Source organism: Callorhinus ursinus, unplaced genomic scaffold (assembly GCF_003265705.2).
Source record: "Callorhinus ursinus isolate GAN/ISIS: 27379988/994484 unplaced genomic scaffold, GSC_fseal_2.0 scaffold3, whole genome shotgun sequence".
In the NCBI taxonomy this organism is placed as follows: Eukaryota; Metazoa; Chordata; class Mammalia; order Carnivora; family Otariidae; genus Callorhinus; species Callorhinus ursinus.
This window is the reverse complement of record NW_027397065.1, coordinates 9,793,787-9,865,875: the sequence shown is the minus strand read 5'-3', so window position 1 is coordinate 9,865,875 and position 72,089 is coordinate 9,793,787. Positions and strand designations below refer to the sequence as shown.

The 72,089-nt window shown below is 35.8% G+C and overlaps 1 long non-coding RNA gene across 1 annotated transcript; it reads left to right on the top strand.

Annotated features, from left to right (window-relative positions):
• Positions 1-39,293: 39,293 nt before the first annotated feature.
• Positions 39,294-68,533, top strand: LOC141371354 (uncharacterized). Its single transcript, XR_012376253.1, has 3 exons — positions 39,294-39,606; positions 46,717-46,792; positions 66,839-68,533. It is a non-coding gene; the product is annotated as an uncharacterized lncRNA (long non-coding RNA).
• Positions 68,534-72,089: the final 3,556 nt, after the last annotated feature.

Below are 72,089 nucleotides of genomic sequence, written 5' to 3'. Positions count from 1 at the left end.
CAACAGAAAAATTACACCTATTTCCCCATGGAGTAATGTGCAAAGGGCTTTTTTTTGTAGTTTGGTGTTTATGATGAAGTATTTTCTATGATTTTATGTTTTTAATATGTCACATTAAATCTTGGGAAAGTGATGGATAAAAAGAGAACAAATATATTTGTAAGTGGACTAAATCTAATCACCTTCTCTCTAGATTATGCACATGGCAAAAAAGAAAATGGTAATGATTGATAGAAGTCATGAGGATCCAAGACTTTGAAGCACCTGAATGATTCATGTTAATGATTAGATTATTATAACTTTTAAGACAAAACAAATTTACAACAGCTTGGAAAAAAAGAGACTTGTAAATAATGTTCAAAATTCCAGTCCTATAACAATATTTTTTTACAATATTTACAACATTTAAGCAACATCTTACTTTTAAGATCATTTTTAAAATTTAGGAGAAATATTAGAACATCATCAGTGTCATCATTTTATTTGGTTTAAATGCCTTTACTGGCTGTTTAATATTTTCTCACTCTACCTGAAATTTTCTAAGAAAGAAAGGACAATGTGGAGGTAGATAGATACACAGGGACTGCATTTGGTTTTCATTATTCCAAATAATGATTGATATTTTCAAGTAGGGCAGAGAGTTTTCCATATCTATCTATCTATCTATGTATATAACTTGCATATATATATACATATATATATATATACCTAACTTGTGTATATGTATATATCTAAATATATATCTATACCTATATATAACTTGTGTATATATATCTCTAAATATATATCTATATGTAGATATCTGTATATATGACTTGTGTATATATATATATCTATATGTAGATATCTGTATATATGACTTGTGTATATATATATATCTAAATACATATCTATATGTAGATATCTGTATATATGACTTATGTATCCATATATCTAAATATATCTCTATATGTAGATATCTCTCTCTATATATATATTGTGTATATATATATCTAAATATATATTTATATGTAGATATCTATATATATAAGTTGTGTGTATATATATATCTAAATACATATCTGTATCTAGATATCTATATATGACTTGTGCACTGAAGAGCTGTAACTCATAGAATGCAAACAGAAGATCAACTATTCTCCATTTCTGGCCACTTATCCCTACTCTGTGAAAGCATTTTATCTGCTTAGACTCAAGTAAGTCTTCTAATGACTTTTAGTAACAAAGAAGAAAAAAAAATTCTCAATCAAGTAATTAATACTAGTAATTAGTGCTAATGGAAATGCTCTGTATCTGCATGTCTAATAAAGGAGTCATGTGTAGTTACTGAGCACTTGAAATATGGCTAGTATGAGTGATGAACTGACTGTTCAATCTTGTTTAATTTTAATTATTTTAAATTTAAATATTTCAGCATGGCTAGTGGCAACTGTATTGGGTAGTGCAGAGTTAGACCAGGGTTATTTTTAAAACCTCCAAACTTTATATCCAAAAGCCTGTCTCTCTCTTTTCCAGTCCAGGACCCTTCAGCTTTCTAGCCTGTGGCAAAGTGGAAAGTTTGGTCAGCTTATTCCCTTATCTTCTCATTTGGCCAGATTCTACCCCCTGACTCACCTCCCAAGAGTCTGATCTGCTGTGGAGGGTGAGGTGGCATGCAGGTCTGTGGTGGGGAAGCAGTACGTGAGCAAGTACAAGCACCCATGAAGCTTTGTTTCCTCTGGTCTGACCAGTGTTGACAGCTTCTTTCTGAGCTAAGTGATGCATGTTGCTTCCTTTTCTTGGAGTGCATTTGAGACTCCTGGAAACTTTCTGTAGTGTTCCCCATGACATAAGCAATGTATTTTCCTTTAGTGGGATGTTTAGGTTCCTTCTCTCACTCTTTGGAATCCTGAAGTTTCCCTTTTTCTTTGAAGGGGAACAGATCACCTTGTGTCTCCACACAGTCTTCTTATAGTAGGTTTGAATCTGAGCCTTGTCCCACAGTCTTCGCTGCTGTCTCTGAGGAACAGTCACGATACTCTTCTCTCTGAGGTGAAATATAGCTAGCATCTTATGCTACCCAGTCCACTTTGTTCCATTTATTCACTTCTGGTTCAAAAGAAAAACTTCTGCATCCTTGTGCTTATCTCCAGCGGGAATGTAGAAAGCTTCTGAAGCTACTTGCTTCTCTCTCTCTGTTCTCCCCTTCGGTGAGTAACTACACTTCTCACACATAGTTTTTTTGGTTGTTGCTTTTTGTTTTTTGAAGCATGGGGCCATCTCTAGGCTCTGAGCCCTACAGATTTCAGGGACCACAAATTTAAATCTCCTTGTATGAGGGAGAGGATATTTCTCCTCTATTCTGGAGGGTGAAGCTGGGAGTCATTTAAAACTGACAGCTCCTTGCTGCAACCCTTCCTTTAATATGCAATGACTACTTAGGTACTCCCCACTTGATTGTAGGTGGGAGGTGGCTGGTCAGCTCAGCTAAAAACCTAGGCCCCTGCCTTTGCAAATTCTACTTAAGTGATCCAGATTTTTCACTTTGCAATATTAGAACTGCTGACACTTAATATCTCAAAGGTTTCAGCTGAAACGGGAAGAAAAAAGGTCCCATTTTTAATTGTGTTACTTATATGTGCAATTACATAATGTATTCTTGGTCCTAAGTACTTTCTGTGCATTAATTCATATCAGTTTTATATGGGGTATTGATAAAGTCAATTCACAAAGGAGGAAACTAGATGAGATAAATAACTTGCCAAGGTCACATAGATTAGGAACAAATGGCAGTTCTGGGATTAAATTCTGGTATACAAAGTTTTCTTTGCTTAAATTCACACTGTGTACCACTTTTCCTAGGTTAGTACTTACTTTTGGCTTCAGTTTCTACAACCACAAAAAAATAAGTTGTGTTTAAGTGAGTAAATGAAATGTGTGTGTATGTGTTAATATACAGAAGGAAATATTTTCTATGCAGATATATTAATAAGTATTTGTATATATTTCCTTATTTCTAAGTCACCATTTTTTCCTCCTATGTATTCATATATTATAAATATGAGTGCCAGGGTCAGTGTACACACTTGTTTTACTAAAGTAATGCCTCTATTCTGCAGATGCCATTAATAACATTATATTTAATAACTTGGCGTCTTAGAATCAACTACATATCAGAGTAACTGAGCCATTTAAAGAGAGATTATATCACTACAAGTACACACTGACCCATTCCTAATGCAGAAAAAATAGCAAGGATCAGCAAGAAATAAATAACTTGTACACATACTCTGAGAAGTGCCAATGACATATATCCTTATAGTTTGCTCAGTAAAACAATGAAAACCTTTATAAGTTTCTTTTTAGACCTCATGTCTTTGAAAATGCAGTTTGGGAGAGTTTGAAAGAAAAAGAATAGAAAACTAGCTATTGTTAGGGTAAAAGTAATTTATCTTGCCATTAAGATATTGATAAATTTAATAAACAGTTAAATGCATGGTATTGTGTTAGTCGGGAACTAATGGTTCTAAACAATGTAAAAGGAAAAAATATTCAAGTTTTTTAAAAGGCCTGGCTAAAGATTGATCTGTTCGACCAAGGAAGAGATATGTAAACAACTCCTTACATTTTTCATGTTTATTTTAATTTTACTCTGAATACAGTTACTAGTTCATTAGTTTTATTTAACTTGTTGACTTTAAGTATGTAAGGAATGCAGGAATCTCTTTATTTTAAAGGCATGGGTACTGTACTCTTGTGACAAGAAAAAATAAATCTACATATACGTACTTAAAGGTTGATACTATAAACAAGTCAGAATGTATGAAGCTTATTTCACATCTGTATCATGAACACATCATGTCTTATGAGCGTGATACATTTATTAGGTGTGTGTGCATAGAACTTTCTAAGTGAAATAATGAAGTGCCTCATCTTACATATGGGAGCTAAAAAAAGTTATGTGATTCTCCCAGCTGATAGCACAACCAAAGAGGTGCAGTTGGGATTTGTCTTCCATATACGGAGAAAGAACATTTTGAGATGTCTAGGGAGAGAAATGATTCTTATTTTCCGGATTATTCTCAGTCTATAACATTATATCATTTATGTTATGTTTTCTTGCAGCGGAATATAACTTAAGTAGTTAGCACAGCCAAACACCTACAAAAACAGTTGTGGAGCGAACAAAAAGTTGTACCCCGGGAATAAATATGATTGACAATATTTATAAATAAAGATCTGTGTGCATTAGATACTTTTATATATGCAGGCTAGACGCGCAATAGCACAAAAAATCAAAATTTCCCTTCCACATTCTTCCTCTCTTCCTTCTAGTCCAATTGATATTTGTTTTTTTCCTTATCTCCTAGTCTAACCCAGCCTCACTTGCACCCAGTGGCCTAATCTTTTAGAACAGCCAATTAGTGGGTCATTTAATTTATTCTCCAAAGTGATTCTCTCTCTTTTTTTTTTTTCGTGCACAAAAGTTGCTGTGAATATGTAGAGATGTGAGTCTTCATCCTGTTGATGGATCTCTTTGCTCCCTGAATTTTGCAGCAGAAGGAGGTTTCAACATACTTAATGAATAAGAGTTGAGGGGGGAGGGCAGTTGGGAGTAGTCAGATTTCATTTACCACTTACTGTCTGCTGAATGATCCCATTTCCTTTCTACTCAAAGGCAAGTATAGCATGGGCTGTGCTATACTCAGAAAAACTTATCTTTTGAGATTTGAAGGCTCTCTACAGTCAAAATGGTAAAGAAGTTAATGAGATTTGTATGTGCCCATATCACATGCTTTTAACAAATTATTTAGGAAAAAAATAAAAATAAAAAAGATTATATAGGGGACGCCTAGGTGTCTTAGTCGGTTAAGCATCCAACTCATGATTTGGCTCAGGTCATAATCTCAGGGTCTTGGGATCGAGCCCTGCATACGGCTCTGCACTCAGCACAGAATCTGCTTGGCATTCCTTCTCCCTCTCCTTCTGCCCCTCCCCGCTCTTGCACGTGTGTGCTTGCTCTCTCTCAAATAAATAAATAAAATCTTAATTTTTTAAATAAAAGATGATTTATTACAAATTTGCTTAATTTAGGATATTCCTGTATCTGGTGTTTCACAATGCATTAAAGTTCTCTTAAAAGGAATTTTAATCCTGGGAAATTTAAAATGATAGATTTTTGGAAAATACTATATTTCCTACTTCATATGTTTACTGTTTATTCCTCTGATAAAGACTGGCAATATGGAGATGAATTAAAAAAAGAACACTGATCATAGGGAGCTCACAGTCAAATGTATAAAAGAACCAGTGTAGTAGAAAGCTATGAGGTGTCTTTGCAAATTTATGAGTCTAAAATAGCCATAATCTCTATGATAGCATCAGAGAAGTTTAAAACTGAGTCCTCAAATATGAGCTGTTGCAATAACATTTTATCGTACAGATGAAAAAAAAAATGTGTCACAGAAGTTACAATTTCGATTGAACAATTATTTAAACATATTCATGTGCCAGGCCCAGAGAAAGCAGCAGAAAACAAGGTAAAGTAGGTCCTGCTTCACTACTTTTAGTAAATTCAAAATATATAATGAATGCTATAGGAAGTAAAGAAAATGGAAGGAGTCCAGAGACGGACAGTTTGCCTAGATGGAGAGGCTTTGTGGGTACCTACTGGTGGAGGCTACATTTAAGATGAATCCTGAGAGTTGAATAAGAATTTCTATTAAAGAGAAAGGGTGATGGTGGGATTTCAGGCTGAGAGACTAGCCAATGTAGAGACCTCCAAGGCAAAGAGAACTTGGGATGAAGAAACTGAAAGAAGTTTCTTACTGCTGAATAGTAAAGGGTGTTTCTGAAATGAGGTAGAGAGGTCAGCTCTCAGATCTGGGCTCTGAGAAATTATTCAGGGCAGTGAAGGACTTTGGAAAACAACTTTAAGCAAGAGGGTGACATGTTCACATTTGCTTTTTAAAATGTCTTTTTTTTTTTTCATAAAGTGGATGGGAGAATAGTAACAATAAAGGAAGTTAGACCCACTAACAAGTAATTGCAGTCATTCAAATGGAAGATGATGGGAGCGTGAATTAGATTAGTGAAAGTGATAATGAGGACCAAAAGAATGGGTTTGAAAGCTCTTTGGGAGGTTGAATTGTAAGTATTTGGTAGCTAAATGGAAGTACAGTGTGTGGGAGAAATAATCAAGGAAAACCCCAGTTGTCTAGCTTGTTCTAGACAGTGGCAAGGAGAGACTCAGATTTCAACAAGACAGGAAGTTAGCAGTTCAGCGATAGCACATTAAGTCTGAAGAAATTGTGGAACATCTAAGAAATATGCAGGAGGCAATTAGATAAGTTGCTCTAAGCCTCCGGAGAGATTTGGGCTGGCCTGTCTTCCTAGAAGACTTTTCTTGGGCTTCTTCAAGCAGCTAATGCTTATTTATCATTTAAAATTGAAATAGTGGATTATCTCTTGAATGCCTGAACTGATCCTATCTTATGTACTTCCAGAGCAGAGATGTTTGCCATGCTTTTATTACCTTTTGTAATTGTTTATTTTCTCTTACTACAAAATTGATATTCTCAATGAAATGAGAAAGATCTGTTTCTCCGTATTGCTCAGTTCTTTGAAGACAGTAGCAACACCTCTTTTCTGGGACAATTCTAGACACATAGTAGACAGCTGTAGTAAATGTGCGTTGGATTGAGTCTTAACTAAAGCAGTGTTGCTCTCTATGTAAGCAATACAATTTAGGTTGGATTCAGATCGTCTAAGCTCTCGGATGCTAAGTCAAGAATTTGGATTTATCGTTTTCATTTTGACTACCACTCTAATTGTTAATGTCTAAAAGAGTTATTTTATGATGATTTATGTGCAGTTTAGTGGACATTTATTCCTATTCTCATGAATGTCAGATAAGAATTATGTGTAACCTTGAAAGTTACCATGTTCCTTATTCAAATGGTTAATAAGTCAAGATTCTATTTGCTTTTGCTAAGCTAATCTCACCTTTTCTCAGCTTTTCTGACAAGGGTACAAAAAAGCAAAGAACCTTGCCCTTGCCTTGGTATTCTGGAAAACTGGGGTTTATTTTGGACCTGCCACTTAATTTATGTATATATTTTACAGATGAAGTATATTTAAAATATATTTATAAATTTTAAATATACTTAAAACATATTAAAATATATTTGCATTTTAATCACTTCATCTGTAAAATTTGGTGGTTGCATTAAATCATACCTAAATTCACTAAGGCTAAAATATATAGTAAGATTCTACCTAAGTCCACTAGTGTTAACTGTTTAATATCTCTTTCCCAAATCAAATTTTGTTATCTATTTGGCCCTACATTAGATTTTGTATGCTTAAACTTTGCTTAATATGAACTGTTTATTTATTTTTTAAGATGTTATTTATTTGACAGAGAGAGACACAGTGAGAGAGGGAACATAAGCAGGGGGGGTAGTGGGAGAGGGAGAAGCAGGCCTCCCGCTGAGCAGGGAGCCCAATGCGATGCAGGACTCGATCCCAGGGTGCTAGGATCATGCCCTGAGCTGAAGGCAGACGCCTCACGACTGAGCCACCCAGGCGCCCCAATATGAACCGTTTTGGATAGGCTTTTTAATCAGAAGGAAACTGAACTCCTCTAATAAAATCTTTACCAAAAGCACTAATTATAATGATTACTTATGAAACTTACTACAGAAATGTTTTAAAAGATCCACTTTATACTTTTGTTTCAAAAATTCTGTTAATATGAGTCTGAATAAGGCAAGGGTTTACAGTTGTAATTGAGAAATTCACAATGATTATGAGCTAATTTGATAGATTGCCAAATGAATATTAATTTTTATACTTGTGAAGTGTATTATTTCCATGTTTAATTGAGGGAATGATAACAGAGCATTGTAGCAATCCCATTATTGTAAGTGGTGTGCATTGTGAATTAATCAAATGGATGGCAATAAGTTGTTACTATCTACAGCTCAATTGTCATGTGTGAAACTCCTATCAAAATGGTTTCGTTTCAGCATCTCTTAAATAAAAAGAAATGTGGTAGTCTTTTTTGAAAATTAGTTACCATGTTTTGTACCCTATAAACAATATATATAAATACATATATTTATAAATTTATGTAAATATAAACAATAATATCTTCATTATGTTATTATAATGCCTTAAATTATTTTCAGATTTATTTTAGATATAAAAATTAGTTTTTACTAATGCTACGATGAAGAGCTATCTAAAATTGTAGTATCTGGCTATACTTGAAATGTGGCCAGTGTTCTGGAGAAAAATGAAATTTCTAATTTTATATTACTTTAATTCTTTTAAATATAATTTAAAATAGCCACCTACGGCTAGTGGTGGCTATATTGAGTAGCACAGATCCATAGACTGAGAACCATATTTTTGAACTTTAGCCTTTTCATGGCATTTTTAATATAATTTTTAAAATTCTTATTTTTAATGAAACTTTTTCATATTTTTTCAAGTAATACATATTTTTCAAACCTAAGTAATGGCTACACATTTTATAATTTTTAACTTCATAATAAAGTCTTAAAATACTGTGTTTTATTTGGAGCCAGTATCTAAAAGGTAACAACTTTGATTTGTGCTCTATTTGCATTTATCTCCTTTTAGCAGCATTAAAATGCCAATTTACTCCATGTTTAGCATGTTCATTTCTTGATTTTTAAAGGCAGTCTCAAGCTTGCTAATTGTTAAGACTAAATGTCAGGCTCTAGCTTACACATTATAGTGACCTGGAGCAGGCTGGAACTCCTTCCAAAAAGAAAGCTGGGTAAATTCCTGTAACGCCATGCCTTTAGGGAGCCTTCTCAGGCACAGGAGAACAAGGCCACTCCTCTCCCTCACCAAGATGAAGCACAAGAGATAGTTGGATAGTTTACGGCACGGGCAAATGCCTAATGATACTCTGCAGTTCTCAGGGCCTGAATTCCAGTGCCTGCACAAAGAGAGAAAATGTCTGTACTAATGTATTTTGCACTAATGAAATAATATTCCAAATTTTTCCCTCTTTAAAATGATTTAAAATGTCCACTTTGTATAGAATCATCAGTTTGCAGCCGTGGAAGCAAGAAAGGCTCTAACAATCTGGCTGTGTGAAAAATGCCTTCCAAAGATTGAATCTTTCTATTTTCCTGGGTACTGATACTTGGGACAATTCCATACATACACACTGGAATAGTCTTCATAAATCACTGCCTTGATCCTGTTTCTTCTTTGCGCAAGAAGTTTCTCTGCTCCATTTGCTTAGAATGGCAACCTCTATAATTTTTAATCATGCATTTGTGGGTAGAAAAAATATTTAACATACATCCATATGTATATTTATTTCCAAATTATACACGTGTAGCTGCTAAATGTGTGCACTATACTGTAAGTTTTGTTTATCATATAATTTTTTGTTGGGGAAAATAGACTTTTAAAAAACCTGTTCTTATATTTGCTTCTTCATTGGTTCCTCATTTGCAAATGGGACATACCTCATTTTTTAAAGATCACTGGCTTAGAGAATAAAGTCCAAATTTTCCGTTCTGGTTTTCCAGGACCAGATGATGGCTCATCCCTTTCTTCTAATATTTTACTACTTCCTTCCATGATCCTTCTCTACTATACTTACCATTTTCAAAATCTTCTTCAGTTGGATTTTTTGAGTAGATTTTTTTCAACACTTTATTAAAACAACTTCAATAAAAATCTTTAAGTAGAAAAATTATTGACTATCTTCCAGTTAACTGTGTTGTGAATATAATTCAGAAGTCTAGATAAGGCCTCCTTGGCTACTTTTATGGATACATTTGAAGCTCTTCTAAATACACTCTCGCCTAAGAACTTTGCACTCTGGACTTTTAAACAATTTTGTTGATATTTTACATTATTTTCCAACAAACCCCCCTTTCTATCTTCCTTCTCCTCTCCCTCTGTCTTTCATTCCTTAATTCAGGTGTATGCATATCCACTCCTTTAAAATTTAGAAGTAAATATTCTACTAGTGCACGTATCAACCAACAGCAATTAAATGCCAGTAGATTAACTTGGTATATTCTCACATCATAGAATCACAAAATTTTGTACAATGGCAAGCAAAAAGTGATATGCCATTTTATGAGAGTATTATGATACACATACTGTATTGTAAGTTTTTTTGTAAGCTTTTTTTTAAAGTTTTGTTTGCTTATGTGATTTTTATGTTGAGGAAAAAAAATGTGAGCAGTTGTTAGATATTTTAGTGATCTAACTAAAACAAATGATCTACTAGACTGGAGTGGCTGGAGTGGTGGGGGGTGGGAGGGACGGGGTGGTTGGGTGATAGACACTGGGGAGGGTATGTGCTATGGTGAGCGCTGTGAATTGTGTAAGACTGTTGAATCACAGATCTGTACCTCTGAAACAAATAACGCAATATATGTTAAGAAAAAAAAGAAGAAGATGGCAGGAGGGGAAGAATGAAGGGGAATAAATCAGAGGGGGAGACGAACCATGAGAGACAACGGACTCTGCAAAACAACCTGAGGGTTCTAGAGGGGAGGAGGTGGGAGGATGGGTTAGCCTGGTGATGGGTATTAAAGAGGGCACGTTCTGCATGGAGCACCGGGTGTTATGCACAAACAATGAATCATGGAACACTACATCCAAAACTAATGATGTAATGTATGGTGATTAACATGACAATAAAAAATTTAAAGTAAAAAATGATCCACTAGAAATAATTAAAAAGTTCTTGATCATTTTAACTTAAGAAAACCCTATCATCTTCAGGTGAGTCATTAAAATTATCAGTTTTATAAGTACAGTTCTTTCTGAATATTATTTCCTTTTTAAAAAAAAAAATGCAGAAATAAATCAGGGGTTTCTGCTACCAGGCATGATGGAATAACAGGGATAAGATTTACCCTCTCACCTATAGAATGAGAAATCTGATCAAAATATATGAAATAATGATTTTCAGATCACAGGCGATAGGCAGCTGAGTACAGTTACCTTAGAAAAGGAAAGCAAATGAGGGGAACCCTAGACATAACTCACCTCACTGTCTAGAGAATTTCCAGGTACACTGTGGGACAGGAGAACCTATATAAAGACTGGAGGTCTCCCTCAGTTGAGGAGACAGAGTTTAGCATTCAGAAAGGGTAAGTGGTCTAGAATTTGCAGGACAAAATACTAGAGTGGGGTGGAGGGCACTCTGAAGATCCTTAGAAAGCTCCCTTTGAGTTTTTTGCAAAGTACTGATTGACTTCCCTATGAGGCAAATGCTAAGGACAGGGAAATAACGACCAGAAAATATTTGAAAGATTAAACCCCAGATATGACACGGGGCTAGGAATAGTTTGTACTCCAACCAGCCAGAATGAGCAGAACACATATTACCCAGGACATTAAGTAAAGTCCTCAAAAGAACTGCTTCGGTAATAGGGTCATATTAGCTTAGATTAAAGGGTGTTCTGGACCTGCACTGGTAAAACTTAAAGCCTCAAAATAATGAAACTGACTTCAAGTTCCTTAGCTGCCTACCAGAACAAAGCCAGCTAAAGAATTACAAGCAAATCCAGCAGCCAAAAAGGTAAAAATCACACATCCAGTATTAAATAAAAAATTACTAGTTATGCAAATAACTAGTAATGCAAATAAGCAGAACATATGCCCTATATCTGGAAGAAAAATGAATCAATAAAAATGGACTAAGAGATGACAAAAATGATAGAACCAATAATGCAGACACTAAAACGGCTGTTTTAGCTACTTTGGGCTGCTATAACTGAATGCCACAGACTGGGTGGCATTTCTCAGAGTTCTGGCGGCTGCGAAGTCCAAAATTAAGGCGCTAGCAGACCCAAGTGTCTTGTTAGGGCATCTTCCTTATGTGTAGATGGCTACCTTTTCTTCGTAATCTCACATGGCAGAGAAAAAGAGGAGAGAGAAAGCTTTCCTGTCTCTCTTTACAAGGGCATTCATTTCATACATGAGGTCTCCCCCATGGCCTAATTACCTCTCAAAGACCTCTTAAACTATCATCTTGGAAGTTAGGATTTCAAAGTACAAATCTGGGGGTGGGGTGGCCCAAATATTCAGTCCATAACAACAGCTATTATAAATATACTCATATAGTAGAGAACATAGAAGAAAATACGAGACAATGAAATAAATGAGTGGGAGATAAAAAATAATATCCCAAATATAATATCTAGTGTTAAGTACAATTCCTGAAGGAAAAATTAGGATTTACAGAATGGAATGAAGAACATTATAAATGGTACTTAAGTGGATAAACATAGAAGACCTTTCTTTTCTCACTTTCAAGCTCATTGAAAGTGTATAATTTAGAAGAAATATATTGGCTATTAAGAGTGGTACGTGACAGACATTAAAGAATATATACTGTATGATTCCATTTATCAGATTTCAGATTATTAAGATGGTTAAAATAGATTTCTTGTTATTATTTAATGATGTTTAACAAATTTTAAGAATTTTTGCTTTAAATTAATTTTTCATCAGTATTTTTATTTAATATGTTTTAGATAGTAATAAATTTCTATGCAAGGTATCTTTTGAAATTAGGGTTCTGTTGACCAAAAAGAACATCACCTACCAACCCACGCACATACACACAACCCCCACATACAATATTTAAAATCATTGACTAGGAAAACAGGTCTTTTATTTGTCTCCTGGGTTTGTCTCTCTTTAAACGCCATAATGTTTCTCTGTGTTATTTCCTGTCTCGAACTTGCCCACACCTGCTTTAGTTCCAAATCCATTTCTACATAATGGCCTCTTCCCCATCCTTCAAAGTACAGCTGGTCTCCTCTAGGATGACTTGTCTGATCCTTGCATGTAGGAGGTATGTCACTCTTGTGAGCGAGTTTGACACTTAGTTTGATCCTATGTCTCCAGCACATACTAGGTTATTTGTCAAAGAGCAAATAATTCATATATTTTTGGGGAATACATGAGTGTATACACTAAAACACTGCAGCATGACCATGATACTCATTAGTGTTTGCACTGTGTTTATTTTCTTAAGGTTAGTACTGTCACACGTGGAAATTTTGGCCATTCTTCTGAAATGAAAATATTTGGAGGGTAGGAATCATTACTGTTATACTTTCCACATAGGAAGTATACATAAAACATGTTACAATTGGAAAGTATCTAAGCATCTCACCCTACAGATGAGGTCACTGGGGACCAGAGAATCCAAAGTCACTTAAAGTTGAATTGGAATTTTAACCAAACTTGGTTTCTTCTGTCCGGCCCAGCTCCCATCCACTTATTCAACAAAGGATTATGAACACTTACTTTCTGTCTATGATTTTCAGAGATGAAATCATTGAAGATTCTGGCAACAATAACTGCTAGTCATGGCTTTGTGGTCTGGATTGACCCCCCCCCCAAATTTAAAGCAAACACCGTAAAGAACTACATTCAGTATCATAGTAGCATACTATAATTTTGTTTGGGTTAATTAGGTTTAATGTTTTAGAATAAAAAGAGTTTCTTAACCATACTTACATTAAGTAAACCCAAGAGTCAGGGCAAGTTTTATTAAGGTTAATTATATTAATTATGACTTTTACTGGAATAGCAACTTCTCCTTAATAAAAAAAAAAAGTGTGAAAATAGGCTTAGCAACTTTTTAAGGGAAATCTGTCTCCATTAATGAAGTTTATCCCTCTCTAGATCTTGAGAAAATACATTTCTTGGAATAGAGGTTAGCTTAAGTAGTAACAACTAAATAAGCCAGAGATTTTTTTTTTTTAACATGGTTGCAGAAGACTTAAAGATACAAGGAAAACTGTAGAAAAGCTTATACCCTTCCCCCCACCACCAAAAATAAACAAGAAGCCCTGTTGTCAATGGAGGCAGCAGCTACAAAAAAGATTTAATACTTGGTCTGAATGAGCTAGTACTGGCTTAAGAATCAATGTTTGGGGACTGACGGCTGATCTTTCTACTATGCAGTGAAGTGTTTAGAGTAATATATGGTTTGTAATCTTCTGAGTATTCATAATGTCTGGCTCTAAATTAATAACCAATTTAATTAATAAATAAGAGAATGAATGGACAATAATATAAAAATGCTATGGAATTTTTGTCTCTATAGAATCAATTCACTTTTGAGCTAGTTTCCATTTTGTATATTCTCAACTTGTAGAGGAGTTTTAAATAACATGTTAAAATTAAATGCCAGCGGTGTTTTAAGGAACACACTAAAAGTAAATACAGGTTAAAAGTAAGTGCTAGCTGGGCGCCTGGGTGGCTCAGTCGTTAAGCGTTTGCCTTTGACTCAGGTCATGGTCCCAGGGTCCTGAGATCGAGTCCCACATAGGGCTCCCTGCTCGGCGGGAGGCCTGTTTCTTCCTCTCCCACCCTGCCTCCCCGCTTGTGTCTCCTTTCTCACTGTATCTCTCTCTGTCAAATAAACAAAATCTTAGGGCACCTGGGTGGCTCAGTTGGTTAAGCAACTGCCTTCGGCTCGGGTCATGATCCCGGAGTCCCAGGACTGAGTCCTGCATCAGGCTCCCAGCTCAGCAGGGAGTCTGCTTCTCCCTCTGACCCTCTTCCCTCTCATGCTCTCTCTCACTCTTGCTCTCTCTCAAATAAATATAAAATCTTTGAACAAATAAATAAATAAAATAAAAAAAACCAGTAAGTGCTAGCTGTGATTTGTCTCCACCTCAAATGTAAGCTGTACGTATCACCATTATATTATGTTGACATACATGATGTATTAGACTTTTGACCAAAGAGAAAGTTCCTAAGAGTGTTATGAGTATTCAGTTATGTGTGCAGATTAAAATAAGAAAATAATAGTCTTAGCTGTAATGTTTTAGATTTTTATTAGAAGATACTGCTGTATTCTTAATTAAAATTCATCCAACATAATTTAAAATAAAATCACTAGTAAAAGGAAAAAACACAGAACTAACAAAATTCATAAACTTCTCTTCTGTAGAAGAGAAGAGGGTGGCAGGTTTGAGGTAAATTCCCCCATGTTTTTCCAAAGGCTAGGGAACTTATTTGGTCTAACAACAATAAATCAAGACATAAAAGAATAGGTCCATTTTTAGAACTGCGGTGGGATTGGCAATGTTGCTCTTGGAAGTGGGACTAGAGGTCAGGTAAGAGAGTTTCAATTTCCATGCTCCTGTCCGTCGTAATTTGAACATCTCCTCCTCTCACCACAGGTACGATGTGTATTTTCACCTGTTAAACTATTAATAGTTCTTACATAGTTTTAATGAGATTCATGCCCCTACAGGTAGCCAGAAGGCCTTGAACTGTCGGCTTTAACTAATAAGTGTTCTTCATTCATTGGCAAAATCTTTGAATAACATGTAAAGTAATCCAGGTTTGGACAAACCTTGGAGAGCTGGCATCCAGCTGCTTTCTACTTTTTTACCTATAAACAGAGACAGCATAAGACCTGCAGGAAGCACCACCAGATACCACATTAGCATAACTCTTCATGAAATGCATATTTATTATCAGTGCCTCAAGTCATTGTTAAAACTCTAATTCTTAATATAGAAGGCTATTAAAAACCAGCCAAAATGGAGTAAAACAAATAATTTCACTTATTTCATATCCCTTCCCTAAGTCCACCTGCTATGATCCTTGATCCTAGAGCCACTTTTTATTACCCTGGATGTATTATTTATTCATTAGGAATTTTTTAAGTCAACTATTATATGCAAGTCTAGGCATTCTGGCCGCTTGAGTGGGTATGGACATAGAATTCTAATTATGCAGGCTCGTTAATCTATTTTCTTCACCTGCTAATTAACAATATTATTGCAACTAAGTGTGGATCCAAACAATTCTTTTAAGGAACGAGAACACCAACTTTGAAATCATGCAATAACCCAGGGTTTAGCATCTTAAATGCAAGTCTTTTTACCACCAGTTTGTTGCCCTGCCATAATCACTCTACCACCATCAGCAAGTCTTTTTAAAGGATCAGTGACCCATTGATAGGTGCACTCATGGTGTGTGCGGCACTATTTTTTAACACTGTGAAATTCTGTCTGCCAGACGGTGCCATAGGGAAACACTGTCACTGGCAGGTGGCTGGTTTGCCTTGACGTTCCATACTTATTTATGGCCAGGATGCATTGCCCTCCTTATTTTGAGATTCCCTCTCTTTACAAAAAGGTGTCTTCCCAAGAACTTTTCCCCATCTCATGGACCAGAGTTCATTTCTGTCAGTCCTCAGGTTGATAGCTCATCAGAGTAATGTCCAAACATAAGAAATTGTGATAATTAAACTTCTTTTTTTTTTTCTCTGCACAGAATAACTAATTGTAAAATTTGGCAGTCAGCCTCCCATTTGAAAGTGAAGAAAACATCTTGTTTTAACATCTGAGCAGGGATTTTTTTTTGTAATCTGTAAACAATGGGACCATATGTAGTGTGACGGGAAACATGAAGGCTGTGATAGAACATCATTGAAGAAACCTTGTGTTTAATCACTGTTCTTTGATTCACTGAAATAGAAATTAGCTTTTTAAGTCCTGTGTTTTATCATGATTTTAAAGAGACAGTTTTTCTTAAAATATCAGATAACACCAACAACTTACCAAGTCATTATTATGATAGAGGCAAAGGAATTCCCATTTTTAAAATGTAAATATGTTTTTAAGACACCTAAACAGGTAACAGATGTAGCCATAGGCTTTTAAGAGCCTTTGTTTTGGCCTGTAATCCATGTCAATGATACAAAAAAATCTCTACACAATATGGTTCAACTCTTAGAGGGTTATTTTTTTTTCTAAATAAATCCTGTTGTTGAAACTAAATTAAAACAAAATGTCACCTCTGATTAAATTAAAACTTTTAAAAGTGAATTTTATCCTCTCCTAAATTTTGCTACATTTTCCAGCTTATTCTGTATAACATGAGTAAATTAACTATGATGTTAAAAAAGAGTAACTTAACATTCACTGGGTAAAAGTTTAACTCCTCATGTTTTGTGAAAGGTCCTTACATACCCTGGTTAATATTTTTTATATTCACTTGATGACACTTACAAATAAACTGATCAAGAGAATTTTGCAATCATTACAGTGGTAGCCATCTGTAAAATTGTATAAAATGGAAATGTGTTTGTAGCAGGGAGAGAGCTAGGTTCTCTGACTGGTCATTAGCTAGACTTCAGGTTTTGTATCAGTAACTTTTTCCTGTATGTTGGTGTCCTTTCCCCAAAAATTAGATGGTTGGAGGGGATGAGTGATATTTAAAGGCAGAGGGGAGGAAGCAAATCAGAATCACCTGAAGGACTACTGCCAAATGCTGCTGGGAGTAAAGGGCTTTCACTTCCTCTGGTCCTTATCCATACCTCTCCCCCACCCCCAACACACCTCCCTGGGAAATCACTGCTGGGTGACTTACTCTTGCCAGTTGAAAGTATGTCATATCTGAGAACTGTAGATGCAGAGTATCGCTCAATAGTCAATTTAACATTAATGATGACTTAAAAGCATCTCAATTGTTGGAGGTGCTACATCTCTCTTTTTTTTTTTACCCTATGCCCAAATGTTTCTGGCTTGATAAAGTTTTGATTGTTATAGTTTTGATAATTTTGAACATTTTATTGGGTCATTTTCTCACATTAAATTTAAATAAGAAGAACATATGTACTGATGTTTTGCCATGCACTTTATGTCTCAACTGGCTTCCAACTTCAGTGTTTTCTGGAAAGCTGCACTTACAGGTCTCAGCCAGCAAGCTGACAAAGGAGTGTTCCATTTCTCTCCTGTAAAAGTTGTACTTACCTTGTTTTCATAAAAACCAACCTCCGTTTCCAAGGAAACAAGAACAAAAAGGCAGTTGGCAGCTAGCATCTGGGACTTAGAAGAACTCTCACATGTCAATTTCAACTGCTGGCTGCTGGCTCAAACCTAAAAATGTGGAGTATTAAAATCACCTTCAGATTTTTAACACACAAAAGAATAGTAAATCATTTTTTTCTTAATTTTTAAGTAATTGTGTTTAATAGCAAATCATTTAAAATAGCCTTTGGAACAATATAACTAAATATATTTAAATGCTAGAAATAATAGAACTCAAGTTTTTTTTTTTTTTAAACAGTAGGCACATAACCTATTACAGGAATATTTTTCTTCAATTTCATGCCATTTATTTTTCTACTTCTCTCCTTTTACTTAAATTATGTTGCCTCCTTCTTTCTTACCGCTCTCCATACTCCCAAGTCCTTTTTTTTTTTCTTTGACTCATGTGCAAAATATACAGCTATCTCTTCCTTTATTCGTACAGATTGGTGGTCATGTTTATTGCTTTAATAAAGTGTTTTAATGATTAGATATCTTAATATAATTTCATCATAGACCTGGATACCCACATTAGCACAGTCTGCTTTTTCTGAATAGTATGTGCTTGTTTTGTATGACTATGTACTTCACAATTTACCACGGTCCTTACCATTCCCTAGGCTCCGGGCTTCCTTCCTTCATGGCTTCTCGATTTGAGTTTTTAGACCCCTGCTAAAAGACAAACCTGGCTAGAATGCAAAATTTGCATTGGGAAGCAGTTAGAGAGATTTTTTGCAAGGAAGCCCGAAACTTGTGGAAATACTTTAAGTATTTAGAGATTCCTAAGTGATTAATAATTGCCAGGAAGATGAAATTTCAAATTGATACCTATACTCCGTCTTGGGTTTAATTGTTTTATATTGTTCTATTTGGTTGCCATCTTCAAGTTAAAAATGTAGGTCTTTTAGTATTTTCCTCTTTTGATTTTGTCTTTTTGTAGTATACCAGGTCCTTTGAACTTGAGGATGCCTATGGATGGATGCTAGTAGGTAAAATTTGTGGAAATTTATATATGCAGGTATTTATCAGAGTTACCAGATTTGCAATGTGGACTCCTCATTTCATTACTTTCTATTAATAGGCTATTATTTGTAAAATTTTGGCACTTGTCTCCATGTTGACTATTTTCAGTAGATATGCTTTCTTTTCTATAAACAGAAATGTAGAAAATATGAAGACCATAAATTTAGGTAGAAGCCTTATCGTCACCTTTTATTTTTCTGTTCCAAAATATCTATATTTATGATCCTTTATTTTTCTTTTCTTGGTACAACATCCTAGATAGTGTACTTCTCATTTGCAAACACAGATAATGTTTAATGTTTTCACTTTTGGGGGGACCTATAGAAATAGCATGTTCAAGATCTTTTGCCACTGTTAGCCACCTTTTCATAAGGACAGAAATTACCACACTTGGTTGTACACCATAGTAAAAGCTGTGCAAGGCACAGTTTAAAAGAATTAATACATAGTGCTATGAATGAGAAAATTAATCGCCTGAATTTAAGAAACCTCCAAAGTAGGAAAAATATTACAAACTTTACCTGATTCAAACAATGAATCTAAACAAAAATTACTGTTCTTAGATTTTTAGTTTGAGATATAATTTGCACATCATAAAATTCACTATTATGAAGTTTACAATTCCATGGGTTTCTTGCGTTCACAGTATTATACAACTGTTACACTATCTAATTCCAGAACCTGTTGTCACCCTAAAGTTAAATCCCACACCTGCTAGCATCCAGTGTCCTTTCTGTCCATCTAGTCTCTACTTTTTGTCTCTGTGTATTTGCCTCTTCTGGACACTTCCTCTAATGGAATCACATGTGACCTTTTATGCTTGGCCTCTTTCATTAGACATGGTATTTTCAAGGTTAGTCCAAGTTGCAGCCTATATCAGTTTTTCACTCCTTTTTATGTCAAATAATATTCTTTTGCATGGATGCAATACATTATATTCATCCATTCATCAGCTGATGGAAATTTCTCATTTGTATTTTTGACTACTATGAATCATTCTGCTATCAACACTCATGTACACTTTTGTATGAGCATATGTTTTTAGTTCTCTTGGGTATATACATAGGAATGGAATTGCTGAATCATATAGAAACTCCAAAATAATAGTTTAATTGAAAAAAACATACATTTCCTTATAATATTGGGTATAGTACAAAAGGCAGAATAGTATGTAATTTTATCCATATACAATTGTTTTGTTTTGTTTTTCACATAAAATTGTTTTTATTTTTTTATTTTTTACTTTTTTTAAGATTTTATTTATTTATTTGAGAGAGAGAGAGTGAGAGAGAGCATGAGAAGGGAGAGGGTCAGAGGGAGAAGCAGACTCCCCACTGAGCGGGGAGCCCGATGCGGGACTCGATCCCGGGACTCCAGGATCACAACCTGAGCCGAAGGCAGTCGCTTAACCAACTCAGCCACCCAGGTGCCCCTAAAATTATTTTTAAAAGCTCATCAAATACAACAAAAGTAAGGAGACCAATTTAATTCATTGTTGGTAGAGTTGTTTCTCTGTGTTTTTTGTTTTTATTTTCATAATGAGATTTTAGTAAAAAAGAATTTAATGTGACATTTCTCAGATGTAGTCATTTTTTTTAAAAGATTTACTTATTTGAGAGAGACAGCACGGCGAGAGGGGCAGAGGGAGAGAGAGTCCCAAGCAAACTCTGTGCGGAGGCTGACGCAGGGCTCAATCTCACGATCCTGAGATCATGACCTGAGCCAAAATAAAGAGTAGGACACTTAACTGACTGCGCCACTCAGGTGCCCCTCCAATGTCAGTCATATTAACTCCATTTTAAATTTCAAGAAAATATCCAAAAGTGGTCTCAGAATAGATACACTATAACCTAATAATGATAATATATTAATAACTGGGAATAGAGATCTTCATATGTAACATGAGAGATTTTTCAAGTAAACTGATGTACAGTGTTTATTTATTTTTTTAATTTTATTTTATCATGTTATGTTAGTCACCATACAATACATCATTAGTTTTTGATGTAGTGATCCACGATTCATTGTTTTCGTATAACACCCAGTGCTCCATGCAGTATGTGCCCTCCTTAATATAGGAAATAGCCTCCATTTGTTTTCTACTATTCATTCTTAATATACTCAGTTACTGTTACAGTGCTTCAAGTCTTGTAGCCCAGACTTTTTACTTACTGTTTCTTTTTTTTGGAATAATAACATAACTGAGTGAAGTTTCAGACTTACCCATCGTGCACACTGAAGTCATCTGTCGGTATAAGGTGTATGTATGTTTGTATTTGTGTGCATGTGTTTTGTCCTTCTTTCTCTTTATAATTATAAAAGTTTTATAAAATGAACATCTCCATTTTGTAGTGGTATTTACTGGTGCTCAGCAGTTTACTTCCACTTGTAAAAAAAAAAAATACAAATGATTTTTTACAAAAAAAAAAAATCCTACTTCAGTTTAATTTTCTTTCTTGAAAAGGGATAATAAATTCACATTTAAAAAATAAATCCAATTGAACTTTCTTTTCTAAAGAATTTTCATTCCCATACTTTATCATCATTTATCGAACATAGCATGTATTAATTAAAGACTTTTAAAATAACAGGCTGGAGAAAGATTTTCTATTTTAAAAAAGAGAAATACAAAGGAGATACATGGATCGTCTAATGCTACATCATCTTCTTGGACATTTTGACCTTCTTTCAGAGAACATCTCCTTTCTTAATGTCCATTATTCTTTCGGTCTCTTCCTAATAATACTCACTTCCCCTCTCTCGGTCTCCCCCACAGGTCTTTCACCGGGCCTTCATTTTCAGGCATCCCATTATCCATCAAGTTGCTTTCCCACGTAAATATTTCTTTTTTGCATTTTTTTATTTTATTAGGTTATGTCAATCACCATACATTACATCATTAGTTTTTGATGTAGTGAATACTTTTTACCTGGTCCAGCTCAAGCACTTAGTCATTCTCACTCAATCAATTCAACTAACATTTATTGAGGGCCTACTTTTGACTCCAACTCTTTGTGAGGAGTCCCAGGATACATAAAAAACAGAAAGTACTCGAGAAATCCAAATAAGACTCACTCTTGCCTTACTGTAAATAGATAAATAGACACACACACAAAAAAAAAAAAATGGGAGAAGATGAAGATACGAACCAGCACGTATTTCTGCAGACAGGTAAGATGTATGACTTGGAGGAGAGGACGGGAAGAATGAGGATAGCACTGGAGAAGCACATCCCAGGGGTGGGACTTTCCCAACGGGTCTTGAAGTGTATTCTGGGGAGATCCCATTTGACCAAATTGCATCAACTAATGCCTTACCAAGGGAGTATCAGGCACCCAAAATCCAAAAACACAGAAGTGGAAGGTTCGTGGAGTGGGAAGTAAGAAACACCTCACTTAGTTTACTCCTTTATGGAAAGTAAGACTCTCTGATATCAGAAGAATGGTTTGGTAAGATTCAAGATAAGTTGGCAACAAAATGTTTGAATAGATCCTCCAAATGATATGAGTTAACTTATCAGTATAACTGAGGTGATATTGACAAGAAGAGGTGAAGTGACCCATCGTCTGGAGATAGCTATTAGGAATGTGAAATGTGACTCTGAGGGGGGAGTGTTGTGGAAAGAGAAGAATTTTAATATTAATGGGGCTGCAGACAAGAGTGGAGTAATGAAATGCTGTGAAATGGAGTTAGTGAGTTGGGGGAGGGCAAGGGGGAGTTAACGAGTTTGGATTTGATACTATGTTTGATCATGGCACTTTCCTTGACCCTGGTGATCGGGAAACTGGCATGTGGAAAATCAGATATAAGACTGAATATATAAGTGGTGATAGCCAATAATTAATTGCAAATTATGATATGAGAAAGACAGGAGAGGCAGATTTGAGTTTTGTCCATGCATAAGTCTTAATTGAAAACTTTATGATAGATGCATTTATGATGTTTGGCTTTGCTGGGCTTCCCCACCTCTCCATGTATGCCCCAATCTTATTAAATTAACTAGATTTCTGCAATAGCAAACAAGTGCCATCTTTGTCTTAGAATTTATTACTACCCTCCTCCCTTTAGTGCCCACAAATCCCTAGAAGCTTATAGAATAGAATAGAATCTAAACTGCTTTTTATGTGTTGTTTTCTTTGTAATACTAACATTTTCATTGTCATATCTCTTGGCGGATTACAAAAACGTTTTTAGTTACATGGTATCATATAATCTTGTTAGATTACAGGGCAAGTAGGACCATTTTTTGAAGGTCTGACAAATCACATGCTTTATTCAGGGTCACACAGTTCTTTCCAACATAGTCAAAACTAGAACTCACGTATTCAGACTCTAGCCTTCTTGAATGTAGAAGATTCTCCACACTGCTTAAGTGCATGGGTGAGCCCTGTACATGGTATAAATGGAATATGCATCCTTTAAGAGAATGTTAGAGTGGCATGTATGCAATAGGCAAAAGTAGCATTGTGAGGATTTTCTACCCTGAAACTATAAGCAAAGACAAATAAGCACACATTAATATATATGTAATCTTTTTTTTTATTATGTTATGTTAATCACCATACATTACATCATTAGTTGTTGATGTAGTGTTCCATGATTCATTGTTTGCGTATAACACCCAGGGCTCCACGCAGAACATGCCCTCTTTAATACCCATCACCAGGCTAACCCATCCCCCCCCCCCCCTCCCCTCTAGAACCCTCAGTTTCTTTCTCAGAGTCCATAGTCTCTCATGGTTCATCTCCCCCTCCGATTTCCCCCCCTTCATTCTTCCCCTCCTGCTATCTTCTTTTTTTTTTAACATATAATAACAAATAACATATTATTTGTTTCAGAGGTACAGGTCTGTGATTCATCAGTCTTACACAATTCACAGCGCTCACCATAGCGCATACCCTCCCCAGTGTCTGTCATCCCACCACCACATCCCTCCCACCCCCACCACTCCAGCAACCCTCAGTTTGTTATATGTAATCTTAATAAATATCTATTTGTTGATTGTTTATTATGCCCCAGGCATTAAATCAATACATAATATACATTTTCTCATTTAAATCTCACAATAAATCAGTGGAAACTGAATCTTAAATGAGTGAAGTCACTTGTGCTTGTCCTCTTAATTTTAATATAAAATTATTTAATAGGTTTTCTGAAGAAGCAATACCAAATTACATGCCAGTATTCATTCATCTGAATCTTAGAATATGAGACTAATATTCATATAAGTAGCATATAAATGACCTGCAAATATATGAAGAACTACATTTGAAAAAACATGATCACTATGACATACATACACTACCACATAGTATTTACTTCTTTATATGTGTACTCTTGAAATTTGCATATTAGACTATTCATTTACTTTGAGAGAAAACCATTAAGAAAAGAGAGGATTATTGGTGATTTTTACATTTAATGTAGCATGTTCTTCCCTAGATTTTAATTCAGCACATTCTATGTCTGTCAGGTGTCTACTTTATATAGTAAACCAGTGAATGCTGGATAATCCTGTAAGAAAGAGAATTTCAACAGAAAAAGAATTCTAAAAACTACTTAGTTATACCAACTCATTGTAATCAACTTCAGAGTATTTCTGATGACATAGAAAATGATTCTTCAAAATTAAAAAAAAAATTCTTAATTCCATTTCAGGTATTAGTTTCAATTACAACCAAACCTTTAGTCCCAGTGATGGAAAACTATAAAATTGAGTGATCTGAGTCATGTCTATGTTCTCCTGCTGATCAGATGTTGAAGGTGCTAATGAACTGTGAAATGGCCAAAGGCAGGCAAGCAGCCAGAGGGGAAAAAAGAGGAGAAGCCACAGACCTGGATCACCACAAAATGAGTAATTAGTCAATGAATAATGGGGAATTCAACTACGTTAAACCTGTATCTCCTGCATGTATTTTCTATCAAAACTTGCTAGAAATAGAGTTCACAATCCATTTTCTGAGGTTGTAAAGACTATGTCCATTACATTGACTGTAGCTGGAAGTATCTACTCAGAGTCCTCAATGTGGATTGAGAATGGAAAACAGCCACTTTCCTATAAATGTTGGATCATTTGATGATAAAACAGATATATTTTTGCAAGTTTCCTTATTCCAAATTATAGAATATACTCTCTACACTGATCCATGCCTTTTCTAAACTGGGATTATAGATGCTTTAGCCCAACTCCTTTCATCAACATAGGATTTTTTTGGTACTAATTTTGATTATTTTCTGTGACTCTTTGATACACTGCAGTTATTCATTGTAGATTTATTGGTCCACGATTAATTTCAATATTATCAGGCTGTGTTTGGAAAACAGCGAAACTTATAATTTGCTGCTGTGTGTGTGTGCATGCACATGCCCATGCATGTGAATAGATTTTATTTCATGGTACGAACAATCACTGAGGCTAAAAGAGGAGAACCTGGCAGATGGTCTATAATTTTTAGTCTACATAATGAATATAAATATGGATATATAAAAATGACTCTTTGGCTATGAGTTCTTTCTATTTTACTGAGTCAGGATTCAATTTCATAAAACTAATAATACCTATTATTTTATTTAGATTCTAAACAAATACCTCACAAACATTCTAGGGCTTGCTGTTTCCCACTCTTTTTTCTGGCTTTCAAACAGAATCATTGGTTTGGTTTGGTTTGGTTTGGTTTGGTTTGGTTTGGTTTGGTTTGGGTAAAAGGAATAAATGCATTCTGCCTATCTCTATCACCTTGGGTCTCATGAAAAAGAAAAGTAAAACATGTTTTCTCTTTCCATTTTGCTTCTGAAATTCTAGTTTGTTTGTTTGTTTGTTTCCTGGACATTTGACCATATAACTGGTGACTGCATTTACACCATTGCCTTATCAAGATCTTTAGGAGCAAAAAAAAACAGGATATACAACTTGAGTTGAAGGTGGTGCTGGTATTTTAGTCCCTTATGGCAGGTGTGTGTCATTATAGAAACATAAACAGATTGTTTCATCAACTGCTCCTAGCAATCTCAAAAATCTAATGTCCTGAATGTAAGTTGGATTGTCTGGAAACTCAATTTAAAGATTTTATTTATTTATTTGAGAGAAAGAATGAGAGAGAGAAAGCACATGAGTGGGGGGAGGGTCAGAGGGAGAAGCAGACTCCCTGCTCAGCAGGGAGCCCGATGCGGGACTCGATCCCGGGACTCCAGGATCATGACCTGAGCCGAAGGCAGTGGCTTAACCAACTGAGCCACCCAGGCGCCCTGGAAACTCAATTTAAACATTAATGTTTTATTTGCACAGTCAATGCCATTCAGTAAAATGGTATTTTTTAATGTGTTCAGGTTAAACTCTTATCCTAATTTATTGTAATTATCCCCAAAACTTCTTCCAGGTAATCCATACATCTTCCTCAGTGCTCAGAATTCTAAACATTGGCTGGTTTATTTAAGCATTGGTCATTATTGCTGGAGTCCTTCTTTCTTCATCCTTTTAGTTTGACCATGATAGTTTCTCCCTTTCCCTGGTTCTGATAATTTCTCCTTTGTTTGAGATAGTATCTTATTGGACTGTAATAGCTATGTTTTAGACAGTACCTTTAAAATAGGGCATGTTCTTGATCTTAGTATTTTGGTTTTAGTATTGTTATTATTATTGGTCTTACTCCATCTCCTAATACGCTTCTTGCTGAGGTGTCTTTGCAAAGAAGTGGGAGACTGCCAAACCCATCTATAGACTCTAAAACATGTAACGGAGTGTAATATTGTTCACTGCTCTGGCCACATCTAATTCTTTTCCTTGGAATTTGGGATCTGAATTTGCGCATGTGAGGTCCATGTGGGTGCAGAGTCTGTAATATCATGTGGACTCACGGGCTGATGATGTGCTTTTGGAGCAGGCATCACCACAGAGTGAGCATTTGCTCAAAGAGCCACAGAGATAGATTATACAGACAAGGAAAAGGAGACGGACGAGTGGGGCAATGATTCTGCAGTTGCCCAGGGTAGTGAGATTTTATTTCACTTAGTTAAGACCCTGCTGTATTTATTAACAGACTGTATCCCCTGTTTTTGTTTTACTTTCAGCTGTTTTGCACTGATTGTTGTCTTGAAGGTAAATATGCCTTAAGACTACACTTAGGCAGCTTAATAATACTTTTATAATTTATGAGTCACTTGGATTGTTTTTACACTAAATTTTTGTGTTCTTTGAAAAATTCTAAATCTTTACAAGTTTGTTTTTACAAGGGATTTTTTGGGGGGTGATAAAACTATATCTTGTTTGTATTAGTAGTTAAATAGCTGTATGCGTTTGTCTAAACTCATAGAACTGTACACTAAAAAGTTAATTTTAGGGGCGCCTGGGTGGCTCAGTTGGTTAAGTGACTGCCTTCAGCTCCGGTCATGATCCTGGAGTCCCGGGATCGAGTCCCACATCGGGCTCCCTGCTTGGCGGGAAGTCTGCTTCTCCCTCTGACCCTCTTCCCTCTCGTGCTCTCTATCTCTCATTCTCTCTCTCTCAAATAAATAAATAAAATCTTTAAAAAAAAATAAAAAGTTAATTTTATTGTATATATGCTTAAAATAAATTTTTAAAAAATCTTTTGAGGGGGGAGGGGCAGAGGGAAAGGGAGAAAGAGAATCTTAAGCAGGCTCCACACCCAGTGCAGAACCCAACATGGGGCTCAGTGTCACAACCCTGAGATCATGACCTGAGGTGAAATCAAGAATACCACATTTAATTGACTGAGACACCCAGGTACCCCTAAAAATAAATATTTTAAAGTATACTTTGGAGATTCTAAATACACTATCATATAATTTTTATGTTTTTATCTGATATCTGAGAGATCAAAGAGATTTGAAATTAGAATTATCAGTGTCATCTTTTTGCTTTGGAATATAAACTTCAAGAAGACGGGCGTTACCTTGTTTAAGGCTTTATCCTGATAACCTAGCTTTACAGGCACTTGAGAAATGTTGAGTGAATAATAGCCAGAATATATCAAAGGTCCAATTTTACTAGTCATATACCAAACACGTTTTTGAAGAAGTTATACAGTTTATTGTATTTGTGTATTTTAAACTATAAAGATGCATAGTAGGTCCAGATATCAGTATGTATGTATGTATTTTTAAGGAGCTGACCACGGTCTTTTACAATGTAACTGTTATTTAGTATGTATTTTCTTATCTCCCCATTTTTCTTTTTTACTCATTGAACATATATATTTTTAGCTTCTACCATGCATCAGATAATGAACTTGTCCCATAGGACCTGGACTACAAGGGAACGTCAGGTTCATGCTCAGAAATCTTGATCCTGTGAGTTAATTTAGCCCTTCCCAAGACACTTCATCTTTTCTTTGTCTAAGTTCCCATTTTATATACTCTTTAGCTTAAACACTGCATTGTGTCTACTAAATTCCTACCATGTGCAGGAAGAAAATACTATTTTTCATGAAGAGACAGACCTGATATCGATTCATTTAATGAGTCATATGATAGGTATGCCATGGTTTAGAACTGTGTCCCAGCATTAGGTTTTACTTCAAATATTAGAACCATTAATATAGTCAGGCTTAAATTTTTTAATTGACTTTATTATGCAGTTTTAAGTTTGTAGCAAAATTGAGTAGAACATACAGAGATTTCTCATGCATCCTTCATTCCCACATATGCCTAGCTTCCCTTACTATCAGCATCTCCCAACAGAGTGGTACATTTGGTAGAACTGATGAACCTACACAGGCCTATTATCACTCAAAGTCTGTAGTTTACATTAGAGTTCACTGTAAGTATTGTACATTCTGTGGGTTTGAACAAATGTGTGATGTCATGTATCCACCATTGTAGTATCACAACTAGTGGTTACACTGCCCTAAAAATCTGTGCTTTACTTATTTCTCTTTTTCCCTAGCCCCTAGCAACCAGTGATTTTTTACTGTCTCCATACTTGTTGCCTTTTTCAGAATGTCATATACTTGGAATCATGCAGTATATAGCCTTTTCAGATAGGCTTCTTTTACTTAGTAACATGCATTTAAGTTTCCTCCATATCTTTTCATGGTTCGATAGCTCACTTTTTTCCATTGTTTATAATCTATTATCTAGATATACCTCAGTTCATCCATTCTCCTGAAGGACACCTTAGTTGCTTCCAGATTTTGGCAATTATCGAAGCTACCATAAGGCTTAGATTTTTAAAATAAGCATCTTATATGTTACCTGAAATATTTCAATACATGGACAGCAATATCATTCAATACTTTTTTAATGTCATTTAAACTTAATATATATATATGTATATATATATATGATCCTGTTTACTATAAAGTAAATAGGTATATTTCAAAACAATAGAGATATCAGTCACAATGCCTATAATATGAACTGTTTGAAGAACAGTCATGTTTTATCATTGGCAACTTCTTTGCCTTTGAACTGACACCAGACAAATGAATATGAAGAATCATGGATATACTCTTCCAGTCACATACTGTTAGGTCAACCGGGTTTCCCCACCTAATAGCTTCCTGGCATCCCTTGAGTTACTAAGGTCACTTATTTTGGTATATTAAGTGGAAAAAGAAAAAAAAAATGAAAGTCTCTGAGCAAAGAACCCTCCACTAATTTAAAACATACAATAATAGGCTGTAAAATAACAACTGCATTTTAACCAGTAAGTTCATTAAACATTTTCTCAAACTCATAACCATTATTTTGCTTAGTCAAATGTTTTCTCAAAGGAGAGTTCATTCATTTTAACTGCATAAAATACATGATGAATGAAGCAATTTATTTTTTTATTTACATTTTACCACTGATAATATTTTACTAAAAACACTATCACAAAAGAGCACATTGTGACTTTAATCAGTGTTCACTTTCTAGGGCAATGCTTTGTTTTTTTTATAACTTTAGAGTTATGTTTGTGAATGATACAGAATAAGATGTCCCTAGAAATTACTAGACTACTCTTCATTACAAAATTAATATATGCTCATTGTTTAACATAAACATAAGCACAAATACAGGTAAGAGCTGTTTTATAATATTTTTTCAAAGATAACTGAAAAGTGCAATATTTAGACAAAGAGAAATTATGCTGTTTTGAATGAAATGTTTATAGTAGTGATTTTTCTCTTACTCATTTCAAGAGCAGATAAAACTGACCATTTGTGATTTCTAAGACATCCTTATCGATATCATTCTTAATTTTCCATTCCAAAATAATAACTATGTTTTCTTTTTATCTGATCTTATAAAACACACTTCTTATTGGCCATTATCAGTAGTAAGATTTCTTTTTACACCTGTAAAATTTGGAACATAAACATTATTTTTCACTTGCAAATTAATTTTTAAAAGAGTTAAATGAATAACTATATAAAGAGAAAACCAGGATGTTGTAAATTCACCAAAATTTTATTTTGGGTGTAGCTCTTACTACATTTTTTGTAGATATTAGATATTGCCTTAACTTCCTATTAATTAAAATAGTTATTTTTAATGATTTTTTTTTGGAATTCTTAAGTAAATTATCTTCTCATCCACAAAGCTGAAAGTAACATCATTCTGAGTATCATACCTCTGATTTCTTTAACTTCTACTGCATGGGCTAAGACCTTCAGTACACTCTTTAAAAATAGCTTTTAAGTGGTCAGCCTTGTCTTGTTCCTTCATTGAATGGTAATGCTTGTAATGTATATTAATTCAAATGGCACATTCTGAATACTTCTGTTGAATAGCTTATAAATCAAGGAAATTTCCTTTTTTAGTCAGGAGTTTTTTAATAAAGAGTGTTAAGTTTTACCAACTTCTTTTACAAGACCTATTGAGAAAGTCATAATTGTACTTCTTTAATCTGTTTATGTAATTTTGTTAATAAATATTCTTATATTAAACCAAGATAATCCTATGATAATGGTCATAGTTCATTCTTCTTTTAACAATATTTTTATAAACAACAGTATCATTTTAATAACCCTATTTTGATAATCTTATGTTAAGGATTTTCACATCTATGTATAAAATTAGCTTTTTTTGAGAATTATCCTTGCCCAGCTTTTAAATTAGCATTATGGTAGTTTCATAAAATTTGCTAAAAAAAACTTCTCTCTGTGTCTCTCCCCCGTGCCTTTTCTTTCCTGTACTAGAATATTTACTTAACAGAGAATTATTCGTTCATTGGCACTTTGGTTAAAATTAAACTGTTGGGCTTGGTGTTCTTGATAAGAAAATATCTTTATCTTCTATAGTTATTGGTCTCCTAGGGATTATACTTCATGAATCTGGTGATTTAAGTTTCCCTAGAAAAGAATTATTTTCATCTAAGTTTAAACATATTTGTATAAAGTACATATTAATCTCACACTTTTTGAAATCTCTGAATCTATACTTAATACCCCAGTGTTCTTAATATTTTTGTTTCCTCTCTCTTCCCTAAACCATTTGGTCAGACTGTCCAAAGGTTTATTTTATTTCCTGATGTTTTCAAATAACCACATTTTAGTTTTATTGATCAAAGCTAGTTTGTATTCTGTTTCTATTTTACGCTTTTCTAATTTATTTGGGTTTTTTTGTTTTTCTAACTTTGTTAATAGAAAATTTAGTTAATTTAAAAGGAATTTCATAGCTTTTACATGGTTTTTTTTTTAAAGATTTTTATTTATTTATTTGAGAGAGAGAGAGAATGAAAGGCAGAGAGCACGAGAGGGAAGAGGGTCAGAGGGAGAAGCAGATTCCCTGCTGAGCAGGGAACCCGATGTGGGACTCGATCCTGGGACTCCAGGATCATGACCTAAGCTGAAGGCAGTTGCTTAACCAACTGAGCCACCCAGGTGCCCCGCTTTTACATGTTTTTTAAAATTATATACTTATATATTGCTTTGGTGACCCATGGCAGGTTTTGATTCATAATGTTCTCCAGTGTCAATTGTTTCTCCGTAGTTAGTAATTTCAAATTTAATTTTCTCCATAATTTATAAATCATTTAGGCTTTTTTTCCTTTATGTGGAAATATTTGTGGAGACAGATCTAAGAGTTTTTCTTAATTATTAATGTTAGTCTCTGTTGTTTGGAATCTGTTAAGATTTCCTTTGTAGTCTACAAAGTCAAAATGTGGGAAATTTCAATATATTAGGAAATCATAAACACACACACATATATAAACTTAGTAACGTCCTATTTATTATCTTTTAATCTGGCTTGTCAGTTATCCTATTTAAATACTTAATATACTTTTTTTCTACTTAAACTGTCAGTTTCTTTTTTGTGTATGATGCCTGTGAACTTAACTATTTTTTATTTAGCTATAATGAATATATAACTTTTGTAAGGTGTAAAATATGTTGATTTGATACACTTATATAGTAATATGATTACCATCATAGTGTTAGCTAATACCTCTATCACTCACATAACTATCACTTGTTTTTGTAGTGAGACCATTTGTTATACAGTCTCTTAGCAACTTTAAGCATCTAATAAATTGTAGTTGACTATATTCACTATTCTGTCCATTAGATCTCCAGAACTTACTCAACTTCTAGTTGCAAGTTTATACCATTTGACCAACATCTCTCCAACTTTCCCCTCCCCTGAGCCTTCGGCTACTCTCTGTTTCTGTGAGTTCAGCTTTCTTGGATTTCACATCCTAGTGCTCTCATACAGTATCTGTCTGCCTTTGTCTGGCTTATCTCCCTTGGCACAATGCTTTCAAGGTCCATCCCTGTTGTCTCAAATGGCAGGATTTCCTTCTTTCTCATGGTGAAATAATAATCCATTGTGTATGTATGTGTGCATATATACACCACATGTTCTTTATCCATTCATCCACTGACAGAGACTTAGGTTGTTTCCGTATCTTGGTCGTTGTGAATCATGCTGCAATAAACATAGGAATGAATAGCTCTTTTTGAAATCCTGGTTTAATTTTCCTTGGGTATATATACCTGACATTGGGATTTCTGGATTGCTTAGTAGTTCAATTTTTAATTTTTGGAAGAACTGTCATACTATACCAATTTACATTCCATCAGATTGTAAATTTCTGAGAAGCGTGTCTGATCATTGCAGACTTGCCATCTTCTCTTTACAGTCTTTTGATGTTTAAGAGTTATATTTTGAAGCTCTTCATAGTATATTAAGGTTTATGTATTTTCATATATTCTTGTGGACTGTAACTTTGATAAATACCAAATACTTTTTGAATTTCTCCTTTAATGTGATTTCTCAGAAACTGATATTTTACACCATAATGACTTTTATTAGTATATTTCTTGATAGGTCTTACCTGCTTTTACCGAACTCTCCATTTTTATTTTCTTGGTAGGCATGTGTGCCTTTTGTGACGAGCATATGCTTGAGATGTTTTCCCTACCCTCTGAGTTCCTTCTCAGTTTTAAGTGGGTTAAAGCTGTAGTTTGAATACTCCAGCTTTTCCACTGTGCCCATTTCTGTTCCTATCTGTTGACATTTATGTCCCAATCCAAAGTTAATTTATAAGATGTTTAAGGATTGATAATATATATATATGTATGTTATATGCTGCTGCAATTCTCTGGGGATTAATTATATTTAAAGTCTTACTATAGTGATTTTCTTTCTATTGGTGTTGATTATCCTGTTCATTAAATTTTGTGCCTCTGTTCTGTACTTGATTTCTAAGATGATGCTATTTGTTTTGGAGATCATATTCATACTTCACATTTCCTGCTAGCTTACATGTGTAATTGGGTCCATTTAAGAAATTCTGCTTCCAGTGATTGTGACTACCCTGGTGAGGAGATTTCTGGGCAAGGACTCCCTGACTTCATCCAGGTTCTTACTGACCTTGGGAAGACTAGCCCTGGTTAAACTGTGAGGCCGAATGAACCATTACTATTGTGGTTCTCATCAAGTCACACTGGTCACCATACCAGTTCTACCTTTTCTCTATCTACCACCTCACCATGAGTGGATTGCCTCTCTAGTTACTGCCTCTTCTCACTGAAGTCCTATCCAGTGTAGGTTTTAGCCTTTGGTTCTGTTCCTCACTCTGTTTATGTCCACCTTCTAACTTTTGCACATCATATCATTTCTAGTATTTGGGGGAAATGTCTCTTTTGTAATCACTAATATAACAGAAATGGCCCCCCTCACATGATATAGAGTTGTTGCTGAGATATGGCTGCCCCCAAGGGATTGCATTCCCCAATCGTGTTGCATCCTGATAGGATCATACATATGTTTCTCTCCAGAGAAATGTAAATAGAAATACATTATGAAGATGGTTATGATTCAAGTGTATCTTTCCCATCTTTTCTTTCTGCATACAACAGCTTGTTGCAGGGGACAGCATAGCTCCAGGGAATGGCAGAAACAAATATAGGAGCCAAGTTACCTGAATTATCTAATGGGCCAATGAACCTAACCAACCCAGAACATGTGCAACAACATTGTACTGTTGCATAAGCAAGAAATAAACTTGAATTATATGAAGCCAATGAAATATTGCATAGTTTATATCAAGGCTTTTAAAATTACCCTAAATTATATCAGTGATACAGATTTAATTTCCATAAAAAATATATGTCCAGTATTTTCTATGGACTTTGAATTGGAATATGTACTTAATTTTATATATTGATTTAATCTTGCTCAATTCTCTTTTACATATATTTAAACATTCCTTTCAAATGTTTAAGCAGTGTTTTTTTATAATGCTGAAACTTTGAATATTTTCCTATATTTCTTCAGTATGATAAGGGATTTTTAATATCTGATGGTCATTTTTGAGATAGGGAAGAAATATAATTTGTCCAAGAATGTTGATGTATTTAATATATGATTAACGTCTTAATAAGAACATAGGCTCTTAAGAAATACATGGTTATGATATCTTTCTAAGATATTATAACCACCAGTGTCTAGATCAAACAGATGACACAATCTCCGTTACACACACACACTCACACACACATACACACACTCTATATAAACAGCACTGTTTATTTTTTATTTTGTTTTATTTTTAAGATTTTATTTATTTATTTGACAGAGAGAGAGTGAGCGAGAGCAGGAACACAAGCAGGGGGAGTGGGAGAGGGAGAAGCAGGCTTCCTGCCGAGCAGGGAGCCCGATGTGGGACTCGATTCCAGGACCCTGGGATCATGACCTGAGCCGAAGGCAGACGCTTAACAACTGAGCCACCCAAGTGCCCTGTTGAGAGGTTTTTGATTACTGACTCAATCTTCTTACTAATAATTGGTCTGTTCAGATTTTCTGTTCATGATTATATTTTGGTAAGTTTTATGTTTCTAGGAATTTATCCATTTCTTCTAGCTTGTCCAAGTTGTTAGCAAATAATTGTTTATAGTAGTCTCTTACATTCCTTACTACTGTGTTATCAGTTATATCATGTCTTCTTCCATTTCTCATTTACTAGAGTGCTCTCTTTTTCTGGGTGAGGCCATTTAAAGGTTTTTCTATTTTGTATATTTAAAAAAAAAACAGCTCTTAGTTGCATTGATCTTTTTATTGTCATTTTAGTTTCTATTTCATTTCTTCTCTGATCTTTATTTCTTTCCTTCTAACTCTGGACTAGTTTGTTCTCCTTTTACTAGTTCCTTGAGGTATAAAGTTAGAATGTTTATTTAAGACACTTCTTTTTGCTTAAAGTGAGCATTTATCACTATAAAATTCCTTCTGAGAATTGCTTTTGCTGTAGCTCATAATTCTTGGTATATTTCTATTTTAATTTGTCTCAAAATATTTTTGATTTCTCCTTTGATTTCTTCCTTGACTTACTGGTTGTTCAAGAGCATGATGTTTAACCTTTACCTATTTGTAAATTTTCCAGTTTTCATCATTTAATCAAATTTATAGTTCCATGCCATTGTAGTTGGAGAAGATGTTTGATATGATTTAAATCTTGTTCAATTTATTAAGACTTATTTTGTGGTCTAATTATATATCTTAGAGAATGTTCCATGGGTGCTTGAGAAGAATGTACATTCTGTTTGGGGATGGAATGTTCTGTTTTTATCTGTTAAATCCATCTGATCTAATGTGTTTAAGACCAACATGTCTATTGATTTTTGTCTGGAAGATATATCCATTGATGGATGTTGGTATTAAATTTCCCTATTATTTATTAGATTGTTGTCCTTTTCACCCTCTAGGTCTGTAGATCTTTCCTTATATATTTAGGTGCTCTTTATGTTGGGTGCATAAATATTTACAAATGTTATATCCTCTTGTTAGATTGACCCCTTTATCATAGACATAATGACCTTCTTTTTCTTTTATTACAGTCTTTCTCTTAAAGTCTATTTTGTCTGATACAAGCATGGTTACCCTCCTCTTTCCTCTGATTTCCACTGAATATCTTTCCCCACCCCCACTTTATTTTCAGTCTGTGTGTATTTTTTACATTTGGGGTAAGTCTCTTGTAGGCAGCATATATTATGGATCTTGTTTTTTGTTTTTTTTGTTTTGTTTTTTATATCCTCAGCTACTCCATGTTTCCTGCTTGGAGAATTTAACCCATCTGCATTTAAATTATTGCAGGTATATATTTATTGCCATTTAATTAATTGTTTTCTGGCTGTTTTGTAATTCCTTTCTTCTCTTGCTCTCTCCCTTGTGATTCGATGATTTATTCATAGTGGTATACTTAGATTCCTTTCTCTTTAACAGCGTATTGTAAGTTTATAACAACTTAAGGTTGAATGCATTCTAAAACTATATTTTTTCTCTCCCACCAAGTTTTATGTTTTGATACCACAATTGACATCTTTTTATCTGGTACATACATTGTTGTGCTATTGTACCAAATTACTATGGAGTTTTTTTTTTTAAGGTTTTATTTATTTGACAGAGAGAGACACAGCGAGAGAGGGAACACAAGCAGGGGGAGGGGGAGAGGGAGAAGCAGGCTTCCTGCAGAGCCGGGAGCCCAATGCGGGGCTCAATCCCAGAACCCTGGGATCATGACCTGAGCCGAAGGCAGATACTTAATGACTGAGCCACCAGTCACCCCTACAATGTAGTTATTTTTACTACTTTTGTACTTTAATCCTAATAATAACATTACAATAATAGAATATTCTGAATTTTACTATATATTTACCTTTACCAGTGAAATGTATACTTTATGTTTCCGTGTTACTAATTAGCACCCTTTCATTTCGACTTAAAGAAGTCCCTTTAACATGTATTGTAAGGCCAGTCTAGTGATGAGAAACTTCTTTAGCTTTTTCTTGTATGGAAAATTCTTTCTCCCTTTCAGTTCTGAAAGACAACTTTGTGAGTTGGAGTATTCTTGGTTGAAGATTGTGTTGTTGTTTTGTTTTTCCTTTAACACTTTGAATATATAGTCCCACTCTCCACTGGCCTGAAAAGTTTCTGCTGAAAAATATGCTGATAATAATCTAATGGGCATTTTTCTCTTGATGCTTTTAAGTTTCTCTCCTTGTCGGGCGCCTGGGTGGCTCAGGTGGTTAAGCGACTGCCTTCGGCTCAGGCCATGATCCTGGAGTCCCGGCATTGAGTCCCGCATCGGGCTCCCTGCTCGGCGGGGAATCTGTTTCTCCCTCTGATCCTCTTCCCTCTTGTGCTCTCTCTCTCTCATTCGCTCTTTCTCAAATAAATAAAATCTTTAAAAAAAAAAAAAAGATTCTCTCCTTGTCTTTAACTTTGGGGAAATTAATTATAATATGTCTTGGTATGGGCCTCTTGGATTTTCTCTTGTTTGGAACTTCACAGGATTCCTAAATCTGGATGTCTGTTTTCTTCCCCAGGATAATGAACTTTTCAGGCATAATTTTTCCAAATACTTTTCTGCTCCATTCTTCTCCTTCCGGAATCCCTATAGTACAGATATCAGTCCAGTTGATGTTATCCTTTAAGTCCTTTAAGCCACCTTGTCTTTTTCATTCTTTGTCTTTTTTTGCTACTCTATCTGAATGAGTGTCCCTGTCCTGTCTTTGAGTACACTGATCTTTTCTTCTGCTTTACCTAGTCTGCTGTTGAACCTCTGTGTTGTATTTTTCAGTTGTTATTTTATCTTTTAGTTCTGTGATTTCCATTCAGTAGTTATATTTTTTGTTGTTTTGTCAAAATTTTCACTTTGGGGGCACCTGGGTGGCTCAGTTGTTTAAGCATCTGCCTTCTGCTCGGGTCATGATCCCAGCGTCCTGGGATGGAGCCCCATGTCGAGCTCCCTGCCTAGCAGGGAGTCTGCTTTTCCCTCTGCCCCTCCCCCTACCCACTCCTGCTCTCAAATAAAAAATCTTTTAAAAAAAATTTTAACTTTGTGAGGGGAAGGGGGTGAGGGGATGGGTTGGCCTGGTGATGGGTATTAAAGAGGGCATGTTCTGCATGGAGCACTGGGTTTTATGCACAAACAATGAATCATGGAACACTACATCAAAAACTAATGATGTAATGTATGGTGATTAACATAACAATAAAAAAATTAAAAAAAATTTTAACTTTGTTAATGCATTGTTCTTCTGACCTCAGTGAGCATATTTATGATCATTATTTTGAACTCTTCATCAAATCATTTATATTTCTGTTTCAGTAAGGATTTTTCTGAGGTTTTTATCTTGTTTACCCACTTGGAAGATGTTCCTCCATCTCTTCATTTTCCTGTGATTGGTTTGTGTTAGATAAAACAGTCACCTCTCAGTTTTTCACTGTGGCCTCTTGTAGGAGATAAAAGTTATTGTTTACCCCTGTCCTAGCTGTTAGTTGTCTCTCCAGTCTTGTGATTATCCAAAGAGCCTTTGTTCTTAGTGGCTTTATAGCAGTTAGGGTATTCCAGGACTTGTCAGTATCCCAAAAGGGAGGAACTCAGTATCTAGATTCAGTCTCAATAGAAGATGGACCCATAGGCAGCAGTTTTTAAAGTATGCAAATATAACTCTTTTAAGGGAAAACTGGGGCATGGGTATTTCTGTCTTTCCCTGTGCAGTGATCCTTGGGGTGATAGTCCATGAAGAATGCTTGCTTGTTACCATTCTGTTGAAGCTGTGGACACAAGCTTTCCTCACCACCAGAGCCAGACTATCAAGGGATATCTATCTTTCCTGGGGAGCAGCCACAAAACCTGGGGCTTAAATATGTACATAAGCTCCTCTCTCAAATATAAAAGTGACTGGGATAAGTCAGGGCAAGAGTGCAAAGATGGTCCCTGCTGGCCTCCCTAGTATCTGGAGAGAATTGTTGACCCCTAGATGTGTGTTTAATTAGAAGCCTGCTCCTTAGACCGCAGTTACGATGATAGGCTAACAGGACTCTTTCATGGGAAGACTGGGTGTTTCTGTCTTCTGCCTCGGCACTGTGCCCTATGGTAGTAGCCAATTAAACACTGTGTCTCCACTTGTGACTGTTCCATGAGATCACAAAGTGTTCTGTATGTAGCTGTAGATTCAGTATGTCCATGGGAGGAGGCAAGTATGGGATCCTCCTCCATCACCATCTTGAACCAGGATCCCGAGTGCTTTTAAAAAAAAAGATATATAACTAAAATGTATTTGACCCAGTTTTGGATTTTGAGGAGGAAAAGGTAACTCTACATGAGATTCTCTCTAAATACCATTTATCTAGACATGTAGCTTTCAAGGGAAGAGATACAAAGAGGACAACAGGGTCTTCCTTAAGGTGGAGGAGGTAAGAGTACCTCCCAAAAAATGCTTCTTTCTTCTGTATTCAAAACTAAGACCTGTGGAATTCTTCTTAATGAGAAGAATTGGAATCAAACCTTCTGGTAAGTTAATTCCTCAATGTCTTTCCCAGAATTATCATGTTTAAGAACTGAGATGCCCAGGTTGAATACGATCTGCCTGTCTGTGGTAAAAATACAAGTATCCAAAAGAAGTACATTACCCAAATACCTTTCCAAGTAAGTGCACTGAACTGGGGGATAATACTGTGTGTCATAGGCATTATAAATTCTAGAAACACAGGAGCTATATTTTCTAAATTTCATTCATGGTAGCAAGAGAAGACAAAATGGCAGATTTCAGCAAGTTCAGTATATATTATCCATAGACCAAGAAAATTAATTAAGAAAACCCCAGCACATATAAAGACAAATGGAAAAAAATGGAAAATTATTAGGAGCATTAATGACAAGGACTCACTTATTTGGTATTAGAAAGCCCAACATGTCTTCCATAAAATAAACAAAATCTTTAGAACTTCCTGGGGTAATTTTTTCCCCCATTTTATTGATGTAATTGAAATACAACACTGTGACTTACGTATATTGTAAATTGATTACCACAAAAGCTGAGTTCACATTTGCCATTTCATATAGATAAAATAAAAAGAAAGCAAAAAAATTCATATGCATCATGTTAGTGTTACTTACACTCATTCCCCATCCTTCCCTACTTTTGGTAACCACAAATCTGATCTTTTTTTATTATTATTATTCATTCTATATAAGATTCTACCAAAAAGTGAAATCACACAGTATTTGTCTAGTTTAGTCTGACTTAGTTCACTTAGCAAAATGCCTTTGAGGTCCACCCACGTTACTACAAATGGCAGGATGCCCTCACTTTTTAGGGCTAAACAATATTCCCCTGTTTGTGTGTATGTGTGTATGTCAAAACTTTTATTCATCCATCCAATGATGGATACTGATGTTTCCATGTCTTTGCTATTGTAAATAATGCTGTTACAAACATGGTGGTAGAGATAATTTTTGTTTATTTTAGATATATTCCCAGAAGTAGAAATGCTGGATTATGTGGTAGTTTTATTTTTTGAGGAGCCCTCATACTGTTTTCCATAGTGGCTGTCCCATTGTATAATCCCCCTAACAATGCACAAGTGTTCCTTTTCCCTACATTCTCACCAGCATTTGTTATCTGTCTTTTTGATGATGCCCAACAGACATGAGGTGATATCTTCTTGTGGTTTTGATTTTTATTTCTGTGATGACTAATGATGTTGAGCATCTTTTTGTATACCTCTCAGTCTCTTGTTTGTCTTCTTTGTAAAGATTTCTTTTGCTGTGAAGAAACTGGTATGACGTAGTTCCACTCTTTATTTTCCATTTTATTACGTGTGCTTCAGATGACATATCCAAAGAATCATTGCCAAGATCCATGTCAAGGACATTTTTTCCTATCCTTTCTTCTAGGACTTTTATGGTTTCAGGTCTTACATTTAAGTCTTTAATCCAGTTTGAGTTCATTTTCATGAGTGGTATAAGATAGGGGTCTAGTTTCATTCTTTCATATGTGAATATCCAATTTTCTGCGCACCATTTATTGAAGAGACTGTCTTTTCTCCTTTGAGTTTCCTTGGCTCCCTTGTCAAATATTAGTTGACAGTACGTGTTTCAGTTTATTTCTGAGCTGTCAATTCTATTCCATGGGCCACTTTGTCTGTTTTTATGCCAGTAGTATAGTGTTTAGATAGGTATAGCTTGCAGTCAGGAAGGGTGATACCTCCTTCTTTGTTCTTTCTCAGAATTGTTAAGGCTATTTGGGGTCTTTTGTGGTTCCATATAAATTTTAAGAATGTCTCTCTTTCCCTTTTCTTTAAAAAATTGCCAAAAAAAGAAAAAAGGGATCTTGATAGAGATCGCATTGAATCTGTTAATGGATTTTGGTAGTATAGACATTTTAACAATATCATTTCTTCTGATCCATGAATCCTGGATACTTTTCACCAGTGTCTTATAGTTTTCAGAGTAGAGATCTTTCACTACCCAGGTTAAGTTTATTCCTAAGTATTTTATTGTTCTCAATGTTAATGTAAATGCCATTGTTTTATTTATTTTTCAAATAATTCATTGTTATTGTATGCAAAGGCTCCTGACATTTATATATGTTAATTTTATATCCTGCAACTTGACATTTTTTATTGTCTAATATTTAGGATTTTCTATATATAAAATCATGTCATCTGCAAATAGAGACAATTTTATTTCCTCCTTTCCAATTATGTTTCCTTTGTTTCTTTTTCTTGCCTTATTGTTCCAGTGAGGACTTTTAGTACATTATGTTGAATAGGAGTGGTAAGATTGGGCACCCTTGTCTTAATCCTGATCTTAGAGGAAAAGCTCTAAGTGAGTGAGTATGATGTTAACACTGGATTTGTCATATATAGTCTTTTGTATAGAAGGAATGTACCTCAACATAATAAATTTGTTAAGTTTTTTTATCATAAATCAGTAGTGAATTTTGTCAGTAGTGAGGAGATAATTTTTTGTCTTTCATTCTAATGTGATGGATCATGTTGATTGATTAGATATATGTTGAATTATCTTTGTATCCCAGGTAATCCCATTTGATCATGGTGAATGATACCTATAATGTGGTGTTGAATTCAATTTGCTCATTTTATTGATAATTTTTGTATCTATATTGATCAGAGATAGGAATCTATAGTTTTCTAGTAATGTCCTTTTCCATCTTTGGTAGCAGGGTGATGCAGGCCTCATAAAATGAGTTTGGAAATGTTTCCCCCTCTTTGATTTTTTGGAAGAGTTTGAGAAGGAATTGTGTTGGTTCTTTAAATGTTTGTTAAAATGTACCAGTGAAGACATTTGGTTCTGGCTTTTCCTTATTGGGAGATTTTTTATTTCTCACTAGTAATTGGTCTATTCAGACTTACTATCTCTTTCTGATAGTATGTTCTAAGAATTTTTCATTTCTTTAGGTTGTCCAGTATATTGACATATAGTTGTTCATAGCAGCCTCTTATGTTTTGTATTTCTGTAATGTTGCTGTTGTGATGTCTCCTTTCATGTCTATAATTTTTGTTTTCTGTGTTTTCTTTTTCCTCAGTTAGTCTAGCTAAAGATTTGTTGATTTTGTTTATCTTTTCTATTGTTTCCCTATTATGTCCTTCTCTCTGCTAGTTTTGGGCTTAGTTTATTCTTCTTTTCCTTGTTCTCTAAGGCATAGCTTTAGGTTATTTGCGCTATTTCTTGCTTGTTAATGTAGGCATTGATGAACTTCCCTCTTAGAATTGCTTTCATGGCATCACTTAAGTTTTTGAATGTTGTATTTACATTTGATTTGTCTAAAGATACCTCTCCCCACCCCTTTAACTGGTTCTTTGGCTCTTCAGGAGTGTGTTAATTTCTAGGTATTTGTGGATTTTTGAGTTTTCCCCTTGTTTATTTTTCGTTTTATAACATTCTGATCAGAGAGATGTGGTATGATTTCATTCTTCTTAATTTATTAAGACTTGTTTCATGGTCTAACATATGGCCTATCCTATGTTAGGATAATGTTAGAGAATTTTCCGTGTGCACTTGAAAAGAATGTGTATTTTGCTGTATTCAGATAAAAGTTTCTAGATTGGTCTATTGGGTCTACACTTTTGTTCTAATCCCATTTCCTTATTGATTCTTAGATGATCTATTCATTTTTGGGAGAGGGGTATCCAATTTTATAATGATTTATAACTGTTAAATCTACTTGATGGAGTGACCCCTTTTTCATTATGTAATGATCTTCTTTGCTCTTTTTACCATTTAAAAATTGTTGTGGCTGATATAACTATAGCTACCTCTGCTTTCTTTGATTAACATTTGCTTGAAATCTTTTTCCATTGCTTCACTCTATGTGCACCCTTAATGCTGAAGAGAGTCTCTTCTTGGCAACATATCATTGGAACTTTTTTTTTTTTAAATCCATTCAGCCATTCTATGTCTTTGGAGAATTTGATCTGCTTAAAATAATTCTTGATACGTAAGGATTTACTCTTGTCATTTTGTAGATCCATTGTTCCTTGCTTCTTTTCCTGTGTTTTGTGTTTTGATGTCTTGTGCTTTCTTTGACTTTATCACATTCTTTTATATATTTACTACACATCTTTCCTTTGTGGTTACCATGAGGCTTACATAAAATATCCTCAAATTACAACACCCTAACTTCTCCTCCCCCTTACATTTTAGGTTATTATTGTGTAATAATAACAGATTACCACAGTTTATTTTTTACTATGTTTTTTTAACTTTTAAATTTAATTTGAAAATGATTTACATACCACCATAACCATATGACAGAATCCAACTTTGATTATATATGTACTATGACCAGTGGGTTTTACCCTGCCTTCTTATATTTTTATGATGTTAATGAGTATCATTTTATTGCTATTCAAGGAATACCCTTTAGAGTTTCTTACAAGGCAGGTCAGATCTAGTGGTTATGAATTCCCTCAGCTTTTGTTTGTTTGGGAAAGTCTTCATCCCTCCTTTATTTCTAAAGAATAGCATTGCCATGTACAGTATTCTTGGTTGACAGATTTTTTTTAATATTTTGAATATGTCATTTCATGATCTGAACTGAAAAGTTTCTTTTGGGAAATCTCCCAATAGTCTTATTAGGGGTTCACTTATATTTGAGTTCTTTCTTTTCTCTTACTGCTTTTAAATTACTTGACTTTTGACCATTTAATTATAATGTGTCTTGATGGAGCCCTATTTGGGGGTCTTTAGAGCCTCTTGGATCTAGAGGTCTATTTCTCATCCCAGGTTTGGGAAGTTTGGGGCCATTAGTGCTTTAAATACACTTTCTATCCCTTTCTCTTCTCTTCCTGGAATTCTTGTAATGTGAATATTGTTTCTTTTCATTGTGTCTTATGTGTCCCATAGGCATTCTTCAGTCTTTTTGTTCCTCTCGTGGGATAATTTCCAATGTTCCATTTTCAGGTTGCTGATTTTCTAGTCCAATAAGCTTCCTTAAGAGGATTATTTTGAGTTCATTGACAGTTCATAGATTTCTAAGATCAGTTATTAGTTTTTTTAATAGTGTTATACTTATCTGCTTTTTGTGATCCCCTTGATTTATTACATTGATATCTATACATTTGAGTAAGTGATCTCCTCTTCCAGACTTTTCCAGATTTGCTTTGTTAGAGACAGTTCTTTACTTGTCAGCTTACTTTGGATTTCTGGATGTGTTGGCAGGTAGGGACTAATTTTCATCAAGGTAACTAAGTTCTGAGGTCATATGGGGGGGGCATTGTGTGCCCTGGCTTGGGCAGAAATCCTGGCTGTAGGACCTTGAGTCAGGCTTATCAGATGGCTGGGACAGGGTGTGATACTCAACAATAGATGGGACTATAAATTAGCTTCTCTGCCCCACTGAGGCAGCAAGACAGGACCCAGCGCCTACACAGTTATCAGGTAAGAGTGTACACTGAATATCGTAGTCAAGTGGGACCACTGGTTTTGCTCTACAGACAGGAAAAGCCTTCAGTTTTGTAGTCTTCAAGTGCCACTGTAAGCTCTGTAGTTTCCTGGGTGCTCTGGTAAGGTTTCTGGGTTGGTGGGCCAAAGGCTGAATTTTTTCCCTAACTGGGCACAGGAGAAGCAGCTCCAAGGTTACTAATGTTCTTTGTGGTCTTAAGTTAACCTATGCCCTGAGTTCCCTGCTTGAACAGGACTACTGTTTTTGCTCTAGGGGTGTTGAGCAGTGCCCACACTCGGCTTGAGACTTGCAGGGTTATAGACCTTCCATGTATTCTTGCCACCTCTTTCTCTCAAATGGGGCTGCGGCTACACTCCACTGTAGGTAGGGCTATGACTTACTTTGCCTGGGTATGCGCAGATCAGGCTACAGCACCAGTGAAATTCCTGGCGTGCGGACCTGAATTATGTAGACCTGCACCTCACTGAGTTCCCTGGTCAGAGAGCAAATGAGTAAAACCAGTGATGGGAATACAACTTGTGTCAGAAAAAAGGGGAAGTGTTCCCAATTCTTCCCTCCAGAGCCCAGTTGGATTCCCAGGGATGAAACCAGAGTAGGGGTTCCTACAAAATGACAATGCTGGGGGTTGGAGGACAGTTGCTGGAACTCACTCCAGTGGTCCCTTTTTGAACAGGGGTCTCAGGAGAGACCCCTTAGTGTGGTGTCAGGATGGCTTGGGCAACGTGATCACTGTGTAGCTGCTTTTCTTACCTTTCTAATGCAGTCTGTCCTGGTCTCTGTGTTACATGGGGGTGCTTCAGCCTCACGCCCATGTTCTGTGACTCCCTCAGTAGCATCTTGTCTGTAAATAGTTGTGAGGGTGACTGAAGTCTGTAATGACAAATGTCTCCATTTTGGTGACATAATACCTCTCTCTTTGGAGGCAGTTCTTAAATACTCTGGTGGTTATTTTTTAGTTTATTTGTTTTCAGTCAAAACTAAAATAATAGTGTCTAATCGAGTAATGTGGACCTAGCTTTGACCTTCTTTACTTGAAGGTCTTTTCAGATTGTGAAGCAGTTCCTAATTGTCCAGTCTGCCATTATATTATGAAGAACATGAAACATTTTCCTTTACCACCAATGTAAGCATATCAAAGTAAAACTGATAGAATTCTAAGGATTAAACAAGTATGCTGGGAAGAATATTAATTTAGGACTTAAACAGAAACCTAAAATTGTGATTTTTTTTTTTTTGGTATTATACAAGTCAAACTCAGCAAGCCTCAGATGCCTCTGCTATGAAAAAGATATTAAAAGGATGAAATAAATATACATAGGTGGTAATAAATATCAGTATACAGATGTAGTAAGGAAGGTTAATAGCTAAAACTTTTGTGGGTGCAATGTCACTTTGGTTTTATCTGACCGGAAGAAATGACGAGAAACCTTAGAGTAGGCCCACTATATGATTTTTCACCAAGACCAGAAATGATATACATCAATTCAATTCATATTACTCTGGTAATCAAAACTAGTCACATGACTAAATACAGATGCCAAGTCTGGGAAATTGCTAATCAGGTAGCCGTTGCTGCTGTGAGTCTTAAGTTTTCATAGCCCAGGAATTAGAACATTGGATTTAGCAGTTACAAAAGGAAAATTTACCTGTTTTGTTCCATTTCTCCTTTCATTATTTTCCTTTTTTTCCAGGTCCTAGAGCCAGACCTCATCCTGTTTTCTTTGGATATTCCTGGAAGCTAATTATCTTTTAAACAAGTATCAGAAGGTATGCAAAAGTGTTACTGTGTTACAACTGACCATATGTATTTCAATAGAATCTAAAAGATAAACTTATTTTAGAATCAAGACATTTATACAGGTACTTAATTAGCTATAACCTTCTGACCCCAAAAATAAATCATAATCACCATGTTCATCTTGAAGCAGAAAATGGTATCATAAAGGTATTTATGAGTAACACATATTATGCATTGTGGGGAGGCCTTAGATTACTTTTCTATAAAAGTACTGAATAAGCTACTTGGAAGGAAGCTAATGAGAACAGGTACTGGTTACTTACAAATTTTAAATTGAAAACTTTAAAAATCTTTTTATGGAACAGGAACTAGAAAAAAAAACTCAAACATGCCCAGGGAACATTAAATTATGCAAATTAAAGTTAACATCTAGATATACTTTTTTGTGGTAATTAATTGCAATATTTTGTTCAACAAAAAAATCAACATAACAAAATTTTAAGAAAGTAAGATTCAAACACTGTTAAATCGATTTCTGGAATCTCAGTGCAAGTAATTAACTGCTGGAAAACACACACACTACTGTACAATCACATAAACCAGACACTCAGGGGTGAACGTGCCAAAGAAAAATGAAGACAGATTTAAGCAAGAATAAAAACAGTAAATGAAAATTGCAGTATTATTGAGATCTAAAAGGTCCTAACAGTTCTACATGCAGCGTCTGTAGCATGAAGGAACACAATTATTTACATATAAACGGTCTGCTTACATACAACGATCACATAAGTGTCTACATTATACTGCAAATGTCATGCAAGAAATACAACTGATTGATATGCAGAATGTTTGCCAGGATGGTGACAGCCAAAGTAAGTTCAAAGTCACAGGAAATGTTGTCATCAGCCTAGTGTAAAAATGTACAATTACTTGCTATTCTCTTTCTGTTTAAAGGTGACTACTATCTTTTCCCTAGGCTACTTGTTCACTGTAGCTTATTATCATTACAAAGTATTAAAATGGATTAGCTTTCCCATATTGTGTTCCTATTGGGAAGGGCATGTTTTAGACAGCTCACTGACAAGATTTTTGAAAAAGCATTTATTTCTCTACCAAAAATTACCAGACAGCTTGTTTTTGAGAATAAAAATCTCTAAATTGTATGCTTGCAAATTCTTCTTTCCTGATAAGTTCATTTAATGTAAAAAAAAAAGAGAGAGAAGTGAGCAGTATCTAATTAATATCTTCTAATGCCCAACTAATGTCAAGCATGACTCCAATTTATAACTGAACTATATTTTTACATTGAAAAATTCAATTACATTTACTGACAGACTTTGAAATGCCACATTATTTATATTGGCAAACTTTGCAGGCTCACGGTATATTTATTAACATTCTTTCCACAGAATAAAGCATATATACAATACAGATCACTGCATTCTTCATTTTTTAATCTTTCAAAGTGATATGTATATCTACCAGAGCAGCAAGGGGCTGCTTCATCCTAAGAGAGCCAAAAGACCAAATGGAGGCAGGCATTAATGTGCCCCTTCCTTTTAATTCTCCAGGCAAAACAAGGTAACCTTGACATTTCACTATCCTCTCTGGCTCCTGCTTTTTTTACTCTTTCTCTGGTGCTTCCCCCTCAGCCCCTCCCCACTCCATCCCTGTTCCTACAAGCATACAGTACAACCATAGGGCCCTCTGTGCACACATCAACAATTTTGAGCTGTGAAGAGGTTCAATTGCCACATTGGTGACTCAGTTGCAATGCACAAATCATTTACTACGATAGCTTAAGGACATGACAATGACAGAGAGACATCTGGGATGGGAGGCAAAAAAAGGGGGGGTTTATTCACAGCTGGTACATTAGTCCTGCTAGCCACTAGACCACCACAGTGTCCCCAGTTTCCTTTCCCTTTTTTTCTGCCTGCTTCCTGCTGTCAGCTGCCAGAAGATATCTGTTCTCACCCTTTGCTGAATGAAAAGGTGCTAATGCATGACTTCAGGATATGTCAGAACATACAGTACTTACAAGTGTTTGGAGATGCAGCCAACCTGACCATGGGGAAAAGAAATGAGTAACCAAAGAGCAATTGTCTTGAAAAGGGCGATTCCTTTTCTTTGTACACAGTAGGGGTCTTCCTTAGCTTTAAGTCACCTAGTTCCCTTTCCCTGCACAAGATATCCAATGTCTTTAGCAATCCTGAGTATCATAGTATTTCTGTAATCTGACCATGGCAAATATACCAACTAACATAAAAGATAACTCAAAATTACAGGATTACTGTAGGAATACTAGTTTTTTTTCTTTTTATATGCACAGGAAGAGACAAAATTAGAAGGGGAATGAAACAGACATTGTACTTTGCTCATGATCACTGTAACTGGATAAGTCATTATCTATTACTGAAATGCTTATCTCTTCTCAGTTAACACCTAGTATACAGGTGTTCACTCACCTCTAAGAAAAAGGAATTCCCCTTGGAACTGGCAAAATCTGAACAACTCCTTTAACATCCAGAATTGACATTTAAAGCTCTGATAGTATAGCCAGGAGCATGGTACAACTCTCCCAGCCCACCTATTGCCTCAGTGAGTCAGGAATGAGTCCCTAGCACATCCTGGGACACCCCTCAACAGTGCTTATTACAGCCCCAGCCATCTTACCACCAAGGTGACACAGTCTCAAGGCACGCCAGAACACTCCAAACCTCTACCATTTTGGATCCAGCTACCCCACCTGCATGCTCCACCCTAAATCACCAGGCATATATGGGGACTGACCACAGTCAAGGTCATTCCTTCAAGTTTAGGAGAAGAAGCTGTTCTGCCTCATTTACAGAAACACAGAAAATGAAGCAAAATGAGACAGAGGGATAAGTTCCAAAAGAAAGAACAAAACAAAAACCTCAGAAAAAGTACTAAAGGGATTGGCTATCACCAATCCCCATGATAAAGAGTTCCAAAATTATGGTCATAAAGATGCTCATCAGACTGGAAAAAAAGAGTGTATGAACTCAGTGAGAACTTCAACAAATACATAGAGAATATAAAAAAGAAGCAGAGTTGAAGTGAAAAACTTAAGGGAATCAGCAGTAGATACACTACACTAAAAAATGGATACTCAATAGATGAAGAAAAGGCATGTGCCAAAGTACAACATCCATTCATGATAAAAACCCTGATCAAAGTGAGGTTAGAGAGAACATACCTCAACTTAACAAAAAGGCCATATATAACATATCCACAGCTAACATACTCACGGTGAAAAACTAAGAGCTCTTCCCTAACGTCAAGAACAAGACAAGGATGTCCTCTTTTCCTACTTTTATTCAACATAGTACTGGAAGTCCTCACTACAGCAACCAGACAAGAAAAAGAAATCAAAGGGATCCAAATTGGTAAGGAATAAAACTGTCGCTCTTTTTAGACAATATGATACTATAAATAGAAAACCCTATAAGACTCCACCAAGAAACAATTAGAAGTAACGAATGAATTGAATAAAGTTGTAGGATACATAATTCATAAAAAGAAATCTGCTGTACCTGTAGAAACTAATGATGAAGTAGTAGAGAAATTAACAATTCTATATACAATTGAACCAAAAATAATAAAATACCTAGGAATAAACTTAACCAAACCAAATAAACTTAACCAGGAGCTATACTCTGAAATCATAAAATACTGGTGAAAGAAATTGACAATGACACAAATGAAAAGACCTACAATGTTCTTGGATTGGAAAAATTAATATTATAATGTTCATACTACCTAAAGCAATCTACGGATCCAATGCATCCCTATCAAAATACCAACAGCGTTTTTCACAGACCTAGAACAAATAATTCTAAAATTTTTATGGAACTATAGAAGACCATGAATACCAAAGCAATCTTAGGAAGGAAGAACAAACCGGAGGTATCACAATCCCTGGTTTCTAGATATACTGCAAAACTGTAGTCATCAAAACAGTATGGTACTGGCACAAAAATAGATACATAGAACAGGATGGAGAGCCCATAAATAAGCCCACAATTATATGGTTAATGTATAACAAAGGTGTTACAAATGTACAATGGGGAAGAGGTAGTGTCTTCAAAAAATTGTGCTGGGAAAACCAGACCGCTATATGCAAAAGAATGAGACTGAAACACTTCCCGACACCATACACAATAATAAACCAAAATGGATAAAAGACCTAAATGTGAGACATGAAACCATAAAACTCCTAGAAGAAAACATATGCCATAATCTCTTTGACATTGGCCTTACAGACATTTTTCTAGATATGTCTCCTCAGGTAAGAAAACAAAAGCAAAAATTTATCAGGACTACACCAAACTAAAAAGCTTTTGCACAGCTAAGGAAAACAACAAAATTAAAAGACTATCTACTGAATAGGAGAAGAAATTTGCAAATAATATATCTGATAAGGGGCTAATATACAAAATACATAAAGACCTTATACAAGTCAATGGCAAAACCCAAATAATCCAATTAAAAATACGCAGGGGACCTGAACAGATATTTTTCCAAAGAGAACATACAGACGGCCATTAGCTACATGAAAAGATGCTCCACATCACTAGTCATCAGGGAAATGCAAATCAAAACCACAATGAGGTATCACCTCATGCCTGTCAGCATGGCTAGTATCAGATTAGAAATGAGTTGGCAAGGATATGGAGAAAAAGGAACCCTCATGCACTCTTGGTAGGAGTGTAAATTAGTACAGCCACTGCAGAAAACTGGAAATTCCTCAAAAAAAAAATAGAAATACCACATGATCTAGTAATTACACTACTGGATACTGACTCAAAGAAAACAAAAACATATATTTGAAAAAATATATATGCATCCCTATGTTTGTTGCAGCATTATTTACAATAGCCAAGATATGGAAGCAATCCAAATGTCCATCGATAGATGAATGGATAAAGAAAATATGGTATATATATAATAAAGTGTTATTTAGTCATAAAAAAGAATGAGATCTTGACATGTATAACAACATTGATGAACCTAGAGTGTGATACTATGCTAAGTAAAACAAGGCAGAGAAAGACAAATACCATAGGCTTTCATTTTATGTTGAATCTACAAAACAAATGGCAAAAGAAAGCAGAAACAGACCCATAAATACAGAGAACAAGATGGTGGTCACCAAAATGTCAGGGGTGAGTGTGGGGGGGTAAATCGGTAAAGGGGGGTATGGGAGGTACACATTTCCAGTTAGAGAGGGATTAAGTCATGAGGATGAAAGGTACAGGATAAGGGTAATAGTCAATGGTATTGTAAAACTATTGTATGGTGACAGTAACTGCATTGTGGTGAGGATAGCAAAATGTATAGGGAAGTTGAATCATTATGTTGTATACCTGTCATGAAACATAAACAGAAATTTTTCAATGGTCAAGTTATTGCTTAACCATATGGACAGAATGAATATTTTCCCACAATCTTGTCTAAACATAAGTAGAAACTTTTCAATAGTCATTAATTTTAATATGGTCTATGCATTATAACTGTGATTCAAGTTGATTTAGTTCATGTTACTAAGAGTTTTGCGAGTCATGTGATTTATAGTATTTTTTAAATGCAAGTATCTTATAAAAGACATAATCTTTGAAAATTTCCTTCAATTCCATTCCCCATCAATAGTCATTCAATAAACTTAACTAGCAAAATTTGGATTGATTTCTCATGACATAATAATCATAAATATAAGGCAGAACTCAGAAAATCTTTAAAAAAAAGATTTTATGTATTTATTTGACAGAGACGCAGTGAGAGAGGGAACACAAGCAGGGGGTGTGGGAGAGGGAGAAGTAGGCTTCCCGCAGGATAGGGAGCCGGACGCGGGGCTCAATCCCAGGACCCCGGGATCATGACCTGAGCCGAAGGCAGATGCTTAACAACTGAGCCACCCAGGCACCCCAGAACTCAGAAAATCTTATAAAGATAAATGTAAACTATTAAACACAAAACACATACTTCAGGATAACAGCCTTCAAATACAAAAATCTAATTCTTCTGCTATTTATTTGTTTAAATTCTAATGTATGAATTGTATGTTCCCAGAAATTATTCTTAGTCTATGTCATTATTAAAAATCCTTAGCATAGGGGCACCTGCGTGGCTCAGTCGTTAAGCGTCTACCTTTGGCTCAGGTCATGATCCCAGGACCCTGAGATTGAGCCCTGCGTCAGGCTCCCTGCTCAGCGGGAAGCATGCTTCTCCCTCTCCCTCTGCTGCTGCCCCTGCTTGTGTTCCCTCTCTCACTATATCTCTGTCAAATAAATAAATAAATAAATAAAATCTTTTAAAAAAATTATTAGCATAAACACCAAATGTATACTGTCCGACACCTCATTTCTCATACCTAAGCTTTGCAAGAGATCATGAACAATTTTGTGGTCTAGTATGGCACAATTAAATGATGATTAGGCCAACTCCCCCCAAAAGAGATGATCATCAAACAATTTAGCTAACAATACGGTACTAGGAGTAAGTATAAACTATAGGCTGCATATCTCTAACACTGTAACTCACTAAGGATAATAAGAAAAAAATATGCATGTTATTTAAAAAGTTACCATATGTAACGCTAAGATTCAGTAAACCATTTTCTCACCAAATTTTTAAAAAAGTATTCCTTGGGAGTAAAGTTCCTCAACTCTACCTATGTATAAGATTTGGATATAATACAGAGTACAGAGTTAATGATAGTTGGACTGTATCAGTAATTTTAATCATTATTATTTTGACAGCATTCACATGGTCAAAACTAATCAATGAAAACAAAGAATTGGAACACAAGCAGCCTAACTAAAAAGCAAGTTTTGTTAATTAACTCAAGTATGTTCTATGGGAGAAATGTTAACAGAATACCCAAGAAAAGGAACATGAAATATATAATTTGGAGTGTTTTGAAGTAGCAACCACATAAAGTCAGAGCTTTGAAGTAAAATGTATGCTAAAGACTGTTATCAATCAGCCCATTGGACAATACTGTGGAAAAAAATTCACTTAACCATGAGAATTTTATCTTTTTTCCAAGTTCTTGATATAAACAAGCATACAATAGTTCCTAGTCCTTGAAGTGAAAAGAGTATTATGTGGAAATATAAAGCTTTGAAGAATACCATAAAAAAATATGAGTTGAAATTCAAATATCACATGCAAATAAGAAAGCCAGCAATCTTTTCAGGTATGCATATTTTTGTGTATTTGTTCATAACACATGCAATGCCAGTAGCCCTTCTTAAGGGAAACTGCCCCATTTACAGCCCTTGTAGGAAAGTCAGGTCAACTAGCCATGTGACTTCACTCTTTCTCTTGGTCACAGCACCTTTGGCCAACACATTGCATGAGTTAATCTGGCAAGCTAGTTAGACAGTTCAGGAAGTGGAGTGGTAGAATGGCATCCCACAAATATGCAAAGAATGGCCCATCCTCGTCTATGAATAAGCTACAATGAAGAGGAAACTGAATCCATGAGTTAAAAATTGGTGTGATGACCCACAAAATCCTGTGCTGAGGTCCATCAAGGGATCCTGGAACCAGTCTGTTATAGGATTCTTGGCCCTGCTATGTTTCTTGCTCACCGTACAGAATCTCTGGTCCTTTTATGACAATATTTGCAGTATCCCCTCTTGAACAAACCAATAAGCCCTATTTCTATACACCCAAAATAATCTCACTAAAATACCTCTTCAGATATATAGCAATGCCACCAAGAACATTCGATTTGTATGCTCCTTTAATTCTCCCTTTCCTATCATAGCAGATACTCACTTTCTTATTAAGGTTTTTTTTAATTTTTATTTTTTATATTTGCATAACTTTATTATGTTCAGTTAGCCACTGTATAGTACATCATTAGTTTTTGATGGAGTGTTCAAAGATTCATTAGTTGCATATAACACCCAGTGCTCATCACAACATGTGCCCTCCTTAATACCCATCACCTTGTTACCTCATCCACCCACCCCCCTCCCCTCTGAAACCCTCAGTTTGTTTCCCAGGGTCCATAGTCTCTTCTCTCATAGTTCATCTCCCTCTCTGATTTCTCCCCCTTCAGATTTATATGCAGATTCATTCACATATAACCCATTCTCTCAAACTTTCTCTCTTTAGTGACACAGTAGGAGAACTTGTTCCACTTTGAGAAGCAAGCTGACACTTTTCCTCTTCCTGTATATTTTCTCCTCCTGATCTTTTTATACAAACTATTCATTCTCCTTGCTCACAGTCAACCTGATTTCCTTTTTATATGCAACCTTCAAGTTAACTGAGAATGAAACTAATTAATTAGCATGCTTGATTTTCAATCTTTACTGTCTTCCAAGGAAATATAACTGGCGTTGATATATGAAAAAGATATATTAACTACCTTTATGTGCTGTTGAATCCTTTTATATTAATTACTGTGCTGCCTTATGTTTTATTCATATATGAAAATTGTTTGCATTAGCACATATTTTCCCAATAAAATTATAAATAATGAAGGATAGAAATGCCTTATTATATCAAATAAAGCCTACTGCTATATTAACTTTTGTCCAAAAGTTAGTAGTGAATAGTAATACATAAAACATTCTAGCTCTTTTTAAAGACATCCAAATATGCACTAAAAACATTCAAAGTGTTTTTGCTATAGTGCAAAAATTACAAATTTCACTTGTTACTCTGAAAATTGTCTTCTAAAAAGTATTTTTAGATTTTCTGGTTCTGCAATGCAATATATTACAAAATATCATTTATAAAGCAAGTAATATATGTACAAGTACCTTATAAGCTGTAAAGTGCTATAGAAATATAAGACATCAAGCTAGATCTTTTCTTCTGGATATATGCCTAAAAGTACAAAAATGAAGAGCCTGTTAGAGCGTGAAATATCCAAGACTTGAGAATAAAAAGATAATTTCTTGAATGCTCTTCCTTCTTCAGTCAGAAGAATGCCTAGCATTCTCAAAATCCTGTAATTGTCATGCCTTCTAACATTCAAACTTGTAACATACAATCTGTGCTGCTTCATAAGTTCTGATTGACAGCTTAATGGAACAGTCTGGTTCTCGGCTTTTCTGGATGATAAGTGTAAATAGTGTGGTTTTCAGAAGGTAATACCCTACCATTAGTGGGTCTCCCCAAAGTCTTTCACAGTAATGAAAGTAAGCTTAATGTATTTACTTCCATGAATGCTTGCCAAGAAACTCAATCTATGTATTTGGAAATGCTTGTCTCTAGCCTAGAAACATTTTTAAGGAAACACCTGGTCAGTATAGTGTTCTGTGTTAAGTATCACAGGTATATAACAGGGGTTTCCCCATGCTGGAAGGGAAGAGTAGTTACTTTTCTGTACTATTTTATTCCTGGAATGTGTTTTTTTATCAACCGACCTCATTCCGTATTTCTGAAGGTTAGTTTTACCTGGGCTTGGACAACAATCTAATTTCCTATTGTTGACAAAGACAGTGAACCAAAAGAAAACTGTAACAGACTAGCTAGACTGAGTCAGACTCAGATTGTGTGATAGAAACACCGTGGTCTTCTGTGAGCTTTCAGCAAATATTTCCTTACAAAATATGTTATGGGATATTTAAACAGAAGGCAAAGCATCATTCTGTGTGAATAGCAATGTATCTATCATGATCCATCAGATGTGCACTAGGGAGCAGTGGAGGAAACTTGACTGTGAAAGGGGACAAAATCATCACTGATGACAAGGGTGGACCTGGCTGATCAAAGGAGTCAGAGATACTTAAAAGCACTCTGAGTTGCATTCAGTCAGTCTCACACCTCATCCCCTGCTCCCTGATAGGAAGGACTGACTTAATTTCTGTCTTGAATGCTGGACATGCAAAGCAGAAGGCATTACATGACATTACAAGTCAAGCGATCAGGAGAGATAAATCTCAGAGAAATGTTCTTCACATTTCTGTGTCTGACTTATTCATAATTGTTAAAATTATAGAGCTAAAAAAATCAGTTATAGACTACATACATAGTCTAAGCAAAGCCATGTATTATTAATCCAATTTTTCTTCTGTGCCCACGACATCTAAGTAACGATGGGATGGGAGGCATACTAACCATTATCCCTGTCTCTAGTTCAGGAACATTGGTGACTCTGAGTCTTTCAGACCAGTGTGCAATCTGCCATGTTTTCTCCATTTTCTTTACTTCTAAGTGGTATCTGAGAATACAGATGCCATGGTGGTTGCAGGCAAGGACACTACCAGTACTTATGGATATCTTCCATTCTTTGATGGTCTAGATTGCAAAGTGATTTATTGACCTAGTCATGTATTAGTGACATGAACCTGCTGGCATTCTGGGGAGACCTCAATCTTCTGCTACTGCTGCATCTAGTATAAGAGTATTCTCTTCACCAGTGATTCTCCTGAAGAGCTTGGCTATCTTATATGGACTGAACCCCATCCTAACACTCCCTATCCATGAGTCTAATTATTCTCAGGTCTGGGTGGACTACCTTGTAGCTTTTGACAACCTTTTTCCAATCTCAGCTGCATCCTGACATCCAATCTCCTTCCTAACTCCAAAGGCACATAAGATTTATTGAGACCTTCATCCCCCTCACTGCAATGGACAGATCATCTAAGCAGAAGATCAACAAGGAAATAAGGGCTTTGAATGACACACTGGACCAGATGGACTTCACAGATATATTCAGAACATTCCATCCCGAAGCAACAGAATTTACATTCTTTCTAGTGCACCTGGAAATTCTTCAGAATAGATACATTCTGGGTCACAAATCAGGTCTCAACCAGTACCAAAAGATTGGGGTCATTCCCTGCCTATTTTTGGACCTCAAGGCTTTGAAACTGGAACTCCATCACAAGAGGAAAGTTGGAAAGAACTCAAATACATGGAGGCTAAGGAGCATCCTACTAAAGAATGGATGGGTCAACTAGGAAATTAAAGAATTCAAAATCTTTGGGATGCAGCAAAGGTGGTCCTAAGAGGAAAGTATATAGCAATACAAGCTTTTCTCAAGAAACAAGAAAGATCTCAAATACACAACCTAACTCTACACCTAAAGGAGCTGGAGAAAGAACAGCAAATAAAGTGTAAACCCAGCCAGAGAAGAGAAATAATAAAGATTAGAGCAGAAATCAATGAAATAGAAACCAAAAGAACAGACTAGATCAACAAAACTAGGAGCTGGTTCTTTGAAATAATTAACAAGGTTGATGAACCCCTGGCCAGACTTATCAAAAAGAAAAGAGAAATGACCCAAATAAATAAAATCATGAATGAAAGAGGAGAGATCACAACCAACACTGAAGAAATACAAACAGTTATAAGAACATATTATGAGCAAGGAGGAGCAAATGGCAGAAGATAGGAGACCTAAATTTCATCTAGTCCCAGAAATTCAGCTAGATAGGGATCAAACCATTCTGAACACCTACAAACTCAACAGGAGATTGAAGAAAAGAATAGCAGCAACTGAATTGGCATTGGAACAGAAAAGCGACCACTTTCTGGAAGGTAAGACGTGCGGAGAAGTAATTCTGAGGTGATATTCGGGAAGATAGATGGGGGCGGGGGTGCTCCATCAGCCACTACCGGCAAGTGATAGAGCTGCAGAGCACAGAATCGGAACTTTTAGAAGTCGGCTCCACTGAGGGACGTTGCTCCAGTGGCTAAGCAGGGGGTGGAATCCTCACTGGGACAGTGTGGTCTCAGGACCTTCGGAGTCACAGGTGCTTGAGTGTGGCAGAGCTCCCAGGTATTGGAGCGGGGAAGTTGGCTGCAGAGATGGAGCCGAGGAATTGGCTGTCAGCTCAGGGTTGCCATAAACTCTGATCTGCGGCACAGTCGGGCCACTGTTCCTCCAGCAGGGACCCAACAAGCGGCAGATCCCGGGAGACTCCTCTTCATCCCCGCAGGAGTGCAACACAGGAATCGGCTGGGTTTGGAGACTCCAAACGGGGTTGTGTGCCAGAGATAGAAACCCTCGGTCACAGGCCGAGTGAGCACGGAGTGCGGCTGGAGACCACGGAGATGGGAGTGATTGCTTTTCTTTCGGGGCTCACTGAGGAGTGGGGCCCCAAGTTCTCAGCTTCTCTGGGGCGGAGATTGGGAGGTCACCATTTTCACTCTCATCCTCCAAAATTGTACGGAAAGCTTGCGGGGAACAAAAGCTCCCGAGAGCAAACCCGAGCAGATTACTTAGACTGGACACAATCAAAATCTCTCAACAATCAAAAATCTCCCAACAAACAAAAGCCCATGGCCAGATGGCTTCCCAGGGGAATTCTAACAAACATTTAAAGAAGAATTAATACCTATTCTTCTGAAAATGTTCAAAAAAATAGAAATGGAAAACTTCCAAATTCGTTTTATGAGGCCACCATTACCTTAATCTCAAAACCAGACAAAAACCCCATCAAAAAAGAGAATTACAAACCAATATCCCTGATGAAAATGGATGCAAAAATTCTCACCAAAATACTAGCCAAGAGGATCCAACAGTACATTAAAAGGATTATTCACCACGACCAAATGGGATTTATTCCTGGGCTGCAAGGTTGGTTCAACATCCGCAAGTCAATCAAGGTGATACAATACATTAATAAAAGAAAGAAAAAGCTTGGGCGCCTGGGTGGCTCAGTTGGTTAAGTGACTGCCTTCGGCTCAGGTCATGATCCTGGAGTCCCGGGATCAAGTCCCGCATCGGGCTTCCTGCTCGGCAGGGAGTCTGCTTCTCCCTCTAACCCTCCCCCCACTCATGTGCTCTCTCTCTCTCTCATTCTCTCTCTCAAATAAATAAATAAAAAATCTTTAAAAAAAAAAGAACCATACAATCCTCTCAATAGATGCAGAAAAAGCATCTGACAAAGTATAGCATCCTTTCTTGATCAAAACTCTTCAGAGTATAGGGATAGAGGGTACATACCTCAATATCATAAAAGCCATCTATGAAAAACCCACAGTTAATATCATTCTCAATGGGGGGAAAAAACCGAGAGCTTTCCCCTAAGTTCAGGAACATGGCAGGGATGTCCACTATCACCACTGCTATTCAACATAGTACTAGAAGTCCTAGCCACAGCAATCAGACAACAAAAAGAAATAAAAGGCATCTGAATTGGCATAGAAGAAGTGAAACTCTCTCTTTTTGCAGATGATATGATACTTTATGTGGAAAACCCAAAAGACTCCACCCCAAAACTGCTAGAACTCAGACAGGAATTCAGTAACGTGGCAGGATATAAAATCAATGCACAAAAATCCGTGGCATTTCTATACACCAACAATGAGACAGAGGAAAGAGAAATTAGGAGTCAATCCCATTTACAATTGCACCCAAAACCATAAGATACCTAGGAATAAATCTAACCAAAGAGGCAAAGGATCTGTATTCAGAAAACTATAGAATACTCATGAAAGAAATTGAGGATGACACAAAGAAATGGAAAAATATCCCATGCTCATAGACTGGAAGAACAAATATTGTGAGGATGTCAATGCTGCCTAGAGCAATCTACACATTCAATGCAATCCCCATCAAAACACCATCCACTTTTTTCACAGAACTGGAACAAATAATCCTAAAATTTGTATGGAACCAGAAAAGACCCTGACTAGCCAAAGGAATGTTGAAAAAGAAAACCAAAACCAGTGGCATCATAATTCTGGACTTCAAGCTCCATTACAAAGCTGTAATCATTAAGACAGTATGGTACTGGCACAAAAACAGACACATAGATCAATGTGTCCTTTTATTTATTTTGTATATGGTATAAGAAGGTGGTCACATTTCACCAAAAATAAATTCAAAATAGGTGAAAGACCTAAATGTGAGACAGGAACCATCAAAATCCTAGAGGAGAACACAGGCAGCAACCTCTTTTACAACAGCCATAGCAACTTCTTGCTAGACACGTCTCCGGAGCAAAGGGAAACAAAAGCAAAATTGAACTATGGGGATTTCATCAAGATAAAAAGCTTTTGCACAGTGAAGGAAACAATCAACAAAACTAAAAGACAACCTTCTGAATGGGAGAAGATATTAGCAAATGACATATCTGATAAAGCGTTAGTGTCCAAAATATATAAAGAACTTATCAAACTCAACACCTTAAGAAGAAATAACCTTGTTAAAAAAGGGCAGAAGACATGAATAAACATATTTCCAAAGAAGACATCCAAATGGCCAACAGACACATGAAAAAGTGCTCAATATCACTGGGCATCAGGGAAATACAAATCAAAACCACAGTGAGGTATCACCTCACACCAGTTAGAATGGCTAAAATTAACAAGTCAGGAAACGACATATGTTGGTGAGAATGTGGAAAAGGGAAATCCTCCTACACTGTTGGTGGGAATGCAAGCTGGTGCAACCCCTCTGGAAAACAGTATGGAGGTTCCTCAAATTGTTGAAAATAGAGCTACCCTATGACCCAGCAATTGCACTACTGGGTATTTACCCCAAAGATACAAATGCAGTGATCTAAAGGGGCACCTGCACCCCAATGTTTATAGTAGCAATGTCTACAATAGCCAAACTCTGGAAAGAGCCCAGATGTCCTTCGACAGATGAAAGGATAAAGAAGATGCACGCACGCACGCGCGCGCGCGCGCGCACACACACACACACACACACACACACACACACACACTGGAATATTATGCAGCCATCAAAAATGAAATTTTGCCATTTGCAATGACGTGAATGAAACTGGAGGGTATTATGCTAAGCGAAATAAGTCAATCAGAGAAAGACAATTATCAAATTATCTCACTGATCTGTGGAATTTAAGAAACAAAACAGAGGATCATAGAGGAAGAGAAGAAAATACAAAATAAGATGAAACCAGAGAGGGAGACAAACCATAAGAGATTCTTAATCATAGGTAACAAACTGAGGATTGCTGGAGGGGAGGGGAATAGAGGAATGGGGCAACTGGGTGATGGACACCAGGGAGGGTATGTGTTGTAATGAGCACTGGGTATGATATAAGACAGATAAATCACAGACCTGTACCCCTGAAACAAAAAATACATTATATGTTAAATGAATTTAAATTAAAAAATAATAAGAATTTTAAAAAACAGAATTCCTAAGACATTTTCTTAACCTAAAGAACAGAAGGATGATGGGAATTCTAATTTGGATTCTTTTTCACTCTCTCTAAGCAGTCCTACCCTTTCCACTGTTGTGGTTTCTATTCTAATTGCCTTAGGTTGGGCTAGGGATATCAATGAGATGGTCCCTGCAGAGTCCCAGTTTAGAAAAAGGACAAAACCCCAATGATTATTGCTTTCCTCTCTATCTCAGTGTCCACAAAACTTTAGTCTGGATAGGACATCGGGATGCTCTTGTTTATCAGTATGCTTTCCCTGACACTCTTCCTATGGTTTGCCAAGACTATAGGTATGTGTTCTGATTTCTCCTTCTTCCAGGCTTGAACTTAGCCCATGGCAAATCATGCATTTTCTTAGGTACACTACGCTTTATAAATCATGGGAGGAAGGGAAGATTTTATCCATGATTTTAAAAGTTTATATCACCATAATCCAGGACAGTTTTTGGTGAGTTAATAGAAGTTAAAAAGAATCTAGAGAAGTTTTTCTTTTGATAAACCCAGGTTTTCAAAGCTATTGTTTTCTATGGAGTCACATAATTTTCTTTCAGATATAAAAAGCTAAATACTGACTCCGTATTTATTTTCCATTCCTGTCACAAAAATACTAATCTCACCTGAGATGAACAGGTGCCCCCCAAAAGCCCAATTACACTGTTCAGAAAATGAATAGACACACCAGAGAATAGAACATATTTATGAAACATGTGAAAGGACTTCTATTTAGAATATATGAACTTTTCCAACTCAAGGAAATCAAATAACTGACAATCCTTTTTGTAAAAAAAATGGTCAATATATTGGAAAATATACTTCACAAAGAAGATACACAGATGGCCAATAAGCACATGTAAAGGTGTTCAGCATCATGTATCATCAAGAACATGGAACTAAAACTATAGTAAAATACCACTATACTTGAATTACTAAAATTGAAAAGATGTACAATACCAAGTGTTGACAAAGATAATTAGAACTCTCATACCTTCCCGGGAGAATGCAAAGTGGAAAAGTCATCCTAAAAAACAGTTTGGCAGTTTCTTATAAAGTTAACCATTTAATCTATATACTCAACTATTAGATATTTCCTAAGAGAAATGAAAACACACATCTACATAAAGACATGTAAGAAAAATATTCATATCTGCTTTTGTACAAAACTGGAAGCAACCAAAATGTCCATGAACCTGATAAATAATGTTATATCTATACAATGAAGTACTACTCAGAAAGGAACAAACAGTGATGTGTACAACAACATAGATGAATCTCAAAACCATTATGCTATGTAAAAGAAGCTCGCCATAGTCTCCCACAGACTAAGGTCAATTCCAGTGTATCCTCAAGCTACACTTTCAACATGTCTATATGCCCTGCCACCAGGTTTCAAGCTATTCTGCATTCCATTTTCCCCAACCCTTCTCACCTAGGCTATTATCTACTATCTTTCTATCATCCTTTAAAATCTAATTCATATACAACATTCAGCCTGTCCTGAGTTCCCCATATTGTTCCTTGCTCTCCTCAGTAACATTCTCAACACTACATATTAGAGCATTAGTGTTAAATAGGCAGGCTCAGTTCTTGGTGACAGACACATAGCTCATTTTAGTGTGTTAATTTGTATGGTTGTCTCCCCAAGAATGGGCTCCTTAAGATGAAGATCTTTGCTTCATCCATATATATCCCTCGGCATCTCTTGGAGCACCCTGGACACAGCAGTCAATAAATGTTGACTCTACTGTGTGTTTTCCTTGGTTAACCAAAAGACAGTGATATGAGCCAAACAATACATATAAAAATAATATAGTGCTATAATGTTGATTAATTTTGTTTTCCTACATTTATCCTGGTATATAGACCGAGCAACCAGGGAAGGTGAACTAACATAAATTTTCCTTCTAATATTGAAAATAGTGCCCTTCTATTACATACTATTCCAAAATTGCAGAGAAATATTTTAGGTACTACAAACTTTCTAGGACACAAAAGCTAGTTTGTTTAATTACTTTGGCATTCCTTTATTTTTTTAATTGTAATTGAAAATTAGTTCTTAAATTTTTAAGGATACAGACAGGCTTAAGTGCTAAAATATTACCAGGTGTAAGAAAGAAAGAAATATAAACAATTAAAGTTAGTTTTAATACTGACAAAAATATTGGGAATGGTCCATAGTTTATTCATTCTAAATTCTTATAAGAAACTTGGTTTATCTTGGATTTGTTAGAAATATATTTGATATGACTGATTGATGTAACGGACTTGTAGGTAGGGGGAAGACATTGATTTGTTTTTACCTCAGAAGGCTGGCAGTTCTGTCTGGTATAGATTTACAAAAGAAAAGTACAAATAAGGCTTATAAAAATATTTGGATGTTTGATGTTTGAAGAGTTGTTCAGAATATACATTTCAGTAATAATACCAACTCAGATCAACTAAAAAATCTGTCCTGAGAGCAGTGGACTTTGATGATTTTATGAATATTTTTTGATGCCACAGTAGGCTGCACCTTTTATCTTCAAACTCCAAATATGGGGGAAAAATAATAGAGTAATTTTCCCTGGGCCTTAATTCAGAATAGTACTCTTAACAAATACAAAATCTAGAACTGTAAATTTGTGTTATATGTAAAATGTGCCAGATACTGATTAATATCCATCCTATCCACATTCTTCCCCCATTAAATGAAAGTTCTGAAGACCAGTGTTATTTCTGTCTCATAGTCTCACAGAGCATTTTGCTGATAATATTCACTCAAAAGGTGTTTTATTAAATAAACTATTAAATTATACTAAAATTTGGTTGTTTTACTCTTGCTAGAAATAACTGGGTCATCTCAGAATACTGAAAATCTTTTATTATAGAGAATTATTTATTATAATATTGCCTGTGGCATTTTGTAACAACACATCTCTTAAAGGCATTATTTTAAAGGTCCTCATTTATTTAGGCCACAACTAAGGTAATTCTCTTCATGAATATGTCTGTGTGAATAGTTTGAAAATTATATATAATAAGAGATTGGTGATGGGTAAAAGAAAATTGGGGCAATTTTAAAGTCTGAAACCCTGAAACCATCCTTGGTAGTAATTTAAAATATCTAAAATAGTAAGTGGTACGTTATTTTTAAATTCTGTGGCAATAAAGAAATAACATGACCAAAACCATTCTGGATATTAGATTTCTGATTATAAGGCACAAATTGTCAAAAAAATTAATTCTGAAATAAATTTGAGTTTTTTGCAATAAATACTTTTGTAGTTTTTGTGTGTTTGTTTGGCTTTGCTTAAGAGACAGAGAGCAGAGGTGACCAGAGGGAAAGGGGGAGGGAGAGAATCTCAAACCGAGCCACACCCAGTGCAGAGCCTGACATAGGGCTTGATCTCAAGACCTGGAGATCAACACTCCAGCCGAAATCAAGAATTAGACACTTAACCACCTATGCCACCCAGGCACCCTAAGACCTTTGTGAGTTTGTAATCACAGTAGCATACAGAGTTTCAATTTTCATGTTGTTTCACGAACATTTGCAACTCTCCTCTAAGGCCAGGAAGCTAACTATGCATCCTATCCCATATTGACTTAGCAAGGCAATAGCAGCAAGAAGACACCTCTTTCAGGTCTGTTCCTCAAGTACAATGATTCACTAGGAACCCTGCTGCCTGAACAGAGGAGCTCCAACCAAACCTGACATGCAGCTATTTCTGGCTCTGGCCTCCCATGGTTTCAAGCAACAGTGCTCTGCTTCTGCAGACCAGAGCCAGAACATCCTATGAAAAGATGTGTCACCACTGGCAGGCTGCATCTTCCTATGAGAGACGTGCTTCCTATGAGAGATAAGCTCCGTAATGAGATAAAGGAATTTGCCTAGTCCTTAGCTCCTTGTTTCTCCTCAACCTGGTGGCAATAATTGCCCTTTTGAATCTACTACTTCTGAACCCCATTGAGTTCTCCCTGTCTTAGTACTTAACCACTTTATACCAGTAAATAATCCTTTATATTAAGTTTTTTCTATTCAAATAATCAGTGTGGTTTTAGTCACCAAATTAGACCCTGTTTGATATAAATATTTAATAACTACATTAGGTTGGCTAAAAACTTTTGACAATGTAAGTCAATTTATTGATGGAATATCAACCTACATTGACCTGTATCTTTCGGCCGTTGATCTATCTGATCCCGTGAGTTACATGATAATGTTTAACTACCAATACTTGGCTCTATAAAAACCATGGAAAGAGGGAGCATCAGAGTTTAAAAAAAAAAAAAAAAAAAAACTTCTCTAATTTGATTTTATTATATCATCTTGAGCATATAGGAACTTCAAAAAGACACTTTGCTTTTGAAAACATGGCTATCATTTCTACAGCACTCTCTTACACTCCCACTTACCAACTATTGGTCAAATGCTTTCTTTGGAACCAACATTTGGAGTCTCTTATTCACAGTATACATAGAAAATGATTACTTTCTGCTTGCTACCTTAGCAGAATAATTGGAACAAATACATTTTAAGACTCACTCCAAGTGGTTCATTTGCAAGTATAAGTAAGTTGTTCGATGGATTTGGAAGTGTATCTTTTGTATGGCCAACTGTTCTTTTCTTAAAGTTAGTAAAGTTTCACAACTTTGAGGTTTGTGAAAAGGGAAAACTGTAATTTTAGCAGACAGTGTTGTTCTTAGGCATGGACAAACTTGGGTTCCTGCCCAGCTTCCCAACTGTAGGATTGTGCTGCTCTGCAGCTTGCCAGGGCCTCTGTTTTCTGCTAATAGACCACAAGTTTTCTTGTGGGTTTTCTATTGTTAAGGATGATAAAAACAGATTCTTACAGAAAACTCAGTAGAAATGTACAGTGCTTATACCAGAAACACTGAAAAAAAAATCTTATTTTAGTGTTCATGGTATTTCTCTCTTTCTTTTTTTTTTCCTTTTGGCAGAAAAAAGAGGCACAGGCTGGCTCGGCTGGCACCTCAGCTCAAAAAAAAAAAAAAAGGAAAAAAGAAAGAAGAAAAAGAAAAAAGAAAAGACAAATCAGAAGAAAGGAAAATCGAGGCACAGATGGCACTAAACATTCTCAAATCCTCCATGATGAAAAGTTCTGAGATAGAATATTCGGGGATTGGGCAGCCTTCAAAAAAGGTTTTTCGAAGGTCTCTTTCTCAGTTTAGGTTATAGAAAGCTGGGTTAGGAAAGTCTATTTAAAAAGTAATAATAATAAAAAGAATTAGTCTCCCCCCCAAAAAAGGACTTAATGAAAAAAAAATGTTGGAAATCTGAAACTCTCTGGATAATTACTCTCCATAAAATGTATGTGTGGGGGGGTGCAGTTGAGGCACCTAGGACCAATTTTACTTCTTTTAGGTAGACCGTCACCAAAGCAAATATAAAATTGACAGGTGTATTAGGCAACTTGATTAGATAACCCTTCCATAAAGTTTTAAGAAACATGATGACCAGAGAAGGATGTTATCATAATCATTATTGATACCTAATCATAAGGGTGAAATTATCATCCTCCATGGTTCTTAGGTAGTTAAATGGAAGGCTCCCTTGTCCCACTCAACATCCTTTAATAGTATAGATGAAAGGATTTAGTCATGACTTTGAAAAGACTTACATTCAAATTCCAAATAATAGCAAGCACCCAAGGCAATAGAGTAAATCTTATAAATTTTTACTATATTATTATACAATGGTAAAATTGAGGCTTACTTCCTAGTACTTTAGTAACTATATCACCTATAAAAACAATAAATAACAACACATAATTTTTAATTGATGTAGAGTAAGTTCACATTTTCAATTTTAGGATCCCTTTGAAATCCATCATTTCTGAGAGTCAGCATGAATTTGTGATTTACTACCATAAGTATTCCAAAGAGATAGCTTTCTTTTTAAGAAAAACAGTTTTAAAAAGGCTGATAAGAAAATATCCAAGGACTACTGGGACAAATGATGTTCAATGTAGGTGAATCATAGGCTCAGTGAACACATTTAACTTATTAAAAATATCCTCCATGTCAGTATCTTTCTACTCTGCCAGACACACTCCATCAGAGTCTAGCATGCCAAAGCAATGCCCATTACTCTTATAAATCATCTTTGGGATCCAAGCCTCCTAAAGTTCCTTTCTAGACTTTAGAAAGGGTTGTCTCCTAAAAATCCCCATCAAAAATCATCTACTTAGTCCCAATTTCTTCGGGGATTTGTTAAAGTGCTATAATATCAAAGGCATAAGCCTCTATACTACATACATTTTGTGTATGAGATACTGCTCATTGTCCAGTTCTCAAAAGCACACTGGACATACTTTACTATAAATATGTTTCTTACTAAGGGTATCTCAAGCACTGTTGAGAATCAAGTGGAATTTTTTTGGGAAAAAAAAACTTTTATCAGTTTCAAAATCTATCCTTTTGGCCCTAAGTACATATGAGGATCATGTAGTTTCCGGAAATGAATTAGGGAGTATAGATGGAGGGGCAAGTGGCAAACTAGAAAACTAACGCTACTTAAAGAGTGTGGCTTCCATTCCACTCTATCATTTACATACAGAATTATAGAGGATGGATTAATAAAGATTCTTATTTTTCAAAAGAACAGAGATTCCTATTTATCAAAAGTAGCCAGAAATCTAGATTAAGTTAATTTTTTAGTTGTTATTGTTGACTTATGTAAAAAGTAATAATGTGAAGATTGATTAAAATATTTCTCAAGGCTGAATACAACCTATGGCCATTGTCTTTTTAGAGGAAGCTTCCAACATGAAAAGTATTTCTCTGATAAAATGTTAAAGATCTGAATATTGCTTGGGAGGAGGTGAGATTGGATAATCAACCGACATAAGGGAAGAGCTTCTAAACAAGTCATGGAAAATAGGTTAAGTCTGCCAACACAGTGCCTCTCAGGAACAAAGTACTTAATATTTAAAGAAGTCAATGGGTTTCTTTTTTTTTTAAATAATTTTTTATTGTTATGTTAATCACCATACATTACATCATTAGTTTTTGATGTAGTGTTCCATGATTCATTGTTTGGGCATAACATCCAGTGCTCCACGCAGAATGTGCCCTCTTTAATACCCATCACCAGGCTAACCCATCCCCCCACCGCCTTCCCTCTAGAACTCTCAGTTGGTTTTTCAGAGTCCATCGTCTCTCATGGTTCGTCCCCCCTCCGACTTACTCCCCTTCATTCTTCCCCTCCTGCTATCTTCTTTTTTTTTTCTTAACATATATTGCATTATTTGTTTCAGAAGTACAGATCCGTGATTCATCAGTCTTGTACAGTTCACAGCGCTCACCATAGCACATACCCTCCCCAATGTCTATCACCAGGCCACCCCATCCTTCCCACCCACCACCACTCCAGCAACCCTCAGTTTGTTTCCTGAGATTAAGAATTCCTCATATCAGTGAGGTCATATGATACTTGTCTTTCTCTGATTGACTTATTTCACTCAGCATAACACCCTCCAGTTCCATCCACGTCATTGCAAATGGCAAGATCTCATTCCTTTTGATGGCTGCATAATATTCCATTGTGTATATATACCACCTCTTCTTTATCCATTCATCTGTCGATGGACATCTTGGCTCTTTCCACAGTTTAGCTATTGTGGACATTGCTGCTATAAACATTGGGGTGCACGTACCCCTTGGGATCCCTACATTTGTATCTTTGGGGTAAATACCCAGTAGTGCAATTGCTGGGTCATACAGTAGCCGTATTTTCAACTGTTTGAGGAACCTCCATACTGTTTTCCAGAGTGGTTGCACTAGCTTGCATTCCCACCAACAGTGTAGGAGGGTACCCCTCTCTCCACATCCCCGCCCTAATCTGTCATTTCCTGACTTGTTAATTTTAGCCATTCTGACAGGTGTGAGGTGGTATCTCATTGAGGTTTCGATTTGGATTTCCCTGATGCCGAGCGATGTTGAGCACTTTTTCATGTGTCTGTTGGCCATCTGGATGTCTTCTTTGGAAAAATGTCTGTTCATGTCTTCTGCCCATTTCTTGATTGGATTATTTGTTCTTTGGGTGTTGAGTTGGATAAGTTTTTTATAGATTTTGGAATCTAGCCCTTTATCTGATATGTCATTTGCAAATATTTTCTCCCATTCTGTCGGTTGTCTTTTGGTTTTGTGGACTGTTTCTTTTGCTGTGCAAAAGCTTTTTATCTTGATGAAATCCCAATAGTTCATTTTTGCCCTTGCTTCCCTTGCCTTTGGCAATGTTTCTAGGAAGAAGTTGCTGTGGCTGAGGTCGAAGAGGTTGCTGCCTGTGTTCTCCTTTAGGATTCTGATGGACTCCTGTCTCACGTTTAGGTCTTTCAACCACTTGGAGTCTATTTTTGTGTGTGGTGTAAGGAAATGGTCCAGTTTCATTCTTCTGCATGTGGCTGTCCAATTTTCCCAGCACCATTTGTTGAAGAGACTGTCTTTTTGCCATTGCACATTCTTTCCTGCTTTGTCAAAGATCAGTTGACCATAGAGTTGAGGGTCCATTTCTGGGCTCTCTATTCTGTTCCATTGATCGATGTGTCTGTTTTTGTGCCAGTACCATACTGTCTTAATGATGACAGCTCTGTAATAAAGCTGGAAGTCCGGAATTGTGATGCCGCCAGCTTTGCTTTTCTTTTTCAATATTCCTCTGGCTATTCGGGGTCTCTTCTGGTTCCATACTAATTTTAGGATTATTTGTTCCAGTTCTTTGAAAAAGGTGGATGGTATTTTGATGGGGATTGCATTGAATGTGTAGATTGCTCTAGGTGGCACTGACATCTTCACAATGTTTGTTCTTCCAATCCATGAGCATGGAACATTTTTCCATTTCTTTGTGTCATCCTCAATTTCTTTCATGAGTATTTTATAGTTTTCTGAGGACAGATCCTTTGCCTCTTTGGTTAAATTTATTCCTAGGTATCTTATGGTTTTGGGTGCAATTGTAAATGGGATCGACTCCTTGATTTGTCTCTCTTCTGTCTTGTTGTTGGTGTATAGGAATGCCACTGATTTCTATGCACTGATTTTATATCCTGCTACTTTACTGAATTCCTGTATGAGTTCTAGCAGTTTTGGGGTGGAGTCTTTTGGGTTTTCCACATAAAGTATCATATCATCTGCAAAGAGTGAGAGTTTGACTTCCTCTTTGCTGATTTGGATGCCTTTGATTTCTTTTTGTTGTCTGATTGCTGTGGCTAGGACTTCTAATACTATGTTGAATAGCAGTGGTGAGAGTGGACATCCCTACCGTGTTCCTGACCTTAGGGGAAAAGCTCTCAGCTTTTCCCCATTGAGAATGATATTCGCTGTAGGTTTTTCATAGATGGCTTTTATGATATTGAGGTATGTACCCTCTATCCCTATACTCTGAAGAGTTTTGATCAAGAAAGGATGCTGTACTTTGTCAAATGCTTTTTCTGCATCTATTGAGAGGATCATATGATTCTTGTTCTTTCTTTTGTTAATGTATTGTATCACGCTGATTGATTTGCGGATGTTGAACCAGCCTTGCAACCCAGGGATAAATCCCACTTGGTCATGGTGAATAATCCTTTTAATGTACTGTTGGATCCTATTGGCTAGTATTTTGGTGAGAATTTTTGCATCCATGTTCATCAAGGATATTGGTCTGTAATTCTCCTTTTTGATGGGGTCTTTGTCTGGTTTTGAGATCAAGGTAATGCTGGCCTCATAAAATGAGTTTGGAAGTTTTCCTTCCATTTCTATTTTTTCAAAAGCAAATGGTTAAACAAAATTTAAAACTTTGTGATAATAAATAATCATTAAATAGATTAAGCTTTTACCTTTTTTTTAAGCTAAAGAACTCTGTACAAGTTATCCTCTCAATTCGTCCTGCATAATGGTCTCTGCATATAGGCAGATAGGGAAACTAACAACAACAAAAAAGATTAAAGGCTTTTGTTGTTTGTTCGCTTTTTTGTAGCATTAAACAGAGAACTTAACAGACCAAATTTTCATGCACTTGTATCACATGATACCTAGGCATTTTGGGAGGATGTCTTGGGCACAGTGGGTTGCTTTTTATCTTAATGTGATTCTTAGCAAATTAAAGCTGATATTTGCTAATTTAGTTGAGGTAGTAGTATCAAATAAGAGGTAATAGGTGGAAAGGTTGAGGTAAGACAAAAAGGGTTAAATACAAAGATCATCAGAAAATAGTGTG